At 44.3% G+C, this 71,707-nt stretch overlaps 3 protein-coding genes across 4 annotated transcripts; 2 read left to right on the plus strand and 1 right to left on the minus strand.

Moving 5' to 3' along the window:
• The first annotated feature begins 5,959 nt into the window (after positions 1 to 5,959).
• LOC147647252 (uncharacterized) lies at positions 5,960 to 21,216 on the plus strand. The gene is made up of 5 exons (XM_086872586.1): positions 5,960 to 6,049; positions 15,401 to 15,554; positions 18,886 to 18,964; positions 19,150 to 20,151; positions 20,600 to 21,216. The coding sequence occupies exons 3-4, from the start codon at positions 18,913 to 18,915 to the stop codon at positions 20,127 to 20,129; spliced, it is 1,032 nt and encodes a 343-aa protein (XP_086728712.1). The 5' UTR covers positions 5,960 to 6,049; positions 15,401 to 15,554; positions 18,886 to 18,912; the 3' UTR covers positions 20,130 to 20,151; positions 20,600 to 21,216.
• A 2,441-nt stretch (positions 21,217 to 23,657) lies between these two features.
• LOC147647253 (uncharacterized) lies at positions 23,658 to 29,444 on the minus strand. 2 transcript variants are annotated; one of them, XM_086872610.1, is made up of 7 exons: positions 29,199 to 29,444; positions 28,771 to 28,842; positions 28,075 to 28,173; positions 27,517 to 27,624; positions 26,714 to 26,888; positions 24,886 to 26,186; positions 23,658 to 24,830 (listed from the first exon to the last, which is right to left on the minus strand). In XM_086872610.1, the coding sequence occupies exons 1-6, from the start codon at positions 29,293 to 29,295 to the stop codon at positions 25,943 to 25,945; spliced, it is 795 nt and encodes a 264-aa protein (XP_086728736.1). In that variant the 5' UTR covers positions 29,296 to 29,444; the 3' UTR covers positions 23,658 to 24,830; positions 24,886 to 25,942. The 2 variants fall into 2 exon arrangements, with proteins under 2 accessions (XP_086728736.1, XP_086728737.1); XM_086872611.1 differs by lacking the exon at positions 28,075 to 28,173 and having other exon boundaries at positions 29,199 to 29,417.
• A 6,695-nt stretch (positions 29,445 to 36,139) lies between these two features.
• On the plus strand, positions 36,140 to 38,548 carry LOC147647254 (uncharacterized). The gene is made up of 2 exons (XM_086872572.1): positions 36,140 to 36,212; positions 36,399 to 38,548. Exons 1-2 carry the CDS (start codon positions 36,161 to 36,163, stop codon positions 37,403 to 37,405), a joined length of 1,059 nt encoding a protein of 352 aa, XP_086728698.1. The 5' UTR covers positions 36,140 to 36,160; the 3' UTR covers positions 37,406 to 38,548.
• Positions 38,549 to 71,707: the final 33,159 nt, after the last annotated feature.

A 71,707-nucleotide genomic window follows, 5' to 3' on the forward strand; every position in this document is an offset into this window, starting at 1 on the left:
CCTGGCAGGAAGGCTGGGTTGGGAGTGCCTCGGGCATGGGGAAGAAAAGGGCTTACGGAGGTGTGGGAGCCGAGACCAGACACTGGGACAAAAACCTTACATCATCCAACGAGATGTATTATGGACGATATTAACATTATGGACGATTTTGGATGGTATGGCTCTTCTGGTGGACTGTTTTTGTCTTCTGTGAAGTTCCTTTTTTTTTTTTTTGGTGTATACCTCCCTGTACCTTCCCCTTTCCCCTGTTCCTAAGGGCAGGACAAAGGGTGAAAAAAGCCAAGATGGCTCAGGGCTGCTGCCAACTCCCCATCACCCCGGTGTCTTTCTGCCATCCCATCCCTGTTCTGAAGGCAGGCAAGGGACAGAGAACATCCAGAGTGATGCAGGTCTGATGCCGTCTGCCCCCTGTTCCGTGTCCTCCTTCACTCCCTGTCTTTCCATATTCCCCGTTCCCGGTCCAGGAAAGTCCATCCCGGCCTCCCCCCATCCCAAGATGGCTCTGGCCACGCGGTCTGGGATCCCTTGTTTCCCGCCTTGCTCCTTCTTTTCCAGCCCCAAACCTTCCCTTCCCCCAGTAACTCCTGCTTCGCTCCCACCCCTTTGTTCGGTGCTCCACCCCTGGGGGCTCTGCCTTTTCCATCGTGGGCAACACCTCCTCCGGGGAGATCGAAACTGGAACTGAGCTCCCAAAGCCAGTGTTTCACTGAGATCATCTAAAGCAGCGATGCCCATATGGGAACCAGAGCCGAAACTGGAGATGGAAGAACTCTGCTCCTCGTGAGAGGAGATCTAAGAGCTGCACCCTTCCTCAAAGAGAATCCTAAACTGCAAGAGACTGAACTAAAAAACCATTATGTTTGCATTAAGTACCATCACTGTTTAATTTGCCCGGCGTGGTCCGAGATTTAAATGTTTGTTTTCAATATTGTTTTTTCTGTTTGCTTAATGTGTTTTGTTATTGAGTTTTTGTTGTCCCACAAAGCAAAGCGGGTGCTCTGTGGAGGAGGTGAGATTTTAAGGTATATGTTTGGAAACATTTTAAGCTCCTAATTAAAATAAAAAAAAAAATAAATAAAAAAAAAATAAAAAAGGAGCAGATGTGGCAGCAGCCTCAGGGGAGACAGAGAGTTACATTGTCCCACCCCAAACCCCTTGAGAAGGGCAGCCCAGGAGTTCTGATTGGGTTTTCGTCCCTGAGGGGTTCTCCCTTGGTGTGCTTCTACTGGTCCCTGACCCTGAACTCCACCCTCAAAGGTGGAAACCCTCGGGGGTTCTGTCCCTCAAAAACCCCTGCTGTGCCTCTGTTCAGGGCTCTCTGTTCTGGACCTGACTTTGTTCCCATGCTGAATAAATGGTTTCGTGAACGGGAGCCCGTCTCGGTTGGTGTTTGATGCTGGTCCCCAGAATCCTGCTGCTTCCCTGGACGAGATCCTGGAGTTGCGGACTGCAACAGCAGGGTATTGGATGAAATACACAAATTGACACATTGTGGGACGCAGGGTCTATGTGACCACTCCTTGAGGGAGAACATCTGCATAGGGGTTTATGATATAGCAAAGGCCATCACTCAGGGCTGTGTAACGTGTCAAAGGGTAAACCAACGAGTGATGACGAAACCCGTACCAGGGGGGAGGGAACTAGCGGAGAGACCCTTCTAAAATGTGTAAATTGATTTCACAGAAATGCCTCTAGCACAGGGATACAAACACCTGCTAGTGATCGTAGATCACCTGACCCATTGGCCAGAGGCTTTTCCCACTTGGAATGAAACAGCGAGAGTAGTAGTCAAAATACTTTTGGAACATATTGTCCCCAGGTATGGGTTAATCAATAACATAGACTCGGACCAAGGCCCCCATTTCACTGCCCGTGTTCTCCAGGAAACCACTGAAGCCCTGGGGATAAAGTGGAGGTTACACACCCCATGGCATCCCCAGAGCTCCAGTCGGGTAGAACGGATGAATAAGACCATAAAAACCACCTTAACCAAGCTGACTCTGGAGACTAAATTAGATTGGATAAAATGTCTCCCTTTGGCTTTGTTGCAAAGAACCCGACCTCGAGCAGATTTAGGGGTATCCCCCTATGAAATGTTATTTGGACTCCCCTTCCTAATTACTCCTTACAGCACTGCCCAGTATACTGAAGGGGAGGAAACCTCAAGGAGGTATTTGGAAGCTGTTGTTAAAACTTTAGAAAACCTCAGGAAAAAAGGGTATCTCCCTCAAACTCCTCCCTTTGAGGTAGACACACACCATATCAACCCTGGGGATTGGGTATTGGTAAAATCTTGGGCTAACTCTCCTCTCACTCCAAAGTTTGAAGGACCCTACCAATTTCAACTCACCACACAGACGGCTGTGAGAACCCGGGAAAAAGGGTGGACACACGTGACTCGAGTTAAAGGACCAGTGGCACCACCAGATGGGGAAGTAAACTCCGAAAAAGATCCCTCTAACTGGACTGTTGTCCCCAACACCAAGGACTCGAAAATAACCTTAAGAAGGAAACCCAGGGACTAAAGTCCCCAATCAGGAACTGGAATTATAACAGTTGTTGTTAAGTGTTCTCTTGGCTGCAACATTTGTGGTTAAGTATTTCTTTAAAGTTTGTGAAATAATGCTAAAGTGTTTTCCAGTTGTCATTAACTTGTAACTATTGTTATTATTGCTTGAAAAGGTGGAAGAACTCCAAATAGGGCTCGAATCCCTAGCCAAGACTATATTCCTCCCTGGGCAGCTTTCCCAAGACCAAAAACGACAACAGTAAAAAGGAGAAGGACAAAAGAGAAATAATAAAGCCGTAAGCCTTGGACCCAGACCACCCCCTAAAAGAGCGTAAGGAAAACCCCAAGAGGCAAGACCAGGGGAGATCAAACATGGTTCCTGCTGACCTCTTGGGAGTCAGGGACCAGAGGGAGCCTAAAAGGATCATCACAAGGCTCATGGTAGGTCTGGTGATAGCAATGCACCTCACCAATGCCATGGGGACAGACTCTTGCATGAAACGTTATTATCCCTTGTATGATGGGGAAAATCTAGGGTCCCTGGTAAGGGTCCACACAAATTTGAGTCCTTCTTGTTATAACAAATCACAATTAGAAGAGTGCCAAGAAAACGGAAAAACATATTGGATTACCAGAAATACGGTCACTTTTAGAGAACGTCTTTTGGGAGACTGTCCCATGAGGGATACTTGGCTGTGCTTTGAAAAGAACGAACCAGTAAAAGGTGAACCTGATGTGGTAAAGGAGAAAAGAGTGGACATGAGCGTGGGAAATGAAGAATAGGAAAATTTGAGTGGGAAGAACTTGTTCATTGATTTAGTTGAAAAGATCAGCAAGGAATTAAATATAACTGATTGTTGGGCGTGTGGGAGTACTAAAATGTCTGATATTTGGCCCTGGGAGGGAATTAGCTTGAAACCTCGAGAAATTCTAAGCATAAAATGAACTGGGGAAGGCCAAAGAACACCAGGGTATAGGAGAAGGGAAAAATGGGAATTAAAGGCTAAGGTAATTGGGGAAGACTGTATTCTACAAACTGGAAAAAGATATAGAACCCTGGTGGGGCGGATGGCATGCAAAAGATATAACGAAGAATCTAGGAACTAAATGGGTTCCCCCAAGAGCCCAACCTAAAATATTGATCCTTAGAGAAGAGGGAAAAAGGGTGCATTCATCACAAAGGATATAACCTTTATGAATGTGCAGAAACAGGGATCAATCCCTTCGGGGGAATTAGAAGCCTATCAAAGCATTGGGAGTACCCCTATGAAGACAGGGAGGGTTTTTGGGAAGCCCCAGATGATTTCTTTTGGATCTGCGGGGATGCAGCTTATACACATCTACCAGGAGACTGGTCAGGTAGCTGCACGATTGGGGTGATAAAGCCAGCTTTCTTCCTGCTCCCAAAAGAGATTGGCTCAGAGCTTGGAGTACCACTATATGACAACCTAAAGAGGCCCCTAAAAAGGAAGAAGAGGAGTGTAATAAGCACAGGAGGGACCCAGAATTGGAAAGGAACAGTCTGGACCCTGGAGGAAATAATAAGAACTTATGGGCCAGCGACCTGGGCCCAGGATGGGTCCTGGGGATATAGGACCCCAATATACATGTTAAACAGAATAATCAGGCTCCAAGCTGTAATTGAAATAACATCAAACAAAACAGCCCTGGCCCTTGATCATATAAGTGACCACCTCTCCCAGACCTGATGTACCTGGTGTACCAACTCCGACTGGCAGTAGATTACCTTCTCGCTGATGAGGGGGGAATCTGTGGGAAGTTCAACACCTCTGAGTGCTGCCTAGAAATAGATGATAAAAGTGAAGTAATCTGGAACATTTCTAAAGAGATCAGAAAAATCTCCTACGTAGGGAACCAAGAATGGACGCCGATCCTGAATACTGATTGGTGGGATAGTTTCTGGTCCTTTAAGGGCTGGTGGAAAAAGGTGGCATTCATTGGTATAGCGGGACTAGCAGGACTGTTGTTTCTTCCCTGCGTCATCCTGTGTTTGATCAGAATAATTACCTCAGTAATAGAGTCTAGCAGCATGATCTCTAACTCATTAGAAATAACCCAAGAGAAGGGAAAAAATAAGATCCTAATATTAGAAAGTTCAGAGCGGAAAGCAGCAAAAAGGGTATATGACCAATACCAAAGACTAAAGAAGTTTCACTACCAGGAGCATGAACTAACAAATTGACACAGGCTGATGCCTGGTCAAATTAAAAGAGGGGGGATATTGCTATAAATAAAAATCCCAATGTTCAAATTATATGTTCCTGTTTCAATCCCAGTTTAGGTCCATGGATAAGGGGTTTTGGTGTTGTTAGTCCCAAAAGGGTTCACTGTTAACAAGTTCGTACTTGTTTTATCCTTGCATTTGTATCCCCATCCCTTATTCTCTTCCAACCCATCGGGTAATTTAGCTGCTGCTACCCAGGATGAACTTCCCCATTTCCCATAAAGACTTGCACATGGGTGCATATTAAAATCATATTACCACCTGGGAGCAAAGACAGCCCTGGACAACGAGCCACGCTCAGGGAACATCTGGAGGACCACTGTGGAGGCAGCAGGGACCTGGGGAGACTGGGTGTGCCAATCCCAGTCCAGCAAGCTGGTTGCCATGACCTGGGCAGGACTTGAGAGGGAAGACACCCCTAGACCTTTGAGCGTAGGACAGAGTCTCTGGGTGATCCTGGCGAGGATAGAGGCTCTGGTCCTGCTGACAGTGGATGATGACAGGCCTGTGTGATCCTCGACATCGACCACAGGGAGCAGCGGCGGCGTGCACCCCGAGCCCCCACCTCTAGGCCCAGTTCTATCTAATAAAGGCTTGTTAATGGGAGCAGAAGGTCTCCTGGCCTTTTAATTCACCGCACCTGCACTGCCGGGGGAGGAGGCACAGCTGGGAAGAGGGAGGGGTGCCGGGAAGCTGGTTTTAGGGGTATTAATTTACTTCTCATGATCCTTCACTGAGTTTTTGGAATTTTCTGCCAGAAATCTCTCTCCTCCCCCACTCATCCACAGGGATTTGGGGCAGTTTTCTCCTTTTTGGGAAAAATCCGAGCGATGCACTGAGGCACCTAATTAGAGGTGGGAGAAGCTCCAGGGCTTCCCGCTGAGCCGGAGCCACCGAATACCCAGGGCAGGGAAAAGCGGGCCGGGAGCTGCGGAGAACTTTGTTTATGTTGGGAGCTCAATGGCGGCTCGGGCCGGGCCCGTTCCAGGCCTGTTCCTCATCTCCGCCCTTCCCCTCACACAGCCCGGGGCGGGCCCTGAGAGCGGGGGGCGGGGCTGTGCCGTGTGCAGAGCCCGCCGCTGGCTGCGATTGGCTGCTGCTGCCGTCACTCGTGGCTCTGGCGCGCGCTGATTGGGCAGAGCGGGGACAAGCCCGGCCCCGCTGGGGCCCCCAGGGCGGCCGTGGGGCAGGAGAGCCGTCATTGCCGGAGCGTCTGTGCGGGCCCGGCAGCGGCGGCAGCGGCCGGAGCCCGGTGAGGCGGCGGCGGAGCTCGGAGGCGGCCCCAGCCATCGCAGGTGGGAGCCGCGCTCGGTTCTGCGGGGGCTCAGGGCTCGCTGCGGGCCCGGGAGGGGGCGGCGGGTGGCTGTGGCGGGTGGCTTGTGCCGTGGCCGGCCCGTGTTGGCCCTGGCGTGAGGGCGCTGCGGGAGCGGCTGCCCGCGGTCTCCTTCCCGCTGGGGCCTCGGCAGGAGCCGGTGCCGGAGCAGCGCTGGCTCGTCCCGCTTCGTGTCGGTAGCCCGGAGGTGGCTGCGCTGTGCCCGGGGCTGGGCGGGAAAATTCCCGGCGCCAGAGGTTTGTGTGGCCAAAGGAGCCCGAGGAGCGGTGTGAGAGTGACTTTATTGCTGCCCAAAGGGAGAGGCCGTGGGGCATTTGCCGTGCGCTCTCTCCAGCTGCTGGAGGACGCGGCCTCGTTTTTGTCCTGATTTTCCCGGCCGCGTGTCCCTGTCCCTTTCCCCACTGGCGGAGGTGCTTGGAAGGTTCAGACTTCCCCATCTGCCTCCTGCATGTCCCGGTTAATATGTACCCACCACTGTTGTATAATATCCGATATTGATGGCTCTGTTAAGTCTTTGTTCTTCTGGAAGTTCAGGAATTTAGCGGGGACTTTGTCAGAGCAGCGGTCCTTGTCAATTAGTAACATTTTCTGAAACTGATGCTTTCTCCAATTGCTTCCGTATGTGCAAGTCCCTGGCCCTATCTGCAAGCAGATGAGATTCACTCATTGACTCTGTTTTTTCTTCCTGGGTGTTCTTTGATTTTGGGATTGCTCTCAGTGCTCTCATTCGCTGTCCTTTTGTAGCCGTTTGTGGCTCAGGAGGCCTGGCTGCCCCCTGCATCCCCTTGCTCAGCTGCTGAATGAGCTGCACTCAGCAAGGTGTGTGCATGGTGAAAAGGTGAGAGTTGCTGTAGAACGTAAGAGGAGAAACTGCATTTGTTTAACCCATGGTCTGCCAGGGAACCACAAAAAAGTTGCCCATTCCCATCCTTTCCACGTTTGGACCAGTACATGAGCTCTTTTCTTACATCCTTGTTATCTGTTTCTCCACTTTTCCTCTGTGATGTATTTGCCAGCAGCAGTTTGAGTCATTTAACTTTGCACAAACTCTGCCTCCTTTTCCTGCTGAAAGATAATCTGACTCCATCCCATGGTGAAATGCTGTGTTCCTCATCTGAGTGGATTGGTTGGGAAGAAAGTCAGGAACTGGAGCTGTCTGGTTGGGTATTATTTTGAGGACATCCTGTAATCTAATTATACCATGGAAATGATAAATTAGTTCTCTGGCTCCTGATATGAATTTGTTAGGGTTCCCATGGCCTGGCCCATGGTGTTGCAGGATTTGTTCTGGTGGCTGTTCATCTTTTCCCCATTTTTGGGTATTCCCTCCAGCCAGGGCTGCATCAATTTTTGGCTTTTCTCTAATTTAATCAGCACATACTTGGATTCCCAACGAATTTCCCTTAACTTGGAGCAAAAAAACCCCAGTGCTCTAATTCACCCTAGATAACATAGAAATTGAGAGCACAAGTTAAGGTGGGGACTGGGATGATTCCCCCCCATTTTTTATATTGAAGTTTTCACAACATTCTCAATTAGCTGTTTTCCTTTTTAGCTTAACCAATTTCTGCTGCAGTCAGATATCCTCACCATGGGCTCTGCCTTCAGCTGTGCAAATTCCATCTGTGCCAGCAGGCAGAGCCTGGGGTGAGGGGCAGAGGAATTCAGGCCAATTCCTCCCCCAGGCAGGAACACCCTGGTACATTGTCCAGGCTTTGCCCCAGGGGTGTCAATTTGCATTTCTAAAGCTCCTCTGCTGGCTGCCTGGAATGAAGCTTCTCTTCCAGGGCAGCCATGGGATGACTCACATGGAGCCCACCGCCCCCCCCCCCCCCCCCCCCCCTTACAATTTTCTTTTCTTTTTTTTTTTAACAATTTTCTACTAACTCTTTACATTTTAAAGGGCCACCTTTCAAACTCTTCTACTTTTCAAAATGCAGATTAAAGGTGAACATGGAAAAACCCATACCATAATGTTGCCATCACTACGAGCCACGCACAATCATAAAAACAAAAATTAGAAAGAAATCAAGTGTTTTCTTCTCCTCTGACTAAAAACTGATTCTCACACCCCTGGCCCAAACAGAACTGACAATAGAAAAGTAGAATTATTACGAAAAATTCTTCTAAGGGTGTAATCCTTTCACTGAAACTGTGAAAAGCAAAAACTCTCCAACAATGTCTTTAGAGAAATAAGGCATGACTTGATTCTGAATAGAATCATTTCAGCCACACATAGTCTGCATGTGCAGAGAAAATCATTCCATGACATGTGAGTTTTACTAGATCTTTCCTAAACTTTATACAGTCTGAACCCATAGAAATCCATTGGTTTAGTGTTCATTGTTTCCAAGTTGTGGAGTCCTTAGTGTTTGGTTTCCTGTTGCACCCGGATTTCTGTGTCTCTGATGTGAATTAGGTCTGCACTCCTGGATTTCCTGCTCAGCCTTTTCCAGACCAGGTGTCTCCAGCTGTGCCAGGGCAGTGTCTGGGGTAGATGTTGGTTGATGTTTGCTGTGGGGCCTTGATGTTTTGTTGATGGTCGTTGTCTTTGTGGGAATCTTTTGGGCTCTTCCCAGTCTGTTGAGATGTTAAGTTCATCTCTGCTGAGAGGTGGAACATCCCTTAAAAGAAAAACCCTTTAAAATTCCTTTTCCCAAGGCAAATGCAAACCAAGCCTGACTGGAGAAATCAAATAAAAAATAATTTTACACTTGGTATATTTTCCAATACTCTAATCCCAGGCAGCCCAGAGTGTGAGTGTAATTGAGAGCCAGAGTGGAATTCTCCCGGTGCCTTCCCCAGCAGCTGTGGCGAGGGCAGGCACAGAAAGCCCTGAAGCTCCAGCAGTGCCAGCCAGGATTGTCCCGCAGGGGCTGGAGATGCCAAAGGAGGGTGCCCAGGCCGAGGATTTCAGCAGAGGATCTGTGGGCAGGCCCAGGGGCTTCCCCGGCTGGGGAGCCCTGGCTGCTGCTGCCTTGCCTTCAGTGCAGGCTCAGGGGCGGCTCCCATCCTCCTGCTGCAGCCGGGAAATCCAAATCTGCGGGGCTGCAGAGCCCTTGAGCCGAGGCTGAGGGGTCCCCCCGTGTTCAGCTGTGCTGGGGCTGTTTCTGTGCTCAGGGACACTTGGAATGGGCCGTGCCACTTGGCCACCAGAGCTGCTTCTTTCCACTGCTTCGGCAGGACCCGATGTCCTGCTTGGGTGTGTCGCAGTAGAGATGGACAATGACACCTGTTTCTTCCTCCACCATAGCCAAAGCTTTATTGCACACAGCTTATATTTACATGGTTATCAGAAGGCACCGTGCTTAATTCCAGTTGGTTGGGAACTCAGTTCACTGGTTGGTAATGGTGAGTGTACACATCAGTCCAAACTTTTCTCTCTAACAATGTTTTCATACTTTTTCTACTGATTCCCATGGGACAGATCCCTTGTTACTACAGGTGCACTTGTTTTTCTCCCCAAGAATAGTTTGTTATGTTAACAAACTTCTCATTCTCAAGATGTTTTTGCCTGGGAACTTATCAGGCCAGCTGCTACCTACACTAAGCCCACATAAATCCTAAACCATGATTTTCCAAGTCCTTTCTTTTGTAAGGTTTTACCTTTATGTGACAGGGTGTTGTGGACAGCAAAGTCCAAAGGTGGGTGTGTCTCAAATCTCTCCCAGCCCGGGTCTGGATCTCTCTCAATTCAATGCAGGCATGGGTTTCTCCCCAGCCCCCTCTCCAGGCTGTTCAAACAGGAGGCTGGGTTAAACCCTTCCCCTGTCCTCAATTCTAAATCCTCCTGTGCCACTGAACAAGTTTCATACTGCAGTCACCGAGCTCTGCTCATCCATTTAGGGGCTCTGTTGGGGTGCGTGGGAGAAGGTGAGGAGGGGTCCCTGGGGGTCGTGTCCCCCTCCTAGGAGTGCCTGTGATTCCCCCATGTCCCCCCCATGCCGGGCTCACCCCCTTTTGTCTCTGCCAGAGCTGCTGACCCAGCTCCTGCTGTGCCCTGGGAGGGGCTTTGGGGAGCCCCCCTGGGACCCCCTTGGATCCCCATTCCTGGGCCCTGGGACCCCCCCGCATCTCCTTGCCCAGCTCCGGGACCCCCTGCACCCCCTTCTCCTGCACCAACAGCGCCCTGCACCCCCTTTCCCGGGGATCCTCCCCTGGCAGCCCCTGGATCCCCCGGTTCCGTCAGCCCGGGGACCCCCGGAGCCCCATTCCCGGCCATCCCGGGGCACCGCACCCCCAGGCCTCCCTTTCCAGGGAAAGCCGAGCTGGGCACGGGGCTCTCCAGCCGCTCTGGCATTTCTGATCACCCAAAGGAGAGGGAGAGAGCAGCAGAGAGAGAGAGAAGGAGATCGGGAATCGGGGCTCGGGCTCCCAGCGCCCGCTCCTGCTCCGCCGGGGCTGGGGAGCCGCAGCCGCAGGAAAAATGGGATCCGCGGATCCCGGGGCTTCCCCCGCTTTGGGCCGAAGCCGGCGGGTTCCAGGCAGAGTTTGGGCGCAGGGCCCGGGAGTTCAGCCCAGTTTGTCCCGGGGGTCCCGCAGTGCGCGGCCGAGGAGGGTCCCGGGGGATCCCGGGAGGGGATCCAGGGGAATTCCCTGGAATTGCCCCGTCCCCTCCCCCCGCGCTCCCTCGGGCACTTTCGCTTCCGCCTTGGCCGCCCTGCGCCGCCGGGATCTGCCCGGCGACCGGTGACGTCACTGCAGCCTCGGGCTGCCACTGGCGGGCAGCAAAGAGCGGTGCCAATGGCGGGGCCGGAAGCGGCTCTGGGGGCGGGGCCGGGGCTGTGGGCGGGGCCGCAGCGGAGCAGCGCGATGGCTCCAGCGCTGGGGCCGGGGGCGCTCCCGGGGGGCGGCGAGAGGTGAGGGGGACCCCCGGCACCGGGACTCTTTGATCGCCCATTCCGGAGCGCCGAGGGGCCCCTAAACCCCCATTCCTGGCCGCCGGCATCCCACCGAACCCCCATTCCCGGCCGTGGGTCCCACCCTGCACCCCCTTATCCGGCACCAGGAACGCCTGCACCCCTTTCCCGGCCATCCCGCCTCCCGCAGCCCCCAGAGCCCCCTTCTCCTTGACCCATTTACCCCCCGGACCCCTATTCCTGCGTCTCCCAGCAGTCAGCCCCTCCTTTCCTCAGCACTCGGGACACCCGGGACCCCTATTCCCAGCCATCCCGGCTTTCCCTGCCCTGTCCTGGCAATGGGGACAGCGGGGACCCTTGGAGCTCCCTTTCCTGGGTACAGGAACGCCCTGAACTCCAGCCATGCCACATCTAGCCAGCCCTAGCCTCCCCTCTTGTCACTCCTGGCATCCCCAAATGCCCTTCCCGGCTCTCCCCATTCCCCCTTTCCTTCAGCCGTGACCCCCCCAATCCCAAATCTCCAAATGTCCCCCCAGTTCTCCTCTCCCTGCGTTCCCTGCACGCGGCGCTGTCGGAGCCCGGCCCGGGCTTCCCGCAGTCCATGTCCATGGGGTCCCTGGCTGGGATCCCCTTCCAGCACCGCCGCAGCGAGCGGGGCCAGGCGGAGCCGAGCCGGGATCTTGGGATAGCCAGGGCTGGGATCTTGGGATAGCCAGGGCTGGGATATTGGGATAGCCTGGGCTGGGATATTGGGATAGCCAGGGCTGGGATCTTGGGATAGCCAGGGCTGGGATATTGGGATAGCCAGAGCTGGGATGTTGGGATAGCCAGGGCCGGGATATTGGGACAGCCAGGGCTGGGATCTTGGGATAGCCAGGGCTGGGATCTTGGGATAGCCAGGGCTGGGATATTGGGATAGCCAGGGCTGGGATATTGGGATAGCCAGGGCTGGGATATTGGGATAGCCAGGGCCGGCACAAGGAGCGGCACCGGCACGGGGCCAGCGGGGAGCTGCAGATGCTGCAGCAGCGGCACAGCCAGAGCGGGGCTGAGCGGGGGGAGCCGGGGCTGGGGGATCTGTGGGGCTGCGATGGCAACTGTGGCACCGCCATGGGGATCCCTGAGATCCAGGCTGAGGGATTAACAAATTCCCTGGCTCACAGCTGCAGGGAATGTCTCCAGAAATATGTCAGATATGGGCGGGAGGCGCTGGAGTGTAAAGGTGGGGAGGGCAGAATTCCCATGGGAATATGGGAATGGGAATGTGGGATTTGGGAGGGCAAAATTTGGGAACCTGGGAATTCCCATGGAAATTCCATGGATGGATCTCAGACATCCCATTCCCGTGAAATCTCCATGGATGGATCCCACTGCTGTCCCATTCCCATGGGAATTCCCCAGATGGATCACACTGCCATTCTATTCCCATGGAATTCCAAGGGCAGATTTTCCCATCCCACTGCCATGGGAACTCCAATCCGGTTCCCACCCAACCCCATCCTGGGGATCACCCTGTTCCTTGCCATCCCCACCCCCTACAAGACTCCTGGGGGTCCCCCCATGACCCACCCAGCCTCCCAAAACTCTTCCTGGGTCCCCCCTCATCCCCTCACAATGGGAATCCAAGGGAGTCCCCCCATGTCCTCTCCCCCAGGACTTTGGGGGTCCCACCCGACCTGTCCCTGCACCCCCAGATTTCTTCCACAGCCCCCCTGTGATGGTGGAGGGTGGGGGCCGAGTGCTGGTGCCCCCCTGCCTGCAGCAGATCCAGCGGTGAGGGCAGTTTGGGGGGTCCCTCAGCATTTGGGGTCCCTGGGATTTGGGGTGACCCCCCGGGCCCCCCAGGATCTCCCTGAACACGCTGACGCTGCCCGTGCGCAGTGAGAAGGTTCAAACCCGGCACGGGGTCCCCAGCACTGCCACCCGCATTGCCCAGGTACCCCCAAACCTGCCGAGAACCCCCAAACACCCCAGGACACCCCAACCTCCCCTGATCCCAAACACATCCCTGGATGGTCCAAAAACTCCCCAAAACCGCAAAACCCCATACAGACATTGAGAAGGTTCATACCTGGCATGGGGTCCCCATCTCCATCACCAGCAGGTTCCCCAAAACAGCCTTGAGATCCCCAATTTCATCCCTGGGATCGCCCAAATTCCCCCATCAGGACCCTTGTAAACTCTCTTGGGATCTCCCAAGAAACCACCATGGCCCCAAAAACACCCAGAACTTCTGAAAATCCCCAGGAACCCCTCACAAAGGTTTGCACCCAGCATGGGGACCCCATCGCCTTCATCGGCATCACCCAGGTACCCCCAAACCCCTCCCGGGACCCCCAACCCCTCCCGGGCTCCACTGCCGGAACCAACGGGAGCGGTGTTGCCCTTTTAAGAGGAGTTACAGTGGGACCCGACAACACCGGGGGCCCTTAAAGCGGCCATGGCAGAGAGAACCCCCAAAATCCACCCTGGGGGACAAAACATCCCCTACAAGGGCTTGGGGTGGGGACACCCCTAAAAATGTCACTTAAAGCCGTCATGATCCCCCCTCAAAAGGGGCTTGTGGGGCTGCGGCCGCACAAACACCCTAAAATGGGGAGGAAAAAACACCCCTGTAGTGGTGGGATCCCCCCCAAAAAACCTGAAAAAGAGAAAAACTCCTCTTGAGAGGGGCCTGAAGACCCTGAAAGGCCCTGGAAGAGGGACAAGATCCCCTCCTGTGCTGGGGCCTCCCCGAGCCGGGAACTCTCCCGTTCCTGCACTCGGGGGAGCCCCGAACGACGGCGGCTCCTGGGCTGAGCCCCCCTCAGCCGGGGCTGCGGGGGGAACTGGGGGGGCTGGGACGGGGCTTGGGGCTCCTGGGGTGAACTGGGGGACCCTCAGTGCTCCCACCTCCCCCTGTTCCCCTGTCCCGCCCCGTTCCCATTGTTCCCCCAAAGCTCCGCTGCCCCCAGCTCGGTTTGGGGGGGACCCAGCCCTTTCCCATCGTGTCCCGGCCCGGCCCCGCTCACCCGAGGGCTCCGAACCACGCCCAGGGACAGAGGAGGGACAGAGGAGGAGGAAGAGGAGGGACAGAGGAGGAGGAAGAGGAGGGGCAGGAGGAGGAAGAGCTGGAGCAGGCAGAGGAGGCTCCACCTGCGCTCCCCGCTCTCTGCATCTGCAGCTCCTTCGGGACCATCGCCCCCCATCCCGCAGGTGCCCGGGGAGGGGGAGCTCGCCCCAAATCCCCCGGGGCTCCCTGGCTTTGGGGTTTTTGGGGGGGATGTTTGGGGATGGCAGGGCTCCAGAGCCGAGCCGCAGATGCCCCTCGGGGGCACCCCGGGGGTCCCCGGGAGGTGTTTTTGGGGGGTCCCGGTGGCGGTGGCGGCAGAGCCCCGGCAAAGGGGCCGGGGGGATGCGGGTCCGGCATGGCCGGGAAAGGGGTTCGGGGCTCCCGGTGCCGGCAGTGGCTGCTCCCAGCATTGCCCAGTTGCTCACCCCGTGTGGCTCCAGTTTCCTGTGAGCCCCACGATAAGCCAAATCACTCCCAGTCATTCCCTATTAGAGTACAATTTGTCTCCATTTTATCCCATTTTTCCACATTTTTATCCAATTTTTCCCCATTTTTATCCCATTTCTTTCCCATTTTTGCTCTATTTTTTCTAATTTTTATCCCATTTTCATATAATTTTCCCCTATTTTAATCCTATTTCTTATTTTTCCCCAATTTTTTCCCCATTTTTTTCTTTTCCTCTCAATTTTCCCCTTTTTTATCTCATTTGTCCTCATTTTTTCCCAGTTTTTTTTCCTATTTTTCCTCCACTTTTACTCAAATCGTCCCCCATGTGTTCCTATTTTTCCCATTTTTTCCATTTTTAATCTATTATTTCCTAATTTTATGCTATTTTTGCTCCATTTTCTCCCAGTTTTTTCCCCATTTTTACTCCTATTTTCCCCGATTTCTTCCAATTTTCCCCCATTTTTGCCTCATCTTTACCTTTTTTTTCCTATTTTTGTCCCAGTTTTCCCCATTTCCCCCCTCTCCCATTTTTATCCTGGTTTTATCTTACTTTTCCACAATTTTATCCCAATTTTCTTCCATTCCTTTCTCCCATTTTTCCCAATTTTTCCTCCATTTCCATCCAATTATCCCAAGATTTTCCCTATTTTTATCCAATTTTTTCCCATTTTTTCCCCCCATTTTGGCTCCATTTCTCCCCATTTTCCTCCATTTTTCCTCCCATTTTTCTCACTTTTCCCCTATGTTTTTGTAGTTTTCCCTAACTTTTCCCCATTCTTCCTCCATTTTTATCCTATTTTTCCCCATTTCCCCCTATCTTCCCCATTTAATTATCCCAAAAATTGAAATTTGGGGTAAAAAAAATAGAAGTTTTGGGGGGAAAAAAGGGTGCTTTGGTGGCAAAATTTCATGAATTTAAATCACAGCTTTCCCATGATTTTTCCATGATTTCCAGCCAGAAGGAGGTGTGGGATTCATCCCAATGTTCTGGAAGCTGGAAGAGGACCAAGCCATCAGTCTCCCAAAAAACCTGGAGTAGCTCATCCGCAATTCCACCTTTCCCCAGTCCCTGGATTCTCAGGTCTGGAAATTCTTCTACGATCTCCCAGGTAGGCAATTCCTAAAATTCCATGGAAAAATGGGATAGGGGGATTTAATCCTGGTTTTTTCCTGATTTTTCCCATTTTTTTCCCATTTTTTATCCCCATTTTATCCTGATTCTTCCAGATTATTTTCCTCTTTCTTTTCCAATATTTTGTCCCAGATTTTTCCAGTTTTTTTCCCCATATTTTTTCCAATTTTTTCACTCTTTTTTTCCCCCATTTTTTTCTGTTTTTTCCTAGTTTTTTCCTAATTTTCCCTTGCTTTTTTTCTGATTTTTTTCCTCCTTTTTCTCCCAAATTTTCCCATTTTTTTCCAGTTTTTTATCAAATTTTCCTGATTTTCCCCTGATTTTTCTCTCTTCTTTTCCCAAATTTTTTTTGTCTTTTCCCCAACTTTTTCTCAAATTTTTCCCTGATTTTTCTGTTTTTTCCCAAATTTTTCCCTGATTTTTCCCAATTTTTTCCCTGATTTTCCCACAATTTTTTCAATTTTTTTCTGATTTTTTTCAGGTTTTATTCCCTTTTTCTTTTCCTGATTTTTCTCTCATTTTTCACATTTTTTTTTCCTGATTTTTCCCTCTGATCTGTCCCAATATTTCCCCATTTTTTCCAAATTTTTCCTAAATTATGCTTGTTCATTTCCTAAATATTTCCTGGCTTTTTCCCAATTTTTTTAACATTTTCCCAGGTTTTGTCCCCCAGGTTTTTTTCCTCATTTTTCCCTTGATTTTTTTTTCTCTGATTTTTCCCAATTTTTTCCACCATTTCATTTCCTGATTTCCCCCCATTTTTCCCTGATTTTTCCCTGTATTTCCTAATTTTTTTACTGATTTTTCCTGTTTTTTTCCCAGGTTTCTTTTTTCTCTCTTTTCTTGATTTTACCCATTTTTTCCCAATTCTTTTCCAATTTTTTTCCCGATTTATCCCTTTTCCTTTCCCAATTTTTTCTGGCTTTCCCCATTTTCTTCCTGAAATTTTTCATTTTTTTTTTCTGATTTTTTACAGTTTTTTTAATCCTTTTCCTGTTTTTTTTCCCTGATTTTCCCCTGATCTTTCTATTTTTCACTTTTTTTTTCTGATTTTTTTGCAAGCTTTCTCAAACATTTTTGTTTTTTCCTTGATTTTTCAATTTTTTTTTCAGAATTTTTTCTTGATTTCGCCCGATTTTTCCCAGGGTCTTTTTGGCTTTCTTTTCCTGATATTTCCCTGATTTTTCCCATTTTTTCACTTTTTTTTTTTTCCATGCCTTTCCTACTTTTTCCTGATTTTTCTATCTTCCTTTCCCATTTTTTTTCTAGCTTTTTCCCAATTTCTTCTCAAATTTCCCTGAGTTTTCCCTGATTTTTTCCGAATTTTTTTCCCATTATTTTTCTACTATTTTTAGATTTTATGCCTCTTTATTTTCCTGGTTTTTCCAAGTTCTTTCCCAGTTTTTCTCCTGATTTTCTCAGTTTTTTTCCAATTCTTCCTGATTTTTCCTTCTTTTCCTATTTTGTCCTGATTTTTTTCCCCATTTTTCCTGATTTTTTTCAAGATTTTTTCCACTTTCTTTTCCTGATTTTTTCCCCAATTTTTCCCATTTATTCCTTGACTTTTCTCTTTTTTTCCCAAATTTTTCCTGATTTTCCCTTTTTTTTTTTTTTATTTCATCCTGGTTTTTTCTCTTTTTTTCCCCTGATTTTTCCCTTCTATTTTCCTTTTATTTATCCTGCTTTTTTTCCCATTTTTTCCCCAATTTTCCAGTTTCCTTCACACTCCCAGTATCATCCCAGTAACTCCCAGTCTGATCCCAGTCACTCCCAGTCTAATCCCAGTCACTCCCAGGATGAGGCCAGTGGCCCCCAGTTGCTCCCTGGCAGTGCCAGTGTGACCCCAGTAGCCTCCAGTGTGATCCCTGGGACTCCCTGTCTCTCCCAGTATATCCCAGTCAGCCCCAGCACGCTCCCAGTCATTCCCAGCTCCTCCCAGTTGCTCTCAGCATGATTCCAGTTGTTCCCAGCCACTCCCAGTCAATCCCAGTATGATTCCAGTCACCCTCAGTGGGATCCCAGTCTCAGCCAGCAGGGACCCAGCTGCTCCCACTGTGATCCCAGTATGATCCCAGTTGAGTGTGATCCCAGAATAGTTACAATTCTTCCCAGTTCCTACCAGTATGATCCCAGTTGTCCCTGGAATAGTCCCAGTCCATCTCAGCAGGGTCCCAATTACTCCCAGTTGCCCCCAGTGTGGTTCCAGCTGTTCCCAGTTGCTCCCAGCCACTCCCAGTCACCTTGAGTGCAGTCCCAGTTGCTGCCAGTATGGTCCCAGTCTTGCCCAGCATGGCCCAGCTGCTTCCACTGTGATCCCAGTTAGATCCCAGTTGCCCTCAGCGTGGTTCCAGTTGCTCCCTGTTTCTCCCAGTGTGATCCCAGTTGCACCCAGTAGCTCCAAGTATAGTCCCATCCCCTCCCAGCATGGTCCCAGTCACGCCCAGTTGCTTTCAGTTGTCCCCAGCATGGTTCCCGTTGTTCCCAGTGTGTTCCCAGTATATCCCAGTTGTTCTCAGCATGTCCATAGCCATTCCCAGACACTCCCAGTAACCCCAGTCAGGTGCTTGTTATCCCAGTATTATCTCAGTCACACCCAGTATATCCCAGTCCAGCATTCCCCAAATTCACAGTCCCCCACCCGTGGGATCATCACCCCCCCCATCCCAGCAATGACCAGGGAGGGGGAGCTCGTCCCAGATATCCTGGGGGGTCCCTGGGTTGGGTTTTTGGGGAGAATGTTCGGTGAATGAAGAACTCCAAAGCTGAGCAGAAAATGCCCCTTGGGGGGTCCTGGTGGCAGCTGCTGGCAGAGGCAGCCTGGAGGAGCAGAGCCCTGTGTCCCCCAGGACACCCAGAGAAGGGGAGCGCCACAATTCACAAGACCCTCAACAGCCTGGAGAGGGGTCAGGGGGGTCTCCATGGACCACCTGCACCCCCAAGAAGAGAATAAGGGGAGAAGGGACCCTGGGACCCCAAAAACCTCCAACATCCCTAAATGTTGAGACAAAAATGAGAGGAACTTTTTGGATTCCTGGCACTCTCAGAAGCAAGGGGAGGGCAGGGACCGAGTAGATGGGGGACCCACAGTACAAGCGTGACCCCCAGCAGTTGGAACAGGGGGGAACCCATGAACAGCAAAGGGGAGAGACCAGAGATGGGGAACTCCTGGGAGGCGTTTTCAGGACTGAATCTTGGTGTTTAGGAGGTTTATATGGGCACAAGGTGCCCTGTGACTTCTAGAGAGGGCCTTGGGCAGGAGGAACCCCCTATTCCAATGTGCTCATGAATTGTATTTTTCCCCAAACCAGGATTTCCCATTCCCAAACCTTGGCTGGATGGAGGAGGAGGCTGTGAGGAAGAGGAAGACGTCCCAGGACACCCAGGCAGGTGAGGAGGAAGTCAGTGCCCCTTTCCCCCTCTCTCCTGCTCCATCTCCCAGCCCAGCCTGGCCCCCGGCTGCAGGACAACCCCGCTGCTGACGCCGTCCTGCCGGGGACGCACGGGGGGATCTCCTTCCCCTTCCCTCTGGCACGGAGGCAAATCCCATCCTCTCCTTGTCCTTCCTCCCCCAGACAAGGAGCTGAGGATGGAGAGCAGGGAGGACAAATCCCCACGGCAGAACCTCGTGGAAGAGGCCGTTTTGAGCAGCTCCACGGCACAGGAATCCAACAGGGAGGAAAATCCCCAGAGATCCCACAGGAGGAGGGGCTCCAAACTCAGCCCAGGGTGCTCTGAGGAGGAAAGACCCACCCTGTGCCGGGAAGGCGGCCAGAGATCCAGCCAGGGCTCTGAGCTGGTGGTCCATGAGCAGCTTCAGGATGGGGAGAAGCGCTACAAGTGCTTGGAGTGTGGGAAGAGCTTAGGCCAGAGCTCATTCCTGATCCGCCACCAGATGATCCACACAGGGGAATGGCCCTATCAGTGTGGGGAATGTGGGAAAGGCTTCAGCTGCAACTCCCAACTCATCATCCACCAGCGCATCCACACTGGGGAGAGGCCCTACGAGTGTCCTGAGTGTGGGAAGAGGTTTCAGAGCAGCTCCCATCTCCTCAGGCACCAGCGGATTCACACGGATGAGACGCCCTTCCGCTGCCCTGACTGCGGGGAGGGCTTCAAGCACAACTCCACCCTCATCACCCACCAGCGCATCCACAGTGGGGAGAGGCCCTATGAGTGTGGGGAATGTGGGAAGAGCTTCAGCCACAGCTCTAACTTGACCATCCACCAGAGGACCCACACTGGGGAACGGCCCTATGAGTGTGGGGAATGTGGGAAGGGTTTCAGCCAGAGGTCCCAACTGACCATCCACCAGATGATCCACACTGGGGAGAGGCCCTATGAGTGTCCTGAATGCAGGAAGAGGTTTCAGAGCAGCTCCCATCTCCTCCAGCACCAGTGGATTCACACGGATGAGAGGCCCTTCCGCTGCCCTGACTGCAGGAAGGGGTTCAAGTACAACTCCACCCTTGTCAGGCACCGGCGTATCCATGCTGGAGATGGCCCTACAAGTGTCCCCAGTGTGGGAAGAGCTTCACCCAGATCTCTAACTTGACCCAACAGCAACAGAGGCACTGGTAAGTGAAGCCTCTGCCTCGAAGCTTGGGCCCTGCGAGCCCAGGAAGAAACTCCATCCTGGGCCCCTCGTGGGGTGACAGCCCAGGGATTTCTGATTGGGTTTGGGCCCCTGGGGTTTTTCCCTTGCTGTGTTCCCAGTGGTCCCTGACCTTGAACTCCACCCTGGTTCTCAAACCCCATCTCCCTGCCTCTGTTTGGGGCTGTCTCTGGATCTGAGTTTGTTCCTGAGCTGAATAAATGGTTTCCTGAGCAGAATCCCATCTCGTTGGTGTCCCCGACTGGTTCCTGGTAAATGTGGCCTCCGTGGACATGATGTTGCGGCCCCGGAACGCAAGACCCCACAAAATTGAGACCTGCCCCCAGAGCCCCCCAAAATTCCCTAAAATTCACCCAAGTCCCCCAAAATTCCTTTAATTTCCTTAAAATGCCCTTTTTGTCCCCCTCCAGGACCAGGTGCCTCGGCTGGATCTCAGGGACAGCCCCAGGAATTTGGAGGGGGTCTCTCCTCCCCTGCCACTCCCAAGAACCTGCTGCTTTTGGGAAAAAAAAAAAAATTAAAAAATTCTTTGGATTCAAGGAGGGGTTCCCCCATTTTTGTCACATTTTTCGGGGGTTCTCCCCCAAATTTTATCCTTTTTTGTTTTTTGGTTTTTTGTTGGGTTTTTTTTTCTATTTTTTGGTGACTTTGGCATTCTTCAAAGTGGGTTTTTTTTGGAGAGGGTTCCCACAATTTTTTTGAGGGGTCCCTCAATTTCTTTGGGGGGAATCACCCCCTCCCTCAATTTTTCCTCTGTCCCCCTTTCCCCAAAATGGGGTGGGGGTGGTCTTTTTTTTCTTTTTTTTTTTTTCTTTTTACCTTTTTTCCCTATTTTTTCCCCTCTTTTTATTTATGTGCATTTAATTTGGGGGGACTGGGGCAGGAATTTTGGAGAGGTGTCGCCAAGGGTGCTGGAAAAGTTGGGGGCACTCCCATCCCCAAAAAAACGGGAAAAATCCCAGGAAATCTGGGGTTTCCCCCCCTACCCAAAGTGCGAAAAATGTGAAATAAAAAATTTATGTTCTCAGCTTTTTGGTGATTTTTGAGGAAGGGAGTTGCAATTTTGGGGGGCTTCTTGGTCACTGGTTTTTTGCAGGGGATCTCCTGAGTTTTGGGGTGGAATTTGGGAAATTGGGGGGAATTTGGGGGTTTGGGGGGGAAATTTGGTGTTTTGGGGAGAACTTCTGTTTTTTTAGGGGGAGGATTTGGGGTTTTGGGGGGGAAATTTGGGGGTTTTGGGGAAAAATTTAGGGGGTGGGGAGAATTTTGGGGGGAAAATTTGGGATTTTTGGGAAAATTTGGAGTTTTGTGGGAAATTTTTTAGTCTTGGGAGGATCTGGGACTTTTGAGGGTGTATGGGGGGTTTTCGGTTTTGGGGGGGATTTGTGAGGAATTTTGGGATTTTGGGGGAGGAATTTGGTGGTTTTAGGGGGAAATTCAGGGGTCCTGGGAGAAGTTCTGATTTTGGTAAGGGGGATTTGGGGAGAATTTTTTTGGTTTGGGGGAATTTCCATTGATGGGGAGGGGTCCTGATCCCATTGAGGAGGGGCACTTTGGGGAGGGGTCTCAAGTGGGATTCCCGATTTTGGGGCAGGGTTTGGGTTGGATTTGGGGAGATTTTCCAGCGATGGGGAGGCATCTCAGGAGTGCGATTTGAGGAGAGGTCTCATCAGGGCACCATCCTGAGCTGGAAGTGGGGGGGATGTTGGGAGTGGAATCTGGGGAGGATCCGGGGGGAGATTTTCCAGCCATGAGGAAGGGTCCCGGTCCCGGGGCAGTTCCTGAATTTGGGGAGCAGTCTGGAATTTGGGAGGGGTCTCATTGGGGCAGCAGGAGGGGATGGAAGCGGGGCACAATGTTGGCACAGCCGCTCTCCAGGGGGGCCGTGGGCAGCTCCTCGGGGGGTGCCGGGGGTCGCGGCCGCAGGCGCTGCAGCAGCGAGGTCAGGAACAGGAACAGCTCTGCCCGCACCAGCGCCTCCCCCAGGCACAGCCGCTGCCCTGTGGGGAGGGGGCGTCAGCACCGCCCCACCACAAAGGGTTGGGGGTCCCAAAAGGGTCTGTGATCCCAAAAGGGTCAGGGGGTCCCAAAAGGAGCTGGGGGTTTCAGGGGTTGGGGATCCCAAAAGGGCCTAGGGGATTCCAAAGGGTCTGGGGACTTTGGGGGCTACGGGATCCCAAAAGGGTCTGGGGTTCCAAGAGGGTCTGGACTACCCCAAAAAGAGTCTGGGGGGTCCCTAAAGGGTCTGGGAGCTTTGGGATTGGGGTCCAAAAATGGTCTGGGGGTTTCAGGGGTGGGGGTCCCAAATGGGTCTGGGGTCCCCACCCTGAGGAATTTTGGGATTCCAAAAGAATGTAGGGCCACACCCCAAAGGAATTTGGGGATTTTTGGGATTCCAGAAGGATTTAGGGCCCCACCCCAAGGATTTATGGGATTTTTGGGGTGCCCACTGGCCGAGAAGGGCACAAAGGCCTCATTGCACTGGAACTGACCCTGCTCATCTAGGATGTTCCCAGGGTCAAATTTTGAGGATTTTTGAAGGATTTAGGGTTGTATAGGACTGAGCTCAGCAGGGGGTAAATGTCTGTGTCCTGTGGGGTCAGGTGTGTGGCCAGAAGTGTCATTTGGGGTCAGGTGTGGGGTCAGAGGAGTCCTTTAGAGTAATTTGGGGTTATTTGTGGTGATTTGGGTTCATTGGTGTCATTTGGGGTTACTAGGGTGTAAGAGACAGTCTGAAGTTTCCCTCATCTGCCTTACAACCATCACAAGAACAGAGACCAAGACCCTGAAGACCCCAAGGGAATTTGTGCAGGGGTTCTGGCGTGGTTGAGGTGGAAGCTTGCCAGGTGATGGTTTGCAGGTGTGCTTGTTGTGCTGTCAAGGTACACTGCCTTCATTCCTGCTGCTGAGCAGGGACTTGTAAGGAGCGGCCTGTTCTGTACCTTACACCTGCTTCCCAGAGCAAGGGGTCTCATCACAATAGCCTGGGAATTTCCCCACCTCTTGGCCAGCTGCCCCTCGCTTTGAAACAGACTGTAAAAGTGACTTTTCCAAGTTACTTTCTTCGAGAGAGATCTCCCCATGGAAGAAGACAGCGGTGACCCCGACTCGACTGTTGGTAACTATAACCACCTCTTTTCTCTCTTTACATTGGCTCTTTACCCCTCTCTCTCTCTCTCTCTCTCTCTCTCTCTCTCTCTCTCTCCCTCCCCCTCTCATCTATCGCACAACCCATGTTGCTGGCACTAAAATAAAGGTGCATTATTGCTGTTGTGATTTAAACTGAAATCCCCTGGTGTCCTTTTTGCACTCTGAGATCAAACGAACCTCTCACGACTCCCACTTGTGTTAGGGGATCGTGACACTCGGCAGCGGGGTGACCCAAGGTGCGGCTTAGAGCAAATGCTCCACGGCACAAGGATATTGGTAGGCACATGGTGGAGACAAGGATGAGGAGGAGACCTCCAGTATGGGTTCCAAAGGCTTTTACTCCACTGGAGGGCCCAGGGACTGAAGACTGAGAACACAACTGTGTGTGGGGGTTTTTATATGGGGGAGGCCAGAGGGAGGGTACAAAATTTTAACCAATAGGAAGAAGCTGTGGGAGGAGTGGAAGGTTCCATTCAACAATACAATAGGGGAAACAAGGGGAGCAGAGTGGGTCACATGGGCCAATGGGGCATTGGAGATCAGGGGATTTCCAGAGGGGTGGCTCAGGTAGGAGGCTGGCCTAAGGGAAGACTGACAAATGGGTGTAATGACAGATGGGGAACATTCGAAAACAAGGGGTGGGCTTGAGGCAGGATTGATAGGTGGGTAGGAGGATACAAACTAGGAGCAAACCAATGACTTAGGGGAATAATGGGAGAAACCACTCAAACAAAACACACCACAACAATAGAACTGTTAACCATTACAGGAGGTGGCATCTTCAGGAGGCAACGGATGTGAGTGAGCCCTTGCCACATCGACACTGATTGTTCTATGTGGAAAGGGACACTGAGAACTTGCCTCCAGCATTCTCCATGGATCTCAAACTGCCATGTGCCAGGGCTTCCAGATAATCCATGTTCTGATCTCAATCTAGAAGGGAGCACAGATCAGAACCCTTTCCATGGTGCCCCCAGCAGAGCTGCGTCCGCCTTTGTCCGGCAGGAAAAGGGATGCAGGAAAAGCGGGCAGGTGCCACCCTGCTCTATTTGTGTGCCAGGCCTGAGCTTCAACTGTTTCAGGTTTCTTAGCTAATTTCTTCCTGGCTCCTCTTTAACATGAGCAAAAGAATAGCATCGCACAGTCCAGTTTGGCAAATAAGGCTTGTGAACAACTGAGTGCTTCCACTAAATTAAAAACCCAATGTGCTTGAAAGCCAACCTTCTGTTCACTCAGGCCTTCTCACCTTTGTAGATTGGGTGAGTTTATAATGCAGGTATGTGGGTTTTAGGAGTATGTGGGTTTTTATCTGTGATAGAGACGAGGAAGTGTTGAACTCGTTCCAATGAGCTGCCAAAAGCAGTGACTTTAGTCTCTCTTTGGCTGGGGAGTAGCACTTGCCTTGTTGAACGCCGGCAGCAGCACAAGCAGGACTCCTCCAGCAGCAGGGACATGCCACGAGCCAGGAGCGGACCATGGCACCAGAGGGGACTGTGGCACCAGAGAGGACCGTGGCACCAGAGGGGACCGTGGCACCAGAGGGGACCGTGGCACCAGAGGGGACCGTGGCACCAGAGGGGACCGTGGCACCAGCCATGCCCAAGGTCTGAACAGGGTGGCAAAGTCAGGTGGTGCTACCCGGCTGCATGAACAGCCCAGGCAAGGCCTGGTGAGGAGCCAGGTCTGGGGGCCATCCAAGGAGTCCTGTCAAGAGCAAATGGTTCTAATATTCTCTCTGGGACAAAAAAGGAGCAGTCTTTAGGGTGAACTCGTGCTAATAAATATTTGCTCACATATGGTGGGGTTTCTCTGTAAATGGGCTTTGATGGGAAATTTCTGACCACATTTAGTTTTACTCTTTAAGTCGAGCACCTGAGTAGCTTTGTTAAGGAATGGAGAATTGTTTGTAGCTCAGTATTTTCTCAGGAGGAGCCTTACATTTTAGCACAGGAGAAAGGTAAGGCAAAGTTTAAAAGCTTTCCCCTCCTGAAGTGACACACTTTCTGAGGAGTCTGTGAGGAGAATTCCCCTCAGCCACTGCCAGGGCTGTTTGCCTCCTCTGCAGGCTCAGGATTCTGGGAGTTCCACGAGCCTCAGCTCCCACAGTATTTTCCTCTGAATATTTATTGTTTCGCAGTACACAGAGAGAATATTTTGTGCTAGATTCTCCTCTGGGTTTTGAGGTGAATCTCAGTAATTCTGTTGATTTTCCTGTCCAGACGAACTTTTGGTAGATAGGAAGGAAAAGGGAAGAAGTACCATGGAAAATCAATTGCTCAAAATCTGAGAGGCTCAACCACAGTAAAAATGAAGTCTAAATTGAGGAATTTTTTTTTTTTTTTCCCTTGCTAGGTGGGGTAAAACATGAAGTGTTAATAAAGTTCTTTGAAAAGATTCAGCAAGCACCTAGCTATATGAAAATCAAAAGAGTGAAGGATGAGACGAGGCATGGGAAGAATCTTCAGCCCTTCCCTGTTGAAAGTAAAACAGTAGGAAAACTGCCTCTGGCTGTTACCCACAGGTAACGTGTTATCTGTAGCCAAGAGCAGATGGCCCAAGCTGTTGGTGGCCCAAGCCCTGCCGTGGCTGGCCCACTTTCAGTCCTAGCTGGACCAGGGTGGCCGGCTCGGGAGGGGAGGAGGTGGGGGGATCTCAGGGGGCTTCTGCTTCACAGCTGGGCTGGGGGGCCGTGGGGGAGGCACGGAGTGCTGGTGTTCTGCTTTCTGGAACGATTCCTCCTTCTGAGGCCATGTCTGAGAGCTGTCAAACCGGACAGTCTTTGGGCTCCCTGGGGGCGAGGGAGAGTCGCGCCTTCTTGGCCGGGAAGCTGGAGCTGCAGCAGGGCGACTGTGGAGAGAAGAGGTGGCTGAGGCCCCCAGCTGCTGCTGGCACACAGAGACCCTCCTGCACAGCAGGGCCCAGAGCTGCCAAGGCTCCCCAGCATGGCTGGAGCTGCTGGCACAGCTTGGCCCAGCTGGACAGCTGCCCCTCAAGGCCCTGGAGAGCAGGGGATGGCTCTGGGCAGGGTCCCTGGCCAGGAGCGGGCCCCAGAGCACCTCTGCCTTTCAAGGGCAATCTCGTCCCTGCTCTTTCTCCTGCCCACCTTGCTTTGCCTCTGCCCGCTGCTCCTGGGGCTGCTCTTGGCCAGGCAGCCTCAGTGGCAGCCAGCACTGGCTGCAGCCCCAGCGGGCTCCCCAGGACAAGGCCCAGCAATTAAGAGGCCAATGAAAGGTCTGGGCAGCAGCAGAACTCTCAGCAGAGTTATTTGGGCAGCCAAGGACTAGCCACAAGTCCACAGCAGCCTCATTGGGAATGTCTCCTGACTATGAGCAGCCTTTCAAGAAGCTGGAGGGTGGGGATGAACAACAACTTACCGTTTCTTGTCCTTCCACCACCGGAATCCAACATAGCAGAGAACCATGGAAAGGGGCACTGTGAACAGTGTCACTGCTGTGCCTATCATGCAGGACTTGCGCACATCCTGCGGGCAGAACACTCTTGGGGTGCTCGGTGCATTCTCAGCATTTATATTTGACTTGCCAAGCGCTTCTGTGGGAGCAATGGGCAGCGTGAGCCTGTGCTGTGCTCCACGGCTGAGCTGGCAACACGCTGGATATGGCCAGGACGTTCTCTGTTTCCTCCAGAGCTGGGGCCTGCAGGCACCTTGGCACGCCTTGGCACAGGCTGTGACACCCAACCAAGCCCAGAAGGCCGGGAGCAGAGCCCAGGGGCAGTGCAGCTGCTTGGGCAGTGGCTCCTTCCAGGGACACGGGCCAAACCCATCCCTGAGCAGCCACTGCCACCCCTGACCCTCCCTGCTCCGTGACAGCTCCCCCAGCCCAAGGGGACAGAGCCAGGCCCTGTCAGGGGCCAGTGCAGCCCCTGCCCAGTTGGGAGCCAGGGCTGGCTGTGGCCCTGGGCTCACAGCAGGGCTCCTGCTCAGGGCTGCTCCTGTGCCTTGGGCCTCTGGATGCTTAGGGCCAGCTCTGGGAGCAGCTGCAGTGGGATGGATGTTGGTGAACGAGTGCCTTTTCCTAGGGGCTGGGAATGAGCTCCAGAGGCCTGGAAGCTGCAGCACCTCCAGCTTTGGCTGCTGCTCACCCGTGCAAGGGCCAGCCATGGGGGAAGAGTTGCTGGCACACAGCCCGGCTGAGGGAGAGCCCAGCACAGCAATTACCTCCTGTGCCTGGGCCTGGCATCTCCTCCTTTCCTGCATCAGCAGCTGGCACAGAGACATTGCTTCCTCTAGCATATGTCATTGTCTGCACAGACATTTCCTCCAGCACTTGAGAAAGGAAAAGGGACAGCTGGATAAGATAGAACTGTTTGCCATTAGGGGAAGTGGCCTCTTCAGGAGGCAATACTTGTCAAATCATGGATAAGGACAGGGAAAACACCCAGGTTACTGAGGCTGGGCCAGGGCCCTCCCTCCTCCAAACAGTCCCTACACCTGATCTAGCCCAAGACCGGGAAATTGCAGGGGATCTCAGGTTGTTTATGACCCTTGCTGCACTTTGGGCTCCGTGTCAGCTGATGCCAAATGCCTTCCTGCAGAGGCTGGGGAGAAGCTGCAGCCAGGCCAGGCTGGGAAACAGCCCTGCAGGCCATGAAAACAGCAGAGGGGCAGTGAGGCTGACATGGATCCCTTCCTGCTGTGCCGGGCACAGTGTCCAGATGTGCAGAGAAAGCCCCCGGCTGCTGAGTCTCAGGAGAAGGCTGAGGGACATGGACCCACCACGGCGTCTCTCCAGATCACTCAGCATCTTGTCCAGAAGTTGGGATGCCTCCAGGGATTTCTTGTCTTCTGTGTCTTGGTTCTTCCATCTAGGAGGACCTTAATGGAAAGTAGTTCCATTTCTCCTTCAGGCCAGAGTGGCAGTGAGTGCACCTGGGTGACTGCTGCCCTCCAAGGCACTCCCTCCTCTCCACCTTCCACTCAGGAGCAGGGGCAGGGGGACCACGTGCCTGCAGTGGCCTCACACTGGGATGGAAGGAGTCCCTTGCATGGCAGTCAGGGGAGAAAGGACTCCCTGGAGCTGCCAGCAGCTCTGAACTGAGCCCCAGGCAGGGCCAGGGCTTGGCAGCAGCAGCCAGAACAGCTCAGGCTCCCTGGGGCCAGAAAGGAGCCACACAAGGCACAGCCCTGGGGCACAGCCCTGGGCCTGGCCCTTCCCTCTCTGCTCTTCTCTGTGGCTGCACAGAGCACACGGAAGGTGACACTGGCATTAAACATGGGAAGAGGATTGACAGCTAAATGCTCCTTCCTCCCACTGACAGCAATGCTGTGGGATCACTCAGGGCTCCAGAAGGGAGCAGGGCGAGGTTTCCAGAATCCATCAACCTTCAGACTCTCAAGGGAAATGGCACGTGAGTGAGTTCTTGCCACCTTGACACTGATTGTTCTGTGCAGAAAGGGACATTGAAAACTTGCCTCCAACATTCTCCATGGATCTCAAACCATTATGTGCCAGGGCTTTCAGGTACTCCATGTCACGATCCCAATCTAGAAGGGAGCACAGATCAGAACCATTCCATGGTGTGCTGGAATCCCATATTGTTTTAGGGAACTGGGCACTGCAAGGTGAATGGGTAAGGCTGTGGGAGCCAGATGTCAGTGGACATGGCCAAAGCTGCAGAGTGGCCTGGGGAGCTCTGGGCTGGCTCTGGTCACTCTCCACCCTCTTTGCAGGCCCTGTGCAACATCCCTGGATGGGTGGCAGGACCTGCCCAGGGCCCCTGAGGCCTCTGTCCCTCCCACAGAGGAAACCCTCCCTAAAGCCCTGGGGAAAACCATCCCCAACACTTCCCAGGGAGAAGGGAGCACTGTCCTGGGAAAGGGGACTGAGGCTGCCGGCTCACCTGCTCGCCCTGCTCGCCACGGAGCAGCCTGGGCAGCCCTGTCAGGCAGGGCCACTGCCAGGAGGAGCAGGAGGAGGAGGCGCAGAGCAAAGGCCATGGTGCCTTGCCCACTGCCAGTCCTGCAGCTCTTGCTGCCACCACTGTCCTGACACCGCTGTCCCAATGTCAGCACCGCTGCTGCCGCCGCCGCTGCTGCCACAACAGTCGTGGTCAAGGACTGACTGCTCGGTCCTTGTGGTGCTGGGCAACCACGGGGCTCTGGGACCTCTGTGACCTCAGAGCCTGCTGTCACCTCAGCCTGCTGTCACCCCACAGGCTGCTGTGACCTCATGGCCAGGGTGGAATTGTGTGGGGAGTGGGATCTGCCTCCTTCACCAGGGACCTCATCCTGCCCAGCAGCTCTGTCCAAGGGCTATGACAGGGTCCCAGCCCAGCTGATCTCAGGCTGGGGGATGAAGGGATGGAGAGCAGCCCTGCTGAGAAGGACTTGTGGCTGCTGCAAGGTGAGTGGCTGGACATGAGCCAGCCATGTGCCCCCAAAGGAGGGTGCCCAGCATTGAAGGAGGTGATTCCACCACCCCTCTGCTCTGGTGCGAGCTCACCTGGAGTACTGCATCCACCTCTGGGTGCCCAGCACAGGAAGGACATGGTCCTGTTGGAGCTGGTCCAGAGGAGGGACAAAATGCTCTGAGGGCTGGAGCCCCTCTGCTTTGGAGACAGGCTGGGATAGCTGGGGGTGTTCAGCCTGGAAGGGAGAAGTCTCCACAGAAACCTGATTGCTACCTTTCAGTACTTTAAGGGGGCTTGTAAAATAGACAGGACAGAATTTTTAGTAGGGCCCATTGTGACAAGACTGAGGGAGAATGTTTTCAATCTATAAGATGGTAGATTCAGACTAGACATAAGAAAGACATTTTATACACTCTGGGTTTTGAAACCCTGGCACGGATTGCCCAGAGAGGTGGGCATCCATCCCTGCTGACATTCAAGCTCCTGCTCTGAGCAACCTGATCTAAAGGTGTCCCTGCTCTCTGCAGGGCACTGGACTAGATGGCCTTTAAATGTCCCTTCCAAGCCAAGCCATTCTATGTTCCTGTGCACCAGCAAAGCAGTGCTGGAATAATGCTGGGGTGATGATGCTGGCACCTGTGTTTTGGTAGTTGTGCCATTTAGCTGTTGGCCAGAAGAGGATTGATGGGCTGCACAGTGAAGTCTGCAGAGAACAGTGTGCTCAAGGAGAAACAGGAGAAGAACACGGCTTCCAGTTCAGATAAATGCCAGCATTTTGCTGCCCATTCCTTGTTAAGAAATAAAGGGATGTCCTGAAGATCCCTTCAATGTGGTTGCACCATTGGCTGTATCAGTACTTGTGTTCTGTAAAACAGGTGAGGTGTTACAACTTCTTGCCCCATTTATCACTGGATAAAATCCAAATACTGCATTGCTCCATGTTTACTTTCTTCCAAGTAAAGGCAGATTTTGTTCATTCTTGAGTGGGACATATACATCTGTTGACAAGCAAATTCTTCTTGCCATTCACACCATGTTGATTTGCTCTAATCTGATTGTAATTAGGATCTACCTCTCATTGTAATTAAGACTGATGGATTGTGAGGTGAAGTGTTGCATAATTTGCCCTCGAGAGAGTTTTTCTCTAATTCAATGATACATGAAGACAGGTGTAGCCTACCATACTTGTGGCATTAGTCTCTCACTCTGTCCTTTCCTCTCACCCAAGGGGAGGATCGAGGTCTGCAGGTCTCATCTGTGCACAGAAAGAGTTCATATCTCACCCAGACCTGCAGATGCTCATGATGGTTTCTGCCGGGCAGTGGCCGAAGCAGTCACGGTGATGGATTTCAGGCAGCGCTGGGGCTGTGCCAAGATCTCAGGGAGCCCAGCCAGAACAGTGGTGGCTGTTCTGCCCACATGGCTGGTCCCAGGCCCCCGCTCCCTTCAATCCCAGCTGCGGGCCGATGGCTTCCCCTCCCTGTGCCCGGCAGCCGCTGGGGCCGCGCGGGCCGTGGTGAAGGGGCCTGGCCCAGCCCAGAGCCGCTCCCGGGGCCTGGCGGAGCCCGGCTCGGTGCAGGCCAGGCTGGAGCAGGGCCGGCCTGACCAGCACCCAGTTAACTCTTCACTGCTGGAAACAACAGAGAGCTTTCCTGGGCTTGCCTGTCTTTAAAATGTGGATTTCACACAGGAGGATACAGCTTTTAAATGGTTTAGTAGGTTGTCAGTTTCTCAGAGCCAGCCAGCTATTGGTTTTGCTAAGCACTGAGGAAGATCTTAGAAGCCCCTTCCTAGAAAAATCATTTGCATGGGTGGCTTCTTCCCTCCTCACCAAGTATCAACTAATACAAAACCAGCACAGACACTCAGGGTGTAATAGGAAGCAATTTTGAAGCAATTGTTTTAAAGCAAAAGCAGTTATTGCACAGAGATTGATGTCACTCCCCCAGACCACTGGAGAGGGACAGTGACCCTGTCACCTCCCCCTGGCCAGCCCATTCCAATTCCCAATCAGCCTTTCTGGGAAGAACTCCTTCCTATTGTCCAGCCTAAACCTGCCCTGGTGCAGCTCAAGGCTGTGTCTCCTTGTCCTGCCCTCCAGCAGATCCCCACTCGCAGCCAGCTTGGTGTCATCTGCAATTTGTGAGCGCTGGACTCAACCCCCTCAGCCAGACCCTCAGTGAAGATATTAACCAGGCCTGGGCCCAGCACAGATCCCTGGGGACACCACCAGGGACTGGACACCAGCTGGATGCAGCACCATCCCCACCACTCTCTGGGCCTGGCCTCCAGCCAGTTCTGCAGCCAGCAAAGAGTGCTCCTGTCCAAGCCGTGGGCTGCAGCTTTTCCAGGGAATGCTGCGCCTCTCCGTGTCCAAGGCCTTGCTCAAGTCCAGCTCGACACATCCAGAGCCTTTCCCGCACCCACCAGGCGGGTCAGCTGGTTATAAAAGGAGATCAGGTTGGTCAGGCAGGACCTGCCCCTCCTAAAGCCACACTGGCTGGGTCTGAGCCCTGGGCCATCCTGGAGGTGCCGTGTGATGGCACTCAAGGGGATCTGTTCCAAAACCTCACCAGGCACCGAGCTCAGGCTGTCAGGCCTGCAGTTCCCCAGCGCCTCCTGCCAGCCCTTCTTGGGGATGGGCTCACACTGGCACCTCCAGTCCTCTGGGACCTCCCCAGTGAGCCAGGACTGATGAGGAGAAATGATGGAGAGCAGCTTGGGGAGCTCATCCACCAGCTCCCTCATCCCCCTAGCATGGATCCCGTCCCATCCCATCCACCTGTGAGCATCTGAGTGGCTCAGCAGGTCTCTGACTGCTTCCTCCTGGATTACAGGGGGCTGTTCTGCTCCCTGTCCCCATCTACCAGCTCAGGAGAACACTTGTCCTGAGGAAATCCTGTCCTAATGTTGAAAATTGAGGCAAAGAAGGAGTTAAGTACCTCAGCCTTTTCCTCATCTTTGGTAACCATATCCCCCCCAATAAGGAATGGATGTTGTCCATAGCCTTCCTTTTGCCATTAATGTATTTATAAAAACATATTTATTATCCTTCACAGAAGCAGCCATGTTAAGCTCTAATTGAGCTTTCACCTCTCTGCTTTTCTTTCTGCATGACCTAATGACATCCGTAAACATTTCCTGAGTTGCCTGCCCCTCTGTGCAAAGGTGATGCACTCTCATCTTTTCCCTGAGTTCCTCCAAAAGCTCCCTGCACACCCAGGTTGATCATTTTCCTCACCAGCTCATTTTTTGTCACGGAGGGACAGGCTGTTCCTGCTCCTTCAAGACTTTTTTCTTGAAGTGTGTCCATCCTTCCTGGAATCCTTTGTTTTAAAAGGCTCTTTCCCTTAGAAAAACTCAGTAGCTGATTTAGTACTCCCCAAATCTGCATCCTTAATCGGCTGAAGTCTGCTCTTCCTAAGTCCAGTGTAGGAGTTTTGTTGATGCCCCTCCTTCTTTCACAGAATATTTCAAAACTCGATGATTTCATGGCCACTGTACCCCAGGCAGCCTCCAACCTCCACATCCCCCAGCAGCTCTTCTCTGTCTGTGAACAGCAGGAGACACAGCTTTCCTTGGCAGTAGCAAGAGAAGGAAACCTCCCCAAAGTGCAGCTTGGCAGGTTCAGCCTGGAGGGGAGGAGAAAGAAAAGTCCCTGCCAGGGTAGAATTTTGGTGCAGGAGGTGTCCCAGCGTGAGACCGGACCATGCCATGGCTGAGTGTGCCAGGAGCCGGCAGTCAGTGGGGCCCAGGGATGCTCCAAGGGACTTGGAGTTTTGCTTCTGACTCCTTGAGCAGCACCTTCAACCTTCTCTCAGTGCCTGAGGGTGCTGGACTCAGCCCCAAATGCACCCTGGGGCTCATTAAAATACAGAAAGCCTTGGGGCTCTTTCTCTTCCTTCCATTGTCTTCAAGTCCAAGGCTTGTGCATCTGCTTGGAGTCAGTTTGGAGTTCTGTTGAGGAGGAAGATTTGAAAATCCACCACATTTTTTTTTTTTTTTAAATCAAGGGTGTATTTTTTTCTTTTCTAGTTGAGAGAAGAGGTGACAGAAGCATTCCCCAAGTGATCTTGATGCTGAATGTCTCCTTAGGAGGTCTGGTCACAGAGAAGAATGAGCCCCTTGTGGGCTGCCCCTGTTTGGACAACCTGCTCCTCACCCCGAGCCTCAGCATGTCTGACATCGCCCACCTGGGACTGACATCCCAAAACATTGAAAACATTTATCAACTTTTCTTTATCATTAAAATCTAATTAATTTATTAAAAAAATTATATTTTTTATTATAATATTATTCTGTATTTTTATAACCTAATTTTTATATTTATATGAAAGAATTTATACATTTTTAGCAAATAAAAACATTATTGGTCTTTGGTACTAAGTACCACAATCCCCTTCTTTAATTAATTGACCACTATTTCTCCCTCTTTATGCTAATTACACCTATTTTTAGTCCTTTGGTCATAAATTTTAAATTATTCTCAGACAGGGTAAAAGGAGCAAGTTTGGGGTCCATGGAGACTTTTCTGAGGAACATTTGGGGCAGTTTTGGGTCTGGGTAGGGAATTTAGAGACAACCTGGGGGTCTGGAGGGCACCTGGGAGAGCCGGGTGGGCACTTGGAGGGGCACTTGGGGATTCTGTGGGACAGTTCGGGGTCAGGGGGAGCACTTGGGGGTCCAGGGGGGCACTTGGAGGTCAGGGAGGGGAATCTGGGGGCCCTTCGGGGTCCCGGCGGGCACTTGGGGGGCTGTAACAGGGAATCTCTAAATCGCGGGGGATGATGGGAGTTGTAGGCGCCAGTATAATACGGTTTAATGGGGCCGCGGAGCATCACGGGAGTTGAAGGCACAGCTCCAATGGGTTCCGGTGGGACGCGGGGCATGACGGGAGATGAAGTCCCGGCTGGAATAGCGCTCTATGGGCGCCACGGAGCATGATGGGAGCTGTAGTCCCGGAAGTGGCTCCGAAGGCGCGTTCGGCGGTGTGGGGAAGCCCTTGGAGAAGACTTCTGCGTCCGAGTCGTGGGTGCAGGTGCTTGGGGCGAATGTACACGGCTCGGGAGCACTTGGGGGGAACCTGGGGAGCTGTAACCGGGCTCTTTAGGGCGCGGGGCACGGCAGGAGGTTTGGGCGCGGAACTGTGTTGTGGGATGATGGGAGATGAATTCCCAGGAGTGGCTGGAAGGGGAATCTGTGGGGTCGGGAGCATTCAGGGATCCAGGGACACTTTGGGGGGCCTCGAACGGGCGCTGAGGGGGCACTCGGGGATCCTGAAGGGTCTGGGGGACACATGGGACATATGAGGGGCGATCCTGGGGTTCTGGGGAGCGCAGGGCATATTCCCAGTTCCTGACAACCTGGTCTCAATTGCCCCCTGCAGGCTCCTACTGACTGCCAGTCTGATCCCAGTACAAACCAGTCCCTGCCAGTGCTGCCACTCCTGGGATCCCCCAGCCCTCTCTGTGTTCCCCCCTCCCACATCTCCCCAGAGGAGCCCCAAGGGCTGGCAGTCCCCAGCCAGGGTCCCCAGCCAGCCCCAGGTTGGATCTGCAGCCCCCAGTTTTCCCAGTTTCCCTCTCCTTTTCCCCGGGCCGGGTTCCCCCCGTCCCCAGCGGGTGGGAGCAGCGGAGAGCCCCGCGCTGCCCATCCCGACCTGTCCCGGCTCCATCCCCGCTCCTGCCGTGGGCTGTGAGGGGTTTGGGAACGGGGCACCGAGGGTGTCGCTGCTCCTGGGGGAGGAGGAGGAGGGATGGAAGAGGAGGGAGGAAGAAGGAGAGTGAGAAGGGATGGAAGTAGGTGAAGGAGGTGGGGTTATGGAGGAGGAGCAGGAGGAAGGATGGAAGAGGAGGAGCGGGAGGAAGAAAAGGGACAAAGGAATATCATGGGAAGAAGAAGGAATCTCAAGGTCGAGCACTCCCTGAATTCACAGCCCCTCGCCTGTGGGATCATCCACCCCCATATTCCACAGGTGACCAAGGAAGGGGGAGCTCAGCCCAGATATCCTGGGGGATCCCTGGGTTGGGTTTTTTGGGGGGGATGATTGGAGAAAGAAGAACTCCAAAGCTGAGTGGAAAATGCCCCTTGGGGGGACCTCAGGGGGTCCCAGCATCACTAAGTGAAGAGATGGGAACAGGAGGAACTTTTCAGATTCCTGGCACTTCCAGCAGCCTGGGGAGGGCAGGGACCGAGTAGACAGGGGACCCCCAATACAAGTGTGACCCCCAGCAGCTGGGATGGGGGGAACCTCTGAACACCAAGGGGAAAGACCAGAGATGGGGAACTCCTGGGAGACATTTTCAGGGCTGAATCTTGATGTTTTGGAGGTTTTTATGGGTAGCTTGTGATTTCTAGAGATGGACTTGGGCAGGAGGAACCCCCTATTCCAGTGTTCTCATGAACTGTATTTTTCCTCAAACCAGGATTTTCCATTCCCAAACCTTGTCCAGATGGAGGAGGAGGCTGTGAGGAAGAGGAAGATGCCCCAGGACACCCAGGCAGGTGAGGAGGAAGTCAGTGCCCCTTTCCCCCTCTCTCCTGCTCCATCTCCCAGCCCAGCCTGGCCCCCGGCTGCAGGACAACCCCGCTGCCGACGCCGTCCTGCCGGGGACGCACTGGGGGGATCTCCTTCCCCTTCCCTCTGGCACGGAGGCAAATCCCATCCTCTCCTTGTCCTTCCTCCCCCAGACCAGGAGCTGAGGATGGAGACCAGGGAGGACAAATCCCCACGGCAGAACCTCATGGAAGAGGCTGATTTGAGCAGCTCCACAGCACAGGAATCCAATGGGGAGGAAAAGCCATGGAGATCCCTCAGGAGGAGGGGCTCCAAACCCATCCCAGGGTGCTCTGAGGAGGAAAGACCCACCCTGTGCCGGGAAGGCGGCCAGAGATCCAGCCAGGGCTCTGAGCTGGTGGTCCATGAGCAGCCTCAGGATGGGGAGAAGCCCTACAAGTGCTTGGAGTGTGGGAAGAGCTTCAGCCACAGCAACAGCCTGATCTGCCACCAGATGATCCACACTGGGGAATGGGCCTATGAGTGTGGGGAATGTGGGAAGGGCTTCAGCTTCAGCTCCCAACTCATCATCCACCAGCGCATCCACACTGGGGAGAGGCCCTATGAGTGTCCCCAGTGTGGGAAGAGGTTTCGGATCAGCTCCCATCTCCTCAGGCACCAGCGGATTCACACGGATGAGAGGCCCTTCTGCTGCCCTGACTGTGGGGAGGGCTTCAAGCACAACTCCACCCTCATCAGGCACCAGCGCATTCACACTGGGGAGAGGCCCTATGAGTGTGGGGAATGTGGTAAGAGCTTCAGAAACAGCTCCAGCCTGACCATCCACCAGAGGATCCACACTAGGGAACGTCCCTATGAGTGTGGGGAATGTGGGATGACCTTCAGCCGGAGGTCCCAGCTGATCATCCATCAGATGATCCACACTGGGGAGAGGCTCTACGAGTGTCCTGAATGCAGGAAGAGGTTTCAGACCAGCTCCACTCTCCTCGTGCACCAGCGGATTCACACGGATGAGAGGCCCTTCCGCTGCCCTGACTGTGGGAAGGGCTTCAAGCACAGCTGCACCCTCATCAGGCACCAGCGCATCCACACTGGGGAGAGGCCCTATGAGTGTCCCCAGTGTGGGAAGAGCTTCTCCAGGAGCTCTACCTTGACCAGACACCAGCAGAGGCACCGGTAAGGGAAGCCCTGTGAGTGCCCCAAGTGCAAGAAGAGCTTCGTGCGCTTCCCTGGCTCCATCCCCCACCAGAGGACCCACGTTGGGCAGAGCCCTGATGACCCACGTTCCCAGTGATCTGTGTTGGGAAGACACTGGGCTGGTGGTCATTTTATTTTGGTTCTATCTTTTGATTCATCTTCATCCCTTTAAAACAGATAAATTTGGAATAAAAGTCTACAAATTCATCAAAGGCATCTAAAACCTCACATTTACCGGTGCTTCAGGGGAATCTGGGATTCAGGGAGCGTCGCTGTCGGACACGAAATAAGTCACACGGACACAGCTCAAGAGATGATGAAGAAGAAGTGAACTTTATTTCTTCTCACAATTTATAGCTTTCTGACCATGGCCAGGGATTGGATAGTCAGGATAGCCCCTTTCTAACCACACTGGCCGTAAGACATGTCCATCAAGAGACGTCTAACAGAAGGAATGCACAAGTATCTATGTTTATAGTTTCTATCCTGGGAAAATTCTTTAGAAACTATGTCAACAAGCTCTGAAGCTGAGTTTTCAGGGCGACAAGGGATGTACATGGGAGGGTTTTGGAGGCATTTGGTGTAGTTGTCTCCATTTCTTGGCACTCAAGGAGATGAGAGAGTTCGATCTATCACCTTGAAACCACTCAGTGCCATTGAAATCTACTCAATCCCACACCAAAATTACTGCATTCCACAGCCCCTCAGCATGTGATGCCTTAAGTTTTAGCTTTCCTATTTTTCATATTCTGCACTGCCTAGGTTTGTAGTTTTGAACTTCCTATTAAGTGTTAGTGAGCTCTCTTCACAGAGTAGGTAGACAAAACAATTCCTTTTCTAGCTTGATACCAAGGACAATTGTTACAAGTTCCAGGCCCAAAAGCATGAAGAAGGGTGGACTGAAGAGAGAAAACAAGAAGGATGGGACTTCATCATCTGAAGCTGTCACTGCACAATGAGCCCCAATATCCAGATGGACCTAAACTTCTAAAAATGTGAGACCTCGTGATGAGTTGTCCATTTTTGTGACCATTTTTGGTCCATCTTGGATGTAGCTCTGGCCAGGCTCTTGTACTGCCCAAGGTGTATCCTTTAAGGCCTTTTAATAAACTTTATTCTTAACTCTATCCAGCCTCTGTTCTAGGTCAGCCTTCTGAAGGCATCAGGTGGAAAGGGGTTGGAAGTGGATTTGGTGAAGTGGGAAGGAAATCAGGAGGGGTGAGATGGGCATTGGGTGGGGCAGGATGGGTGGGATGGGGATTGGTGTAACTTTTCTCTTTTTGCTTCTTTTGGGCTGAATTTTTTGTGGATATAACTTTTCTCTAGTCTCTCAGCTTCCTTTGTGCTGAATTCCCTGTGGATATAACTTTTCTCTAGTCTCTCATGCTCCTTTGGGCTGAATTCCCTGTGGATATAACTTTTCTCTAGTCTCTCAGCTTCCTTTGGGCTGAATTCCCTGTGGATATAACTTTTCTCTAGTCTCTCAGCCTCCTTTGGGCTGAATTCCTCTGGGATCCTCCCTCATGGGGAGTCCCACTTATCTCAGTCCTTAACATTCGAAGAAAACTCCCGGGCTCATTAGATTCTGGTTTCTGGTGTTTATTGAAGGATCCTTACAAAAACCTGGCAGGTCTATCCAGACGAGCTGCACAAGCTTAAATCACCACAGCCTGGCTCATCTCGTTCTAATGATACAAAATGGCCCCGAACCACGCGGTCTTTTCACCTTTATACCAATTTTTACCCTATTAACTACAGACACGTGTATTGTTATTATATCTCAACAAATAGGTTTTCTAGATCTACTCACGTAATTAAAAGTGCGACTAACTCTAAACCGATCATTCTTTGTGCTTCTAAAAACTGCAGAAGCATGGAGAAGAAGGAAGAAGAAGGATTAAAAACTACACCTTTTTTCTTTCATCTTTACTCCACATATGAAACCCTCTAAAAATCTATATTTTCACCTCAGTGTTAAAAGAAACATTTTTCTACTTTCTATCATATTTCTAACAAACTCTGGCTTGCTCAGAGATATTTGGAAGCCTTTCTGTCAATATTATATATGATTCATATATTCTTTAAATAATTGAATAGACAGAGAAATGTCCCTGCATTTCTAGACACCTACACGTTTCCTCAAAATCCCACAAAATTCCACAAAAATCCCACAAAATTCCATAAACATCCCACAAAATTCCCTAAATCTTCTCAAAACCCTACCATATTCCAGAAACATCCCACCAGATCTCTAAAATTCCACAAAATCAAGAAAAATCTGTCAAAATTTCTCAAGTCTCCACAAAATCCCATAAAATTCTGGAAAATAATCCCACCAAATTACAGAAATATTCTCAAAACCCTACCAAATTCCAGAAAAATCCCACAAAATCTCCACAAATTTCCACAAAATCTAAGAATAATCCCACAATATTTGTCAAGTCTCCACGAAATCCCTAAAGATTCCAGAAAAAAATCTCACAAAATTCCCTTAATCTTCCACAGCCCTACCAAATTCCAATAACATCCCACAAAATCCCCACACATTTCCACAAAATCTAAGAAAATACTTCAAAATCCTTCAAGTCTCCTAAAAATCCCACAAAATTGCAGAAAAATCTCACAAAATTGCAGAAATCTTGTGAAAACCCTTCCAAATTCCAGACACATCCCACAAAATCTCCAATCTCCAAATAATCAAAAAAATCCAAAAAAATTCCAGAAAAAAACTCCAATACAATTGCAGAAATATTCTCAAAACCTCACATTACACTAACATCCTACCAAATTTTCACAAACTTCCACAAAATCTAGAAAAATACAACAAAATTCCGCATATCTCCTCAAAATTCCTAAAAATTCCACAAAATTACCACCAAATCTCCTCAATATTTTACAGAATTCAAGAAAAATCCCACAAAATATCAGAAAAATCCCATGCAATTCCCTAAATGTTCTGAAAACCCCACCAAATTCTAGAAACATCCCACTAAATCACCACAAAATTCCAAAAAATCTAAGAAAACTCCCACAAAATTCTTCAAGTCTCCTCAAAATCCCTCAAGATTCCAGAAAAAAATCTCACAAAATTCACTAAATCTTCCCAAAACCCGACCAAATTCCAGTAACATACCACAATATCCCCACACATTTCCACAAAATCGAAAAAAATACCTCAAAATTCTTCATGTCTCCTGAAAATCCCTTAAATTTCCACAAAACTCCTACAAAATCTCCCCAGTATCCTGCAAAATTCAAGAAAAATCCCACAAAATTCATTAAATGTTCTCAAAACCCCAGCAAATTCCAGAAAATTCCCGCCATATCATCAAAATTCCACAAAATCTAAGAAAAATCCCTCATAATTCTTCAAGTCTCTTCAAAATCCCTCAAGATTCTACAAAAATCCCACAAAATCACCTCAATATCCTACAAAATCTAAGAAAAATCCCACAAAATCCCCACAAATATCCAAAAAATCTAAAATAATACCTCAAAATTATTCATGTCTCCTCAAAATCTTTCAAGATTCCACAAAACTCCCACAAAATCTCCTCAATACACTACAAAATTCAAGAAAAATCCCACAAAATCACAGAAAAATCCCACACAATTCCCTAAATGTTCTCAACAACCATCAAATTCCAGAAACATCCCTCAATATCCCCACAAATATCCACAAAATATAAAAAAATACCTGTAAATCCTTCACGTCTCCTCAAAATCCAACAAATTACCAGAAAATTCCACAGTACCAAAAAATCCCACAAAATTCCAGAAACATCCTACCAAATCTCCACAAAATTCCACAAAATCTAAGAAAAATCCCTCACAATTTTTCAAGTTTCCTCAAAATCCCACCAAATTCCAGAAACAACTCCAACAAAATTGCAGAAAGATTCTCAAAACCCTACCAAATTCCAGTAACATCCCACAAAATCCCCACACATTTCCACAAAATCTAAGAAAACACATCAAAATCCTTCATGTCTCCTCAAAATCTTTCAAGATTGCACAAAACTCCCACAAAACCACCTCAATATCCTAAAAATTCAAGAAAAATCTGACAAAATTGAAGAAAAATCCCATACAATTCCCTAAATGTTCTGAAAACCCCAGCAAATTCCTAAAACATCCCACAATATCCCCACTAATTTCCGCAAAATCTAAGAAAATACCTCAAAATCCATCATGTCTCCTCAAAATTCATCAAAATTGCACAAAATTCCACAAATTCCACAAAAGCAGTCCAATATCCTACAAATTCTAAGAAAAATCTGACCAAATTGCAGAAAAATCCCATACAATTCCCTAAATGTTCTCAAAACCCTACCAAATTCCAGAAACAACCCACAAAACGCCCACAAATTTCCACAAAATCTAAAAAAATCCCTCAAAACCTTTCATGTCTCCTCCAAATCTTTCAAGACTATACAAAACTCCCACAAAACTACCCCAATATCCTACAAAATTCAAGAAAAATCACACCAAATTGCAGAAAAATCCCATACAATTCCCTAAATGTTCTCAAAACCCGCACCAAATTCCAGAAACATCCCACAATATCCCCACACATTTCCACAAAATCTAAGAAAATACCTCAAAATCCTTCCTGTCTCCTCAAAATCCTACAAAATAACAGAAAATTCCACAACAGTACAAAAAAATCCCACAAAATTCCAGAAACATCCTACCAAATCTCCATAAAATTCCACAAAAATCTAAGAAAAATCCCTCACAATTCTTCAAGTCTCTTCAAAATCCCTCAAGATTCTAAAAACATCCCACAAAATCACCCCAATATCCTACAAAATTCAAGAAAAAACCCAAGAAATTGCAGAAAAATCCCACACAAATCATTAAATGTTCTCAAAACCCCACCAAATTCCAGAAACATCCCACAATATCCCCACACATTTCCACAAAATCTAAAAAATACCTCAAAATTCTTCATGTCTCTTCAAAACCCCACCAAATCTCCAGAAACATCATACAATATCCCCACAAATATCCACAAAATCTAAGAAAAAACTCTCCAATTCTTCAAGTCTCCTCAAAATCCCACAAAATACCAGAAAATTCCACAACAGTACAAAGAAATCCCAGAAAATTCCAGAAATATCCTACCAAATCCCCACACATTTCCGCAAAATCTAAGAAAATACCTCACAATTCTTCAAGTCTCTTCAAAATCCCTCAAGATTCTACAAAAATCCCACAAAATCACCTCAATATCCTACGAAATTCAAGAAAAATCTGACAAAATTGCAGAAATATCCCATACAATTCCCTAAATGTTCTCAAAACCCCACCAAATTCCAGAAACATCCCACAATATCCACACAAATTGCCACAAAATCTAAAAAAATACCTCAAAATTCTTCATGTCTCCTCAAAATCCCACAAAATACCAGAAAATTCCACAACAGTACAAAAAAATCCCAGAAAATTCCAGAAACATCCTGCCAAATCTCCACAATATCCCACTAAATCTAAGAAAAATCCCCCACAATTCTTCAAGTCTCCTCAAAATCACACCAAATTCCAGAAAAAAATCTAAAAAAATTCCCTACATCTTTCCAAAACCCTACCAAATTCCAGAAATATCCCACAAAATCCCACAAATTTCCACAAAATCTAAGAAAATACCTCAAAATCCTTCATGTCTCCTCACAATCCCTCAAGATTCCACAAAATTCCCACCAATCTCCTCAATACAAACTTCAAGAAAAATACCACAAAATCGCAGAAAAATCCCACACAATTCCCTAAATGTTCTCAAAACCCCACCAAATTCCAGAAACATCCCACAATATCCCCACCAAATTTCCACAAAATCTAAAAAAATCCCTCAAAATTCTTCATGTCTCCTCAAAATCCCACAAAATAACAGAAAATTCCACAACAGTACAAAAAAATCCCACAAAATTCCAGAAACATCCTACCAAATCTCCACAAAATTCCACAAAAATCTAAGAAAAATCCCTCACAATTTTTCAAGTCTCTTCAAAATCCCACCAAATTCCAGAAAAAACTCCAACACAATTGCAGAAAGATTCTCAAAACCCTACCAAATTCCAGTAACATCCCACAAAACCCCCACAAATTTCCACAAAATCTAAGAAAATACCTCAAAACCCTTCATGACTCCTCAAAATCCCTCAAAATTCCACAAAACTCCCACAAAATCACCCCAATATCCTATAAAATTCAAGAAAAATCCCAAAAATTGAAGAAAAATCCCACAAAAAATCATTAAATTGCTCAAAACCCCACCAAATTCCAGAAATATCCCACAATATCCCCACACATTTCCACAAAATCTAAGAAAACACCTCAAAATACTTCATGTCTCCAGAAAATCCCTTAAATTTCCACAAAACTCCTACAAAATCTCCACAATATCCTGCAAAATTCAAAAACATCCCACAAAATTCATTAAACGTTCTCAAAACCCCACCAAATTCCAGAAACATCCTACAATATCCCCACACATTTCCACAAAATCTAAAAAATACCTCAAAATTCTTCATGTCTCCTCAAAACCCCACAAAATACCAGAAAATTCCGCAACAGTACAAAAATATCCCACAAAATTCCAGAAACATCCTACCAAATCTCCACAAAATCTAAGAAAAATCTCTCACAATTCTTCAAGTCTAAAAATCCCACAAAATACCAGAAAATTCCACAACAGTGCAAAAAAATCCCAGAAAACTCCCAAAATATCCCACCAAATCCCCACAAATTTCCACAAAATTTCAGAAAAATCCCTCAAAATTCTTCAAGTCGCTACAAAATACCCCAAGATTCTACAAAAATCCCACAAATCACCCCAATATCCTACAAAATTCAAGAAGAATCCCACAAAATTGCAGAAAAATCCCACAAAATTCATTAAATGTTCTCAAAACACCACCAAATTCCAGAAACATCCCACAATATCCCCACAAATTTCCACAAAACCAAAAAAAATACCTCAAAATCCTTCATGTCTCCTCAAAATCCCACAAAATACCAGAAAATTCCACAACAGTACAAAGCAATCCCACAAAATTCCAGAAACATCCTACCAAATCTCCACAAAATTCCACAAAATCTAAGAAAATCCCTAACCATTCTTCAAGTCTCCTCAAAATCACACCAAGTTTCCAGAAAAAACTCCAACAGAATTGCAGAACGCTTCTTAAAAACCTACCAAATTCCAGAAACATCCCACAAAACCCCCACAAATTTCCACAAAATCTAAGAAAATACCTCAAAACCCTTCATGACTCCTCAAAAACCCTCAAAATTCCCCAAAACTCCCACAAAATCACCCCAATATCCTATAAAATCTAAGAAAAATCCCAAAAATTGAAGAAAAATCCCACAAAAATCATTAAATTGCTCAAAACCCCATCAAATTCCAGAAATATCCCACAAAATCCCCACACATTTCCACAAAATTTAAGAAAATACCTCAAAAGCCTTCATGTCATCTCAAAATCTTTCAAGATTCCACAAAACTCCCACAAAATCTCCTCAATATACTACAAAATTCAAGAAAAATCCCACTAAATTGCAGAAAAATCCCACACAAATCATTAAATGTTCTCAAAACCCCACCAAATTCCAGAAACATTCCACAATATCCCCACACATTTCCACAAAATCTAAAAAATACCTCAAAATTCTTCATGTCTCCTCAAAACCCCACAAAATTCCAGAAACATCCTACCAAATCTCCACAAAATCTAAGAAAAATCCCCCACAATTCTTCAAGTCCCCTCAAAATCACACCGAATTCCAGAAAAAAATCTAAAAAAAATCCCTACATCTTCCCAAAACCCTACCAAATTCCAGAAATATCCCACAAAATCCCACAAATTTCCACAAAATCTAAGAAAATACCTCAAAACCCTTCATTTCTCCTCAAAATCTTTCAAGATTCCACAGAACTGCCACAAAAATCTCCTCAATATCCTACAAAATTCAAGAAAAATCCCACAAAATCGCAGAAATATCCCACACAATTCCCTAAATGTTCTCAAAACCTCAGCAAATCTCCAGAAATATCGCACAAAATCCCCACAAATTTCCACAAAATCTAAAAAAATCCCTCAAAATTCTTCATGTCTCCTCAAAATACCAGAAAATTCCACAACAGTACAAAAAAATTTCACAAAATTACAGAAACATCCTACTAAATCTCCACAAATTACCACAAAATCTAAGAAAAATCCCTCACAATTCTTCAAGTCTCTTCAAAATCCCTCAAGATTCTACAAAAATCCCACAAAATCACCTCAATATCCTACGAAATTCAAGAAAAATCTGACAAAATTGCAGAAATATCCCATACAATTCCCTAAATGTTCTCAAAACCCCACCAAATTCCAGAAACATCCCACAATATCCCCACTAATTTCCAGAAAAATCTAAGAAAATACCTCAAAATCAATCATGTCTCCTCAAAATCCATCAAAATTCCACAAAACTCCCACAAAATCACCCCAATATCCTACAAAATTCAAGAAAAATCTGACAAAATTGCAGAAATATCCCATACAATTCATTAAATGTTCTCAAAACCCTACCAAATTCCAGAAACATCCCACAATATCCACACAAATTGCCACAAAATCTAAAAAAATACCTCAAAATTCTTCATGTCTCCTCAAAATCCCACAAAATACCAGAAAATTCCAAAACAGTACAAAAAAATCCCAGAAAATTCCAGAAACATCCTAACAAATCTCCATAAAATTCCACAAAAATCTAAGAAAAATCCCTCACAATTCTTCAAGTCTCTTCAAAATCCCTCAAGATTCTAAAAACATCCCACAAAATCACCCCAATATCCTACAAAATTCAAGAAAAAACCCAAGAAATTGCAGAAAAATCCCACACAAATCATTAAATGTTCTCAAAACCCCACCAAATTCCAGAAACATCCCACAATATCCCCACACATTTCCACAAAATCTAAAAAATACCTCAAAATTCTTCATGTCTCTTCAAAACCCCACCAAATCTCCAGAAACATCATACAATATCCCCACAAATATCCACAAAATCTAAGAAAAAACTCTCACAATTCTTCAAGTCTCCTCAAAATCCCACAAAATACCAGAAAATTCCACAACAGTACAAAGAAATCCCAGAAAATTCCAGAAATATCCTACCAAATCCCCACACATTTCCGCAAAATCTAAGAAAATACCTCACAATTCTTCAAGTCTCTTCAAAATCCCTCAAGATTCTACAAAAATCCCACAAAATCACCTCAATATCCTACGAAATTCAAGAAAAATCTGACAAAATTGCAGAAATATCCCATACAATTCATTAAATGTTCTCAAAACCCTACCAAATTCCAGAAACATCCCACAATATCCACACAAATTGCCACAAAATCTAAAAAAATACCTCAAAATTCTTCATGTCTCCTCAAAATCCCACAAAATACCAGAAAATTCCACAACAGTACAAAAAAATCCCAGAAAATTCCAGAAACATCCTGCCAAATCACCACAATATCCCACTAAATCTAAGAAAAATCCCCCACAATTCTTCAAGTCTCCTCAAAATCACACCAAATTCCAGAAAAAAATCTAAAAAAATTCCCTACATCTTTCCAAAACCCTACCAAATTCCAGAAATATCCCACAAAATCCCACAAATTTCCACAAAATCTAAGAAAATACCTCAAAATCCTTCATGTCTCCTCACAATCCCTCAAGATTCCACAAAATTCCCACCAATCTCCTCAATACAAACTTCAAGAAAAATACCACAAAATCGCAGAAACATCCTACCAAATCTCCACAAAATTCCACAAAAATCTAAGAAAAATCCCTCACAATTTTTCAAGTCTCTTCAAAATCCCACCAAATTCCAGAAAAAACTCCAACACAATTGCAGAAAGATTCTCAAAACCCTACCAAATTCCAGTAACATCCCACAAAACCCCCACAAATTTCCACAAAATCTAAGAAAATACCTCAAAACCCTTCATGACTCCTCAAAATCCCTCAAAATTCCACAAAACTCCCACAAAATCACCCCAATATCCTATAAAATTCAAGAAAAATCCCAAAAATTGAAGAAAAATCCCACAAAAAATCATTAAATTGCTCAAAACCCCACCAAATTCCAGAAATATCCCACAATATCCCCACACATTTCCACAAAATCTAAGAAAACACCTCAAAATACTTCATGTCTCCAGAAAATCCCTTAAATTTCCACAAAACTCCTACAAAATCTCCACAATATCCTGCAAAATTCAAAAACATCCCACAAAATTCATTAAACGTTCTCAAAACCCCACCAAATTCCAGAAACATCCTACAATATCCCCACACATTTCCACAAAATCTAAAAAATACCTCAAAATTCTTCATGTCTCCTCAAAACCCCACAAAATACCAGAAAATTCCGCAACAGTACAAAAATATCCCACAAAATTCCAGAAACATCCTACCAAATCTCCACAAAATCTAAGAAAAATCTCTCACAATTCTTCAAGTCTAAAAATCCCACAAAATACCAGAAAATTCCACAACAGTGCAAAAAAATCCCAGAAAACTCCCAAAATATCCCACCAAATCCCCACAAATTTCCACAAAATTTCAGAAAAATCCCTCAAAATTCTTCAAGTCGCTACAAAATACCCCAAGATTCTACAAAAATCCCACAAATCACCCCAATATCCTACAAAATTCAAGAAGAATCCCACAAAATTGCAGAAAAATCCCACAAAATTCATTAAATGTTCTCAAAACCCCACCAAATTCCAGAAACATCCCACAATATCCCCACAAATTTCCACAAAACCAAAAAAAATACCTCAAAATCCTTCATGTCTCCTCAAAATCCCACAAAATACCAGAAAATTCCACAACAGTACAAAGCAATCCCACAAAATTCCAGAAACATCCTACCAAATCTCCACAAAATTCCACAAAATCTAAGAAAATCCCTAACCATTCTTCAAGTCTCCTCAAAATCACACCAAGTTTCCAGAAAAAACTCCAACAGAATTGCAGAACGCTTCTTAAAAACCTACCAAATTCCAGAAACATCCCACAAAACCCCCACAAATTTCCACAAAATCTAAGAAAATACCTCAAAACCCTTCATGACTCCTCAAAAACCCTCAAAATTCCACAAAACTCCCACAAAATCACCCCAATATCCTATAAAATCTAAGAAAAATCCCAAAAATTGAAGAAAAATCCCACAAAAATCATTAAATTGCTCAAAACCCCATCAAATTCCAGAAATATCCCACAAAATCCCCACACATTTCCACAAAATTTAAGAAAATACCTCAAAAGCCTTCATGTCATCTCAAAATCTTTCAAGATTCCACAAAACTCCCACAAAATCTCCTCAATATACTACAAAATTCAAGAAAAATCCCACTAAATTGCAGAAAAATCCCACACAAATCATTAAATGTTCTCAAAACCCCACCAAATTCCAGAAACATTCCACAATATCCCCACACATTTCCACAAAATCTAAAAAATACCTCAAAATTCTTCATGTCTCCTCAAAACCCCACAAAATTCCAGAAACATCCTACCAAATCTCCACAAAATCTAAGAAAAATCCCCCACAATTCTTCAAGTCCCCTCAAAATCACACCGAATTCCAGAAAAAAATCTAAAAAAAATCCCTACATCTTCCCAAAACCCTACCAAATTCCAGAAATATCCCACAAAATCCCACAAATTTCCACAAAATCTAAGAAAATACCTCAAAACCCTTCATTTCTCCTCAAAATCTTTCAAGATTCCACAGAACTGCCACAAAAATCTCCTCAATATCCTACAAAATTCAAGAAAAATCCCACAAAATCGCAGAAATATCCCACACAATTCCCTAAATGTTCTCAAAACCTCAGCAAATCTCCAGAAATATCGCACAAAATCCCCACAAATTTCCACAAAATCTAAAAAAATCCCTCAAAATTCTTCATGTCTCCTCAAAATACCAGAAAATTCCACAACAGTACAAAAAAATTTCACAAAATTACAGAAACATCCTACTAAATCTCCACAAATTACCACAAAATCTAAGAAAAATCCCTCACAATTCTTCAAGTCTCTTCAAAATCCCTCAAGATTCTACAAAAATCCCACAAAATCACCTCAATATCCTACGAAATTCAAGAAAAATCTGACAAAATTGCAGAAATATCCCATACAATTCCCTAAATGTTCTCAAAACCCCACCAAATTCCAGAAACATCCCACAATATCCCCACTAATTTCCAGAAAAATCTAAGAAAATACCTCAAAATCAATCATGTCTCCTCAAAATCCATCAAAATTCCACAAAACTCCCACAAAATCACCCCAATATCCTACAAAATTCAAGAAAAATCTGACAAAATTGCAGAAATATCCCATACAATTCATTAAATGTTCTCAAAACCCTACCAAATTCCAGAAACATCCCACAATATCCACACAAATTGCCACAAAATCTAAAAAAATACCTCAAAATTCTTCATGTCTCCTCAAAATCCCACAAAATACCAGAAAATTCCAAAACAGTACAAAAAAATCCCAGAAAATTCCAGAAACATCCTAACAAATCTCCATAAAATTCCACAAAAATCTAAGAAAAATCCCTCACAATTCTTCAAGTCTCTTCAAAATCCCTCAAGATTCTAAAAACATCCCACAAAATCACCCCAATATCCTACAAAATTCAAGAAAAAACCCAAGAAATTGCAGAAAAATCCCACACAAATCATTAAATGTTCTCAAAACCCCACCAAATTCCAGAAACATCCCACAATATCCCCACACATTTCCACAAAATCTAAAAAATACCTCAAAATTCTTCATGTCTCTTCAAAACCCCACCAAATCTCCAGAAACATCATACAATATCCCCACAAATATCCACAAAATCTAAGAAAAAACTCTCACAATTCTTCAAGTCTCCTCAAAATCCCACAAAATACCAGAAAATTCCACAACAGTACAAAGAAATCCCAGAAAATTCCAGAAATATCCTACCAAATCCCCACACATTTCCGCAAAATCTAAGAAAATACCTCACAATTCTTCAAGTCTCTTCAAAATCCCTCAAGATTCTACAAAAATCCCACAAAATCACCTCAATATCCTACGAAATTCAAGAAAAATCTGACAAAATTGCAGAAATATCCCATACAATTCATTAAATGTTCTCAAAACCCTACCAAATTCCAGAAACATCCCACAATATCCACACAAATTGCCACAAAATCTAAAAAAATACCTCAAAATTCTTCATGTCTCCTCAAAATCCCACAAAATACCAGAAAATTCCACAACAGTACAAAAAAATCCCAGAAAATTCCAGAAACATCCTGCCAAATCACCACAATATCCCACTAAATCTAAGAAAAATCCCCCACAATTCTTCAAGTCTCCTCAAAATCACACCAAATTCCAGAAAAAAATCTAAAAAAATTCCCTACATCTTTCCAAAACCCTACCAAATTCCAGAAATATCCCACAAAATCCCACAAATTTCCACAAAATCTAAGAAAATACCTCAAAATCCTTCATGTCTCCTCACAATCCCTCAAGATTCCACAAAATTCCCACCAATCTCCTCAATACAAACTTCAAGAAAAATCCCACAAAATCGCAGAAACATCCTACCAAATCTCCACAAAATTCCACAAAAATCTAAGAAAAATCCCTCACAATTTTTCAAGTCTCTTCAAAATCCCACCAAATTCCAGAAAAAACTCCAACACAATTGCAGAAAGATTCTCAAAACCCTACCAAATTCCAGTAACATTCCACAAAACCCCCACAAATTTCCACAAAATCTAAGAAAATACCTCAAAACCCTTCATGACTCCTCAAAATCCCTCAAAATTCCACAAAACTCCCACAAAATCACCCCAATATCCTATAAAATTCAAGAAAAATCCCAAAAATTGAAGAAAAATCCCACAAAAAATCATTAAATTGCTCAAAACCCCACCAAATTCCAGAAATATCCCACAATATCCCCACACATTTCCACAAAATCTAAGAAAACACCTCAAAATACTTCATGTCTCCAGAAAATCCCTTAAATTTCCACAAAACTCCTACAAAATCTCCACAATATCCTGCAAAATTCAAAAACATCCCACAAAATTCATTAAACGTTCTCAAAACCCCACCAAATTCCAGAAACATCCTACAATATCCCCACACATTTCCACAAAATCTAAAAAATACCTCAAAATTCTTCATGTCTCCTCAAAACCCCACAAAATACCAGAAAATTCCGCAACAGTACAAAAATATCCCACAAAATTCCAGAAACATCCTACCAAATCTCCACAAAATCTAAGAAAAATCTCTCACAATTCTTCAAGTCTAAAAATCCCACAAAATACCAGAAAATTCCACAACAGTGCAAAAAAATCCCAGAAAACTCCCAAAATATCCCACCAAATCCCCACAAATTTCCACAAAATTTCAGAAAAATCCCTCAAAATTCTTCAAGTCGCTACAAAATACCCCAAGATTCTACAAAAATCCCACAAATCACCCCAATATCCTACAAAATTCAAGAAGAATCCCACAAAATTGCAGAAAAATCCCACAAAATTCATTAAATGTTCTCAAAACCCCACCAAATTCCAGAAACATCCCACAATATCCCCACAAATTTCCACAAAACCAAAAAAAATACCTCAAAATCCTTCATGTCTCCTCAAAATCCCACAAAATACCAGAAAATTCCACAACAGTACAAAGCAATCCCACAAAATTCCAGAAACATCCTACCAAATCTCCACAAAATTCCACAAAATCTAAGAAAATCCCTAACCATTCTTCAAGTCTCCTCAAAATCACACCAAGTTTCCAGAAAAAACTCCAACAGAATTGCAGAACGCTTCTTAAAAACCTACCAAATTCCAGAAACATCCCACAAAACCCCCACAAATTTCCACAAAATCTAAGAAAATACCTCAAAACCCTTCATGACTCCTCAAAAACCCTCAAAATTCCACAAAACTCCCACAAAATCACCCCAATATCCTATAAAATCTAAGAAAAATCCCAAAAATTGAAGAAAAATCCCACAAAAATCATTAAATTGCTCAAAACCCCATCAAATTCCAGAAATATCCCACAAAATCCCCACACATTTCCACAAAATTTAAGAAAATACCTCAAAAGCCTTCATGTCATCTCAAAATCTTTCAAGATTCCACAAAACTCCCACAAAATCTCCTCAATATACTACAAAATTCAAGAAAAATCCCACTAAATTGCAGAAAAATCCCACACAAATCATTAAATGTTCTCAAAACCCCACCAAATTCCAGAAACATTCCACAATATCCCCACACATTTCCACAAAATCTAAAAAATACCTCAAAATTCTTCATGTCTCCTCAAAACCCCACAAAATTCCAGAAACATCCTACCAAATCTCCACAAAATCTAAGAAAAATCCCCCACAATTCTTCAAGTCCCCTCAAAATCACACCGAATTCCAGAAAAAAATCTAAAAAAAATCCCTACATCTTCCCAAAACCCTACCAAATTCCAGAAATATCCCACAAAATCCCACAAATTTCCACAAAATCTAAGAAAATACCTCAAAACCCTTCATTTCTCCTCAAAATCTTTCAAGATTCCACAGAACTGCCACAAAAATCTCCTCAATATCCTACAAAATTCAAGAAAAATCCCACAAAATCGCAGAAATATCCCACACAATTCCCTAAATGTTCTCAAAACCTCAGCAAATCTCCAGAAATATCGCACAAAATCCCCACAAATTTCCACAAAATCTAAAAAAATCCCTCAAAATTCTTCATGTCTCCTCAAAATACCAGAAAATTCCACAACAGTACAAAAAAATTTCACAAAATTACAGAAACATCCTACTAAATCTCCACAAATTACCACAAAATCTAAGAAAAATCCCTCACAATTCTTCAAGTCTCTTCAAAATCCCTCAAGATTCTACAAAAATCCCACAAAATCACCTCAATATCCTACGAAATTCAAGAAAAATCTGACAAAATTGCAGAAATATCCCATACAATTCCCTAAATGTTCTCAAAACCCCACCAAATTCCAGAAACATCCCACAATATCCCCACTAATTTCCAGAAAAATCTAAGAAAATACCTCAAAATCAATCATGTCTCCTCAAAATCCATCAAAATTCCACAAAACTCCCACAAAATCACCCCAATATCCTACAAAATTCAAGAAAAATCTGACAAAATTGCAGAAATATCCCATACAATTCATTAAATGTTCTCAAAACCCTACCAAATTCCAGAAACATCCCACAATATCCACACAAATTGCCACAAAATCTAAAAAAATACCTCAAAATTCTTCATGTCTCCTCAAAACCCCACAAAATACCAGAAAATTCCGCAACAGTACAAAAATATCCCACAAAATTCCAGAAACATCCTACCAAATCTCCACAAAATCTAAGAAAAATCTCTCACAATTCTTCAAGTCTAAAAATCCCACAAAATACCAGAAAATTCCACAACAGTGCAAAAAAATCCCAGAAAACTCCCAAAATATCCCACCAAATCCCCACAAATTTCCACAAAATTTCAGAAAAATCCCTCAAAATTCTTCAAGTCGCTACAAAATACCCCAAGATTCTACAAAAATCCCACAAATCACCCCAATATCCTACAAAATTCAAGAAGAATCCCACAAAATTGCAGAAAAATCCCACAAAATTCATTAAATGTTCTCAAAACCCCACCAAATTCCAGAAACATCCCACAATATCCCCACAAATTTCCACAAAACCAAAAAAAATACCTCAAAATCCTTCATGTCTCCTCAAAATCCCACAAAATACCAGAAAATTCCACAACAGTACAAAGCAATCCCACAAAATTCCAGAAACATCCTACCAAATCTCCACAAAATTCCACAAAATCTAAGAAAATCCCTAACCATTCTTCAAGTCTCCTCAAAATCACACCAAGTTTCCAGAAAAAACTCCAACAGAATTGCAGAACGCTTCTTAAAAACCTACCAAATTCCAGAAACATCCCACAAAACCCCCACAAATTTCCACAAAATCTAAGAAAATACCTCAAAACCCTTCATGACTCCTCAAAAACCCTCAAAATTCCACAAAACTCCCACAAAATCACCCCAATATCCTATAAAATCTAAGAAAAATCCCAAAAATTGAAGAAAAATCCCACAAAAATCATTAAATTGCTCAAAACCCCATCAAATTCCAGAAATATCCCACAAAATCCCCACACATTTCCACAAAATTTAAGAAAATACCTCAAAAGCCTTCATGTCATCTCAAAATCTTTCAAGATTCCACAAAACTCCCACAAAATCTCCTCAATATACTACAAAATTCAAGAAAAATCCCACTAAATTGCAGAAAAATCCCACACAAATCATTAAATGTTCTCAAAACCCCACCAAATTCCAGAAACATTCCACAATATCCCCACACATTTCCACAAAATCTAAAAAATACCTCAAAATTCTTCATGTCTCCTCAAAACCCCACAAAATTCCAGAAACATCCTACCAAATCTCCACAAAATCTAAGAAAAATCCCCCACAATTCTTCAAGTCCCCTCAAAATCACACCGAATTCCAGAAAAAAATCTAAAAAAAATCCCTACATCTTCCCAAAACCCTACCAAATTCCAGAAATATCCCACAAAATCCCACAAATTTCCACAAAATCTAAGAAAATACCTCAAAACCCTTCATTTCTCCTCAAAATCTTTCAAGATTCCACAGAACTGCCACAAAAATCTCCTCAATATCCTACAAAATTCAAGAAAAATCCCACAAAATCGCAGAAATATCCCACACAATTCCCTAAATGTTCTCAAAACCTCAGCAAATCTCCAGAAATATCGCACAAAATCCCCACAAATTTCCACAAAATCTAAAAAAATCCCTCAAAATTCTTCATGTCTCCTCAAAATACCAGAAAATTCCACAACAGTACAAAAAAATTTCACAAAATTACAGAAACATCCTACTAAATCTCCACAAATTACCACAAAATCTAAGAAAAATCCCTCACAATTCTTCAAGTCTCTTCAAAATCCCTCAAGATTCTACAAAAATCCCACAAAATCACCTCAATATCCTACGAAATTCAAGAAAAATCTGACAAAATTGCAGAAATATCCCATACAATTCCCTAAATGTTCTCAAAACCCCACCAAATTCCAGAAACATCCCACAATATCCCCACTAATTTCCAGAAAAATCTAAGAAAATACCTCAAAATCAATCATGTCTCCTCAAAATCCATCAAAATTCCACAAAACTCCCACAAAATCACCCCAATATCCTACAAAATTCAAGAAAAATCTGACAAAATTGCAGAAATATCCCATACAATTCATTAAATGTTCTCAAAACCCTACCAAATTCCAGAAACATCCCACAATATCCACACAAATTGCCACAAAATCTAAAAAAATACCTCAAAATTCTTCATGTCTCCTCAAAACCCCACAAAATACCAGAAAATTCCGCAACAGTACAAAAATATCCCACAAAATTCCAGAAACATCCTACCAAATCTCCACAAAATCTAAGAAAAATCTCTCACAATTCTTCAAGTCTAAAAATCCCACAAAATACCAGAAAATTCCACAACAGTGCAAAAAAATCCCAGAAAACTCCCAAAATATCCCACCAAATCCCCACAAATTTCCACAAAATTTCAGAAAAATCCCTCAAAATTCTTCAAGTCGCTACAAAATACCCCAAGATTCTACAAAAATCCCACAAATCACCCCAATATCCTACAAAATTCAAGAAGAATCCCACAAAATTGCAGAAAAATCCCACAAAATTCATTAAATGTTCTCAAAACCCCACCAAATTCCAGAAACATCCCACAATATCCCCACAAATTTCCACAAAACCAAAAAAAATACCTCAAAATCCTTCATGTCTCCTCAAAATCCCACAAAATACCAGAAAATTCCACAACAGTACAAAGCAATCCCACAAAATTCCAGAAACATCCTACCAAATCTCCACAAAATTCCACAAAATCTAAGAAAATCCCTAACCATTCTTCAAGTCTCCTCAAAATCACACCAAGTTTCCAGAAAAAACTCCAACAGAATTGCAGAACGCTTCTTAAAAACCTACCAAATTCCAGAAACATCCCACAAAACCCCCACAAATTTCCACAAAATCTAAGAAAATACCTCAAAACCCTTCATGACTCCTCAAAAACCCTCAAAATTCCACAAAACTCCCACAAAATCACCCCAATATCCTATAAAATCTAAGAAAAATCCCAAAAATTGAAGAAAAATCCCACAAAAATCATTAAATTGCTCAAAACCCCATCAAATTCCAGAAATATCCCACAAAATCCCCACACATTTCCACAAAATTTAAGAAAATACCTCAAAAGCCTTCATGTCATCTCAAAATCTTTCAAGATTCCACAAAACTCCCACAAAATCTCCTCAATATACTACAAAATTCAAGAAAAATCCCACTAAATTGCAGAAAAATCCCACACAAATCATTAAATGTTCTCAAAACCCCACCAAATTCCAGAAACATTCCACAATATCCCCACACATTTCCACAAAATCTAAAAAATACCTCAAAATTCTTCATGTCTCCTCAAAACCCCACAAAATTCCAGAAACATCCTACCAAATCTCCACAAAATCTAAGAAAAATCCCCCACAATTCTTCAAGTCCCCTCAAAATCACACCGAATTCCAGAAAAAAATCTAAAAAAAATCCCTACATCTTCCCAAAACCCTACCAAATTCCAGAAATATCCCACAAAATCCCACAAATTTCCACAAAATCTAAGAAAATACCTCAAAACCCTTCATTTCTCCTCAAAATCTTTCAAGATTCCACAGAACTGCCACAAAAATCTCCTCAATATCCTACAAAATTCAAGAAAAATCCCACAAAATCGCAGAAATATCCCACACAATTCCCTAAATGTTCTCAAAACCTCAGCAAATCTCCAGAAATATCGCACAAAATCCCCACAAATTTCCACAAAATCTAAAAAAATCCCTCAAAATTCTTCATGTCTCCTCAAAATACCAGAAAATTCCACAACAGTACAAAAAAATTTCACAAAATTACAGAAACATCCTACTAAATCTCCACAAATTACCACAAAATATAAGAAAAATCCCTCACAATTCTTCAAGTCTCTTCAAAATCCCTCAAGATTCTACAAAAATCCCACAAAATCACCTCAATATCCTACGAAATTCAAGAAAAATCTGACAAAATTGCAGAAATATCCCATACAATTCCCTAAATGTTCTCAAAACCCCACCAAATTCCAGAAACATCCCACAATATCCCCACTAATTTCCAGAAAAATCTAAGAAAATACCTCAAAATCAATCATGTCTCCTCAAAATCCATCAAAATTCCACAAAACTCCCACAAAATCACCCCAATATCCTACAAAATTCAAGAAAAATCTGACAAAATTGCAGAAATATCCCATACAATTCATTAAATGTTCTCAAAACCCTACCAAATTCCAGAAACATCCCACAATATCCACACAAATTGCCACAAAATCTAAAAAAATACCTCAAAATTCTTCATGTCTCCTCAAAATCCCACAAAATACCAGAAAATTCCAAAACAGTACAAAAAAATCCCAGAAAATTCCAGAAACATCCTAACAAATCTCCATAAAATTCCACAAAAATCTAAGAAAAATCCCTCACAATTCTTCAAGTCTCTTCAAAATCCCTCAAGATTCTAAAAACATCCCACAAAATCACCCCAATATCCTACAAAATTCAAGAAAAAACCCAAGAAATTGCAGAAAAATCCCACACAAATCATTAAATGTTCTCAAAACCCCACCAAATTCCAGAAACATCCCACAATATCCCCACACATTTCCACAAAATCTAAAAAATACCTCAAAATTCTTCATGTCTCTTCAAAACCCCACCAAATCTCCAGAAACATCATACAATATCCCCACAAATATCCACAAAATCTAAGAAAAAACTCTCACAATTCTTCAAGTCTCCTCAAAATCCCACAAAATACCAGAAAATTCCACAACAGAACAAAGAAATCCCAGAAAATTCCAGAAATATCCTACCAAATCCCCACACATTTCCGCAAAATCTAAGAAAATACCTCACAATTCTTCAAGTCTCTTCAAAATCCCTCAAGATTCTACAAAAATCCCACAAAATCACCTCAATATCCTACGAAATTCAAGAAAAATCTGACAAAATTGCAGAAATATCCCATACAATTCATTAAATGTTCTCAAAACCCTACCAAATTCCAGAAACATCCCACAATATCCACACAAATTGCCACAAAATCTAAAAAAATACCTCAAAATTCTTCATGTCTCCTCAAAATCCCACAAAATACCAGAAAATTCCACAACAGTACAAAAAAATCCCAGAAAATTCCAGAAACATCCTGCCAAATCACCACAATATCCCACTAAATCTAAGAAAAATCCCCCACAATTCTTCAAGTCTCCTCAAAATCACACCAAATTCCAGAAAAAAATCTAAAAAAATTCCCTACATCTTTCCAAAACCCTACCAAATTCCAGAAATATCCCACAAAATCCCACAAATTTCCACAAAATCTAAGAAAATACCTCAAAATCCTTCATGTCTCCTCACAATCCCTCAAGATTCCACAAAATTCCCACCAATCTCCTCAATACAAACTTCAAGAAAAATACCACAAAATCGCAGAAACATCCTACCAAATCTCCACAAAATTCCACAAAAATCTAAGAAAAATCCCTCACAATTTTTCAAGTCTCTTCAAAATCCCACCAAATTCCAGAAAAAACTCCAACACAATTGCAGAAAGATTCTCAAAACCCTACCAAATTCCAGTAACATCCCACAAAACCCCCACAAATTTCCACAAAATCTAAGAAAATACCTCAAAACCCTTCATGACTCCTCAAAATCCCTCAAAATTCCACAAAACTCCCACAAAATCACCCCAATATCCTATAAAATTCAAGAAAAATCCCAAAAATTGAAGAAAAATCCCACAAAAAATCATTAAATTGCTCAAAACCCCACCAAATTCCAGAAATATCCCACAATATCCCCACACATTTCCACAAAATCTAAGAAAACACCTCAAAATACTTCATGTCTCCAGAAAATCCCTTAAATTTCCACAAAACTCCTACAAAATCTCCACAATATCCTGCAAAATTCAAAAACATCCCACAAAATTCATTAAACGTTCTCAAAACCCCACCAAATTCCAGAAACATCCTACAATATCCCCACACATTTCCACAAAATCTAAAAAATACCTCAAAATTCTTCATGTCTCCTCAAAACCCCACAAAATACCAGAAAATTCCGCAACAGTACAAAAATATCCCACAAAATTCCAGAAACATCCTACCAAATCTCCACAAAATCTAAGAAAAATCTCTCACAATTCTTCAAGTCTAAAAATCCCACAAAATACCAGAAAATTCCACAACAGTGCAAAAAAATCCCAGAAAACTCCCAAAATATCCCACCAAATCCCCACAAATTTCCACAAAATTTCAGAAAAATCCCTCAAAATTCTTCAAGTCGCTACAAAATACCCCAAGATTCTACAAAAATCCCACAAATCACCCCAATATCCTACAAAATTCAAGAAGAATCCCACAAAATTGCAGAAAAATCCCACAAAATTCATTAAATGTTCTCAAAACACCACCAAATTCCAGAAACATCCCACAATATCCCCACAAATTTCCACAAAACCAAAAAAAATACCTCAAAATCCTTCATGTCTCCTCAAAATCCCACAAAATACCAGAAAATTCCACAACAGTACAAAGCAATCCCACAAAATTCCAGAAACATCCTACCAAATCTCCACAAAATTCCACAAAATCTAAGAAAATCCCTAACCATTCTTCAAGTCTCCTCAAAATCACACCAAGTTTCCAGAAAAAACTCCAACAGAATTGCAGAACGCTTCTTAAAAACCTACCAAATTCCAGAAACATCCCACAAAACCCCCACAAATTTCCACAAAATCTAAGAAAATACCTCAAAACCCTTCATGACTCCTCAAAAACCCTCAAAATTCCACAAAACTCCCACAAAATCACCCCAATATCCTATAAAATCTAAGAAAAATCCCAAAAATTGAAGAAAAATCCCACAAAAATCATTAAATTGCTCAAAACCCCATCAAATTCCAGAAATATCCCACAAAATCCCCACACATTTCCACAAAATTTAAGAAAATACCTCAAAAGCCTTCATGTCATCTCAAAATCTTTCAAGATTCCACAAAACTCCCACAAAATCTCCTCAATATACTACAAAATTCAAGAAAAATCCCACTAAATTGCAGAAAAATCCCACACAAATCATTAAATGTTCTCAAAACCCCACCAAATTCCAGAAACATTCCACAATATCCCCACACATTTCCACAAAATCTAAAAAATACCTCAAAATTCTTCATGTCTCCTCAAAACCCCACAAAATTCCAGAAACATCCTACCAAATCTCCACAAAATCTAAGAAAAATCCCCCACAATTCTTCAAGTCCCCTCAAAATCACACCGAATTCCAGAAAAAAATCTAAAAAAAATCCCTACATCTTCCCAAAACCCTACCAAATTCCAGAAATATCCCACAAAATCCCACAAATTTCCACAAAATCTAAGAAAATACCTCAAAACCCTTCATTTCTCCTCAAAATCTTTCAAGATTCCACAGAACTGCCACAAAAATCTCCTCAATATCCTACAAAATTCAAGAAAAATCCCACAAAATCGCAGAAATATCCCACACAATTCCCTAAATGTTCTCAAAACCTCAGCAAATCTCCAGAAATATCGCACAAAATCCCCACAAATTTCCACAAAATCTAAAAAAATCCCTCAAAATTCTTCATGTCTCCTCAAAATACCAGAAAATTCCACAACAGTACAAAAAAATTTCACAAAATTACAGAAACATCCTACTAAATCTCCACAAATTACCACAAAATATAAGAAAAATCCCTCACAATTCTTCAAGTCTCTTCAAAATCCCTCAAGATTCTACAAAAATCCCACAAAATCACCTCAATATCCTACGAAATTCAAGAAAAATCTGACAAAATTGCAGAAATATCCCATACAATTCCCTAAATGTTCTCAAAACCCCACCAAATTCCAGAAACATCCCACAATATCCCCACTAATTTCCAGAAAAATCTAAGAAAATACCTCAAAATCAATCATGTCTCCTCAAAATCCATCAAAATTCCACAAAACTCCCACAAAATCACCCCAATATCCTACAAAATTCAAGAAAAATCTGACAAAATTGCAGAAATATCCCATACAATTCATTAAATGTTCTCAAAACCCTACCAAATTCCAGAAACATCCCACAATATCCACACAAATTGCCACAAAATCTAAAAAAATACCTCAAAATTCTTCATGTCTCCTCAAAACCCCACAAAATACCAGAAAATTCCGCAACAGTACAAAAATATCCCACAAAATTCCAGAAACATCCTACCAAATCTCCACAAAATCTAAGAAAAATCTCTCACAATTCTTCAAGTCTAAAAATCCCACAAAATACCAGAAAATTCCACAACAGTGCAAAAAAATCCCAGAAAACTCCCAAAATATCCCACCAAATCCCCACAAATTTCCACAAAATTTCAGAAAAATCCCTCAAAATTCTTCAAGTCGCTACAAAATACCCCAAGATTCTACAAAAATCCCACAAATCACCCCAATATCCTACAAAATTCAAGAAGAATCCCACAAAATTGCAGAAAAATCCCACAAAATTCATTAAATGTTCTCAAAACCCCACCAAATTCCAGAAACATCCCACAATATCCCCACAAATTTCCACAAAACCAAAAAAAATACCTCAAAATCCTTCATGTCTCCTCAAAATCCCACAAAATACCAGAAAATTCCACAACAGTACAAAGCAATCCCACAAAATTCCAGAAACATCCTACCAAATCTCCACAAAATTCCACAAAATCTAAGAAAATCCCTAACCATTCTTCAAGTCTCCTCAAAATCACACCAAGTTTCCAGAAAAAACTCCAACAGAATTGCAGAACGCTTCTTAAAAACCTACCAAATTCCAGAAACATCCCACAAAACCCCCACAAATTTCCACAAAATCTAAGAAAATACCTCAAAACCCTTCATGACTCCTCAAAAACCCTCAAAATTCCACAAAACTCCCACAAAATCACCCCAATATCCTATAAAATCTAAGAAAAATCCCAAAAATTGAAGAAAAATCCCACAAAAATCATTAAATTGCTCAAAACCCCATCAAATTCCAGAAATATCCCACAAAATCCCCACACATTTCCACAAAATTTAAGAAAATACCTCAAAAGCCTTCATGTCATCTCAAAATCTTTCAAGATTCCACAAAACTCCCACAAAATCTCCTCAATATACTACAAAATTCAAGAAAAATCCCACTAAATTGCAGAAAAATCCCACACAAATCATTAAATGTTCTCAAAACCCCACCAAATTCCAGAAACATTCCACAATATCCCCACACATTTCCACAAAATCTAAAAAATACCTCAAAATTCTTCATGTCTCCTCAAAACCCCACAAAATTCCAGAAACATCCTACCAAATCTCCACAAAATCTAAGAAAAATCCCCCACAATTCTTCAAGTCCCCTCAAAATCACACCGAATTCCAGAAAAAAATCTAAAAAAAATCCCTACATCTTCCCAAAACCCTACCAAATTCCAGAAATATCCCACAAAATCCCACAAATTTCCACAAAATCTAAGAAAATACCTCAAAACCCTTCATTTCTCCTCAAAATCTTTCAAGATTCCACAGAACTGCCACAAAAATCTCCTCAATATCCTACAAAATTCAAGAAAAATCCCACAAAATCGCAGAAATATCCCACACAATTCCCTAAATGTTCTCAAAACCTCAGCAAATCTCCAGAAATATCGCACAAAATCCCCACAAATTTCCACAAAATCTAAAAAAATCCCTCAAAATTCTTCATGTCTCCTCAAAATACCAGAAAATTCCACAACAGTACAAAAAAATTTCACAAAATTACAGAAACATCCTACTAAATCTCCACAAATTACCACAAAATATAAGAAAAATCCCTCACAATTCTTCAAGTCTCTTCAAAATCCCTCAAGATTCTACAAAAATCCCACAAAATCACCTCAATATCCTACGAAATTCAAGAAAAATCTGACAAAATTGCAGAAATATCCCATACAATTCCCTAAATGTTCTCAAAACCCCACCAAATTCCAGAAACATCCCACAATATCCCCACTAATTTCCAGAAAAATCTAAGAAAATACCTCAAAATCAATCATGTCTCCTCAAAATCCATCAAAATTCCACAAAACTCCCACAAAATCACCCCAATATCCTACAAAATTCAAGAAAAATCTGACAAAATTGCAGAAATATCCCATACAATTCATTAAATGTTCTCAAAACCCTACCAAATTCCAGAAACATCCCACAATATCCACACAAATTGCCACAAAATCTAAAAAAATACCTCAAAATTCTTCATGTCTCCTCAAAATCCCACAAAATACCAGAAAATTCCAAAACAGTACAAAAAAATCCCAGAAAATTCCAGAAACATCCTAACAAATCTCCATAAAATTCCACAAAAATCTAAGAAAAATCCCTCACAATTCTTCAAGTCTCTTCAAAATCCCTCAAGATTCTAAAAACATCCCACAAAATCACCCCAATATCCTACAAAATTCAAGAAAAAACCCAAGAAATTGCAGAAAAATCCCACACAAATCATTAAATGTTCTCAAAACCCCACCAAATTCCAGAAACATCCCACAATATCCCCACACATTTCCACAAAATCTAAAAAATACCTCAAAATTCTTCATGTCTCTTCAAAACCCCACCAAATCTCCAGAAACATCATACAATATCCCCACAAATATCCACAAAATCTAAGAAAAAACTCTCACAATTCTTCAAGTCTCCTCAAAATCCCACAAAATACCAGAAAATTCCACAACAGTACAAAGAAATCCCAGAAAATTCCAGAAATATCCTACCAAATCCCCACACATTTCCGCAAAATCTAAGAAAATACCTCACAATTCTTCAAGTCTCTTCAAAATCCCTCAAGATTCTACAAAAATCCCACAAAATCACCTCAATATCCTACGAAATTCAAGAAAAATCTGACAAAATTGCAGAAATATCCCATACAATTCATTAAATGTTCTCAAAACCCTACCAAATTCCAGAAACATCCCACAATATCCACACAAATTGCCACAAAATCTAAAAAAATACCTCAAAATTCTTCATGTCTCCTCAAAATCCCACAAAATACCAGAAAATTCCACAACAGTACAAAAAAATCCCAGAAAATTCCAGAAACATCCTGCCAAATCACCACAATATCCCACTAAATCTAAGAAAAATCCCCCACAATTCTTCAAGTCTCCTCAAAATCACACCAAATTCCAGAAAAAAATCTAAAAAAATTCCCTACATCTTTCCAAAACCCTACCAAATTCCAGAAATATCCCACAAAATCCCACAAATTTCCACAAAATCTAAGAAAATACCTCAAAATCCTTCATGTCTCCTCACAATCCCTCAAGATTCCACAAAATTCCCACCAATCTCCTCAATACAAACTTCAAGAAAAATACCACAAAATCGCAGAAACATCCTACCAAATCTCCACAAAATTCCACAAAAATCTAAGAAAAATCCCTCACAATTTTTCAAGTCTCTTCAAAATCCCACCAAATTCCAGAAAAAACTCCAACACAATTGCAGAAAGATTCTCAAAACCCTACCAAATTCCAGTAACATCCCACAAAACCCCCACAAATTTCCACAAAATCTAAGAAAATACCTCAAAACCCTTCATGACTCCTCAAAATCCCTCAAAATTCCACAAAACTCCCACAAAATCACCCCAATATCCTATAAAATTCAAGAAAAATCCCAAAAATTGAAGAAAAATCCCACAAAAAATCATTAAATTGCTCAAAACCCCACCAAATTCCAGAAATATCCCACAATATCCCCACACATTTCCACAAAATCTAAGAAAACACCTCAAAATACTTCATGTCTCCAGAAAATCCCTTAAATTTCCACAAAACTCCTACAAAATCTCCACAATATCCTGCAAAATTCAAAAACATCCCACAAAATTCATTAAACGTTCTCAAAACCCCACCAAATTCCAGAAACATCCTACAATATCCCCACACATTTCCACAAAATCTAAAAAATACCTCAAAATTCTTCATGTCTCCTCAAAACCCCACAAAATACCAGAAAATTCCGCAACAGTACAAAAATATCCCACAAAATTCCAGAAACATCCTACCAAATCTCCACAAAATCTAAGAAAAATCTCTCACAATTCTTCAAGTCTAAAAATCCCACAAAATACCAGAAAATTCCACAACAGTGCAAAAAAATCCCAGAAAACTCCCAAAATATCCCACCAAATCCCCACAAATTTCCACAAAATTTCAGAAAAATCCCTCAAAATTCTTCAAGTCGCTACAAAATACCCCAAGATTCTACAAAAATCCCACAAATCACCCCAATATCCTACAAAATTCAAGAAGAATCCCACAAAATTGCAGAAAAATCCCACAAAATTCATTAAATGTTCTCAAAACACCACCAAATTCCAGAAACATCCCACAATATCCCCACAAATTTCCACAAAACCAAAAAAAATACCTCAAAATCCTTCATGTCTCCTCAAAATCCCACAAAATACCAGAAAATTCCACAACAGTACAAAGCAATCCCACAAAATTCCAGAAACATCCTACCAAATCTCCACAAAATTCCACAAAATCTAAGAAAATCCCTAACCATTCTTCAAGTCTCCTCAAAATCACACCAAGTTTCCAGAAAAAACTCCAACAGAATTGCAGAACGCTTCTTAAAAACCTACCAAATTCCAGAAACATCCCACAAAACCCCCACAAATTTCCACAAAATCTAAGAAAATACCTCAAAACCCTTCATGACTCCTCAAAAACCCTCAAAATTCCACAAAACTCCCACAAAATCACCCCAATATCCTATAAAATCTAAGAAAAATCCCAAAAATTGAAGAAAAATCCCACAAAAATCATTAAATTGCTCAAAACCCCATCAAATTCCAGAAATATCCCACAAAATCCCCACACATTTCCACAAAATTTAAGAAAATACCTCAAAAGCCTTCATGTCATCTCAAAATCTTTCAAGATTCCACAAAACTCCCACAAAATCTCCTCAATATACTACAAAATTCAAGAAAAATCCCACTAAATTGCAGAAAAATCCCACACAAATCATTAAATGTTCTCAAAACCCCACCAAATTCCAGAAACATTCCACAATATCCCCACACATTTCCACAAAATCTAAAAAATACCTCAAAATTCTTCATGTCTCCTCAAAACCCCACAAAATTCCAGAAACATCCTACCAAATCTCCACAAAATCTAAGAAAAATCCCCCACAATTCTTCAAGTCCCCTCAAAATCACACCGAATTCCAGAAAAAAATCTAAAAAAAATCCCTACATCTTCCCAAAACCCTACCAAATTCCAGAAATATCCCACAAAATCCCACAAATTTCCACAAAATCTAAGAAAATACCTCAAAACCCTTCATTTCTCCTCAAAATCTTTCAAGATTCCACAGAACTGCCACAAAAATCTCCTCAATATCCTACAAAATTCAAGAAAAATCCCACAAAATCGCAGAAATATCCCACACAATTCCCTAAATGTTCTCAAAACCTCAGCAAATCTCCAGAAATATCGCACAAAATCCCCACAAATTTCCACAAAATCTAAAAAAATCCCTCAAAATTCTTCATGTCTCCTCAAAATACCAGAAAATTCCACAACAGTACAAAAAAATTTCACAAAATTACAGAAACATCCTACTAAATCTCCACAAATTACCACAAAATCTAAGAAAAATCCCTCACAATTCTTCAAGTCTCTTCAAAATCCCTCAAGATTCTACAAAAATCCCACAAAATCACCTCAATATCCTACGAAATTCAAGAAAAATCTGACAAAATTGCAGAAATATCCCATACAATTCCCTAAATGTTCTCAAAACCCCACCAAATTCCAGAAACATCCCACAATATCCCCACTAATTTCCAGAAAAATCTAAGAAAATACCTCAAAATCAATCATGTCTCCTCAAAATCCATCAAAATTCCACAAAACTCCCACAAAATCACCCCAATATCCTACAAAATTCAAGAAAAATCTGACAAAATTGCAGAAATATCCCATACAATTCATTAAATGTTCTCAAAACCCTACCAAATTCCAGAAACATCCCACAATATCCACACAAATTGCCACAAAATCTAAAAAAATACCTCAAAATTCTTCATGTCTCCTCAAAATCCCACAAAATACCAGAAAATTCCACAACAGTACAAAAAAATCCCAGAAAATTCCAGAAACATCCTAACAAATCTCCATAAAATTCCACAAAAATCTAAGAAAAATCCCTCACAATTCTTCAAGTCTCTTCAAAATCCCTCAAGATTCTAAAAACATCCCACAAAATCACCCCAATATCCTACAAAATTCAAGAAAAAACCCAAGAAATTGCAGAAAAATCCCACACAAATCATTAAATGTTCTCAAAACCCCACCAAATTCCAGAAACATCCCACAATATCCCCACACATTTCCACAAAATCTAAAAAATACCTCAAAATTCTTCATGTCTCTTCAAAACCCCACCAAATCTCCAGAAACATCATACAATATCCCCACAAATATCCACAAAATCTAAGAAAAAACTCTCACAATTCTTCAAGTCTCCTCAAAATCCCACAAAATACCAGAAAATTCCACAACAGTACAAAGAAATCCCAGAAAATTCCAGAAATATCCTACCAAATCCCCACACATTTCCGCAAAATCTAAGAAAATACCTCACAATTCTTCAAGTCTCTTCAAAATCCCTCAAGATTCTACAAAAATCCCACAAAATCACCTCAATATCCTACGAAATTCAAGAAAAATCTGACAAAATTGCAGAAATATCCCATACAATTCATTAAATGTTCTCAAAACCCTACCAAATTCCAGAAACATCCCACAATATCCACACAAATTGCCACAAAATCTAAAAAAATACCTCAAAATTCTTCATGTCTCCTCAAAATCCCACAAAATACCAGAAAATTCCACAACAGTACAAAAAAATCCCAGAAAATTCCAGAAACATCCTGCCAAATCTCCACAATATCCCACTAAATCTAAGAAAAATCCCCCACAATTCTTCAAGTCTCCTCAAAATCACACCAAATTCCAGAAAAAAATCTAAAAAAATTCCCTACATCTTTCCAAAACCCTACCAAATTCCAGAAATATCCCACAAAATCCCACAAATTTCCACAAAATCTAAGAAAATACCTCAAAATCCTTCATGTCTCCTCACAATCCCTCAAGATTCCACAAAATTCCCACCAATCTCCTCAATACAAACTTCAAGAAAAATACCACAAAATCGCAGAAAAATCCCACACAATTCCCTAAATGTTCTCAAAACCCCACCAAATTCCAGAAACATCCCACAATATCCCCACCAAATTTCCACAAAATCTAAAAAAATCCCTCAAAATTCTTCATGTCTCCTCAAAATCCCACAAAATAACAGAAAATTCCACAACAGTACAAAAAAATCCCACAAAATTCCAGAAACATCCTACCAAATCTCCACAAAATTCCACAAAAATCTAAGAAAAATCCCTCACAATTTTTCAAGTCTCTTCAAAATCCCACCAAATTCCAGAAAAAACTCCAACACAATTGCAGAAAGATTCTCAAAACCCTACCAAATTCCAGTAACATCCCACAAAACCCCCACAAATTTCCACAAAATCTAAGAAAATACCTCAAAACCCTTCATGACTCCTCAAAATCCCTCAAAATTCCACAAAACTCCCACAAAATCACCCCAATATCCTATAAAATTCAAGAAAAATCCCAAAAATTGAAGAAAAATCCCACAAAAAATCATTAAATTGCTCAAAACCCCACCAAATTCCAGAAATATCCCACAATATCCCCACACATTTCCACAAAATCTAAGAAAACACCTCAAAATACTTCATGTCTCCAGAAAATCCCTTAAATTTCCACAAAACTCCTACAAAATCTCCACAATATCCTGCAAAATTCAAAAACATCCCACAAAATTCATTAAACGTTCTCAAAACCCCACCAAATTCCAGAAACATCCTACAATATCCCCACACATTTCCACAAAATCTAAAAAATACCTCAAAATTCTTCATGTCTCCTCAAAACCCCACAAAATACCAGAAAATTCCGCAACAGTACAAAAATATCCCACAAAATTCCAGAAACATCCTACCAAATCTCCACAAAATCTAAGAAAAATCTCTCACAATTCTTCAAGTCTAAAAATCCCACAAAATACCAGAAAATTCCACAACAGTGCAAAAAAATCCCAGAAAACTCCCAAAATATCCCACCAAATCCCCACAAATTTCCACAAAATTTCAGAAAAATCCCTCAAAATTCTTCAAGTCGCTACAAAATACCCCAAGATTCTACAAAAATCCCACAAATCACCCCAATATCCTACAAAATTCAAGAAGAATCCCACAAAATTGCAGAAAAATCCCACAAAATTCATTAAATGTTCTCAAAACCCCACCAAATTCCAGAAACATCCCACAATATCCCCACAAATTTCCACAAAATCTAAAAAAATACCTCAAAATCCTTCATGTCTCCTCAAAATCCCACAAAATACCAGAAAATTCCACAACAGTACAAAGCAATCCCACAAAATTCCAGAAACATCCTACCAAATCTCCACAAAATTCCACAAAATCTAAGAAAATCCCTAACCATTCTTCAAGTCTCCTCAAAATCACACCAAGTTTCCAGAAAAAACTCCAACAGAATTGCAGAACGCTTCTTAAAAACCTACCAAATTCCAGAAACATCCCACAAAACCCCCACAAATTTCCACAAAATCTAAGAAAATACCTCAAAACCCTTCATGACTCCTCAAAAACCCTCAAAATTCCACAAAACTCCCACAAAATCACCCCAATATCCTATAAAATCTAAGAAAAATCCCAAAAATTGAAGAAAAATCCCACAAAAATCATTAAATTGCTCAAAACCCCATCAAATTCCAGAAATATCCCACAAAATCCCCACACATTTCCACAAAATTTAAGAAAATACCTCAAAAGCCTTCATGTCATCTCAAAATCTTTCAAGATTCCACAAAACTCCCACAAAATCTCCTCAATATACTACAAAATTCAAGAAAAATCCCACTAAATTGCAGAAAAATCCCACACAAATCATTAAATGTTCTCAAAACCCCACCAAATTCCAGAAACATTCCACAATATCCCCACACATTTCCACAAAATCTAAAAAATACCTCAAAATTCTTCATGTCTCCTCAAAACCCCACAAAATTCCAGAAACATCCTACCAAATCTCCACAAAATCTAAGAAAAATCCCCCACAATTCTTCAAGTCCCCTCAAAATCACACCGAATTCCAGAAAAAAATCTAAAAAAAATCCCTACATCTTCCCAAAACCCTACCAAATTCCAGAAATATCCCACAAAATCCCACAAATTTCCACAAAATCTAAGAAAATACCTCAAAACCCTTCATTTCTCCTCAAAATCTTTCAAGATTCCACAGAACTGCCACAAAAATCTCCTCAATATCCTACAAAATTCAAGAAAAATCCCACAAAATCGCAGAAATATCCCACACAATTCCCTAAATGTTCTCAAAACCTCAGCAAATCTCCAGAAATATCGCACAAAATCCCCACAAATTTCCACAAAATCTAAAAAAATCCCTCAAAATTCTTCATGTCTCCTCAAAATACCAGAAAATTCCACAACAGTACAAAAAAATTTCACAAAATTACAGAAACATCCTACTAAATCTCCACAAATTACCACAAAATATAAGAAAAATCCCTCACAATTCTTCAAGTCTCTTCAAAATCCCTCAAGATTCTACAAAAATCCCACAAAATCACCTCAATATCCTACGAAATTCAAGAAAAATCTGACAAAATTGCAGAAATATCCCATACAATTCCCTAAATGTTCTCAAAACCCCACCAAATTCCAGAAACATCCCACAATATCCCCACTAATTTCCAGAAAAATCTAAGAAAATACCTCAAAATCAATCATGTCTCCTCAAAATCCATC

This window comes from Cyanistes caeruleus, unplaced genomic scaffold, assembly GCF_971803275.1.
Source record: "Cyanistes caeruleus unplaced genomic scaffold, bCyaCae1.hap1.1 HAP1_SCAFFOLD_65, whole genome shotgun sequence".
NCBI classification, from domain to species: domain Eukaryota; kingdom Metazoa; phylum Chordata; class Aves; order Passeriformes; family Paridae; genus Cyanistes; species Cyanistes caeruleus.

Excerpts from the sequence above, each read along its gene's own strand:
- LOC147647253 (XM_086872610.1), bottom strand. The coding sequence starts at position 29,295 with ATGGCCTTTGCTCTGCGCCTCCTCCTCCTGCTCCTCCTGGCAGTGGCC. Across the intron at positions 28,843-29,198 it reads GTGGCGAGCAGGGCGAGCAG|ATTGGGATCGTGACATGGAG; the intron begins GTGAGCCGGCAG and ends GCTCCCTTCTAG. Across the intron at positions 27,625-28,074 it reads TGATCTGGAGAGACGCCGTG|TGCTGGAGGAAATGTCTGTG; the intron begins GTGGGTCCATGT and ends TCCTTTCTCAAG.
- LOC147647254 (XM_086872572.1), top strand. The coding sequence starts at position 36,161 with ATGGAGGAGGAGGCTGTGAGGAAGAGGAAGATGCCCCAGGACACCCAG. Across the intron at positions 36,213-36,398 it reads GCCCCAGGACACCCAGGCAG|ACCAGGAGCTGAGGATGGAG; the intron begins GTGAGGAGGAAG and ends TTCCTCCCCCAG.
- LOC147647252 (XM_086872586.1), top strand. The coding sequence starts at position 18,913 with ATGGAGGAGGAGGCTGTGAGGAAGAGGAAGACGTCCCAGGACACCCAG. Across the intron at positions 18,965-19,149 it reads GTCCCAGGACACCCAGGCAG|ACAAGGAGCTGAGGATGGAG; the intron begins GTGAGGAGGAAG and ends TTCCTCCCCCAG.